Source organism: Triticum aestivum, chromosome 3B, assembly GCF_018294505.1.
Source record: "Triticum aestivum cultivar Chinese Spring chromosome 3B, IWGSC CS RefSeq v2.1, whole genome shotgun sequence".
Lineage (NCBI taxonomy): Eukaryota > Viridiplantae > Streptophyta > Magnoliopsida > Poales > Poaceae > Triticum > Triticum aestivum.
The window spans coordinates 799,477,438-799,549,526 of NC_057801.1; the positions used below are offsets into that span (position 1 = coordinate 799,477,438).

At 43.6% G+C, this 72,089-nt stretch overlaps 1 pseudogene; it reads left to right on the forward strand.

The window, feature by feature from the left end:
- Positions 1-17,544: 17,544 nt before the first annotated feature.
- Positions 17,545-55,647, forward strand: LOC123067944 (cytochrome P450 94A2-like; annotated as a pseudogene).
- The last annotated feature ends 16,442 nt before the right edge of the window (positions 55,648-72,089 follow it).

Genomic DNA, 72,089 nt, shown 5'->3' on the forward strand with positions numbered 1-72,089 from the left:
TTGCTTTCTTCATGACTTATACATGTTCCTGTAACTATGAGATTATGCAACTCCCGTTTACCGGAGGAACACTTTGGGTGCTACCAAACGTCACAACGTAACTGGGTGATTATAAAGGAGTACTACAGGTGTCTCCGAAGGTACATGTTGAGTTGGCGTATTTCGAGATTAGGTTTTGTCACTCCGATTGTCGGAGAGGTATCTCTGGGCCCTCTCGGTAATGCACATCACTATAAGCCTTGCAAGCAATGCGACCAATGAGTTGGTTACGGATGATGCATTACGTAACGAGTAAAGAGACTTGCCGGTAACGAGATTGAACTAGGTATTGGATACCGACGATCAAATCTCGGGCAAGTAACATACCGATGACAAAGGGAACAACGTATGTTGTTATGCGGTTTGACCGATAAAGATCTTCGTAGAATATGTACGAGCCAATATAGGCATCCAGGTTCCGCTATTGGTTATTGACCAAGAATAGTTCTAGGTCATGCCTACATAGTTCTCGAACCCGTAGGGTCCGCACGCTTAAGGTTTCGATGACAGTTATATTATGAGTTTATGAGTTTTGATGTACCGAAAGAGTTCGGAGTCCCGGATGAGATCGGGGACATGACGAGGAGTCTCGAAATGGTCGAGACGTAAAGATCGATATATTGGACGACTGTATTCGGAGTTCGGAAAGGTTCCCAGTCATTCGGGTATTTTTCAAAGTACCGGAGAGTTACGGGAATTCGCCGGGGAGTATATGGGCCTTATTGGGCCATACGGGAATAGAGGAGAGAGGCCTAAAGGAAGGAGGGGCGCAGCCCCCTCTGGTCCGAATTGGACAAGGGGTGCAGCCCCCTTTTCCTTCCTCCTCTCCCCCTCTTTCCTTCTCTCCTACTCCAACAAGGAAGGGGGGAGTCCTACTCCCGGTGGGAGGAGGACTCCTCCTGGCGCGCCCCTCCTGGCCGGCCGAACCCCTCCCCCTGGCTCCTTTATATACGGGGGCAGGGGGGCACCTCTAGGGACAACAACACAAGTTGATCTACGGATCGTTCCTTAGCCGTGTGCGGTGCCCCCCTCCACCATATTCCACCTCGGTCATATCGTCGCGGAGTTTAGGTGAAGCCCTGCGCCGCTAGAGCATCATCATCGTCACCACACCGTCGTGCTGACAGAACTCATCCCCGAAGCTTTGTTGGATCAGAGCCCGGGGATCGTCATCGAGCTGAACGTGTGTTGAACTCGGAGGTGCCGTACATTCGGTACTTGGATCGGTCGGATCGTGAAGACGTACGACTACATCAACCGCGTTGTCATAACGCTTCCGCTTACGGTCTACGAGGGTACGTGGACAACACTCTTCCCTCTCGTTGCTATGCATCACCATGATCTTGCGTGTGCGTAGGAATTTTTTTTTTTGAAATTACTACGTTCCCCAACAGTGGCATCCGAGCCAGGTTTTATGCGTAGATGTCATATGCACGAGTAGAACACAAGTGAGTTGTGGGCGATACAAGTCATACTGCCTACCAGCATGTCATACTTTGGCTCAGCGGTATTGTGAGATGAAGCGGCCCAGACCGACATTACGCGTATGCTTACGCGAGACTGGTTTCACCGTTACGAGCACTCGTGCTTAAAGATGGCTGGCGGGTGTCTGTCTCTCTCACTTTAGCTGAATCGAGTGTGGCTATGCCCGGTCCTTGTGAGGGTTAAAACAACACTAACTTGACGAACTATCGTTGTGGTTTTGATGTGTAGGTAAAAACGGTTCTTGCTAAGCCCGTAGCAGCCACGTAAAACTTGCAACAACAAAGTAGAGGACGTCTAACTTGTTTTTGCAGGGCATGTTGTGATGTGATATGGTCAAGACGTGATGCTATATTTTATTGTATGAGATGATCATGTTTTGTAACCGAAGTTATCGGCAACTGGCAGGATCCATATGGTTGCCGCTTTATTGTATGAAATGCAAACGCCCTGTAATTTCTTTACTTTATCAATAAGCGGTAGCGATAGTCGTAGAAGCTATAGATGGCGTAAACGACAACGATGCTACGATGAAGATCAAGGTGTCGCGCCGGTGGCGATGGTGATCACGACGGTGCTTCGGATATGGAGATCACAAGCACAAGAAGATGATGGCCATATCATATCACTTATATTAATTGCATGTGATGTTTATCTTTTATGCATCTTATCTTGCTTTGGTTGATGGTAGCATTTTAAGATGATCTCTCACTAATTATCAAGAAGTGTTCTCCCTGAGTATGCACCATTGCCAAAGTTCGTCGTGCCCAGACACCACGTGATGATCGGGTGTGATAAGCTCTACGTCCATCTACAACGGGTGCAAGCCAGTTTTTGCACACGCGGAATACTCAGGTTAAACTTGACGAGCCTAGCATATGCAGATATGGCCTCGGAACACAGAGACCGAAAGGTCGAGCGTGAATCATATAGTAGATATGATCAACATAATGATGTTCACCATTGAAAGCTACTCCATTTCACGTGATGATCGGTTATGGTTTAGTTGATTTGGATCACGTAATCACTTAGAGGATTTGAGGGATGTCTTTCTAAGTGGGAGTTCTTAAGTAATATGATTAATTGAACTTAAATTTATCATGAACTTAGTCCTGGTAGTATTTTGCAAATTATGTTGTAGATCAATAGCTTGCATTGTTGCTCTCATATGTTTATTTTGATATGTTCCTAGAGAAAATTGTGTTGAAAAATGTTAGTAGCAATGATGCGGATTGGATCCGTGATCTGAGGTTTATCCTCATTGCTGCGCAGAAGAATTATGTCCTTGATGCACCGCTAGGTGACAAACCTATTGCAAGAGCAGATGCAGACGTTGTGAAGTTTGGCTAGCTCAATATGATGACTACTTGATAGTTAAGTGCACCATGCTTAACGGCTTAGAATTGGGACTTCAAAGACGTTTTGAACGTCATGGACCATATGAGATGTTCCAGGAGTTGAAGTTAATATTTCAAGCAAATACCCGAGTTGAGAGATATGAAGTCTCCAACAAGTTCTATAGCTAAAAGATGGAGGAGAATCGCTCAACTAGTGAGCATGTGCTCAGATTGTCTGGGTACTTCAATCGCTTGAATCAAGTGGGAGTTAATCTTTCAGATAAGATAGTGATTGACAGAATTCTCTAGTCACCATCACTAAGTTACTAGAACTTCGTGATGAACTATAGTATGCAAGGGATGACGAAAAAAATTCCCAAGCTCTTCGCGATGCAAAAATCGGCGAAGGTAGAAATCAAAGAAAAACATCAAAGTGTTGATGGTGGACAAGATCACTAGTTTCAAAAAAAAGGGCAAAGGGAAGAAGGGGAACTTCAAGAAGAACAGCAAGCAAGCAAGTTGCTGCTCAAGTGAAGAAGCCCAAGTTTGGACCTAAGCCTAAGACTAAGTGATTCTGCTGCAAAGGTACTGGTCACTGGAAGTGGAACTACCCCAAGTATTTGGCGGATAAGAAGGATGGCAAAGTGAACATAGGTATATTTGATATACATGTTATTGATGTGTACTTTACTAGTGTTTATAGTAGCCCCTGAGTATTTGATACTTGTTCGGTTGCTAAGGTTAGTAACTCGAAACAGAAGTACAGAATAAACAAAGACTAGTTGAAGGGGAAGTGACGATGAGTGTTGGAAGTAGTTACAAGATTGATATGATCATCATCGCACACTCCCTATACTTTCGGGATTAGTGTTAAACCTAAATAAATGTTATTTGGCATTTGCGTTGAGCATGAACATGATTTGATCGTGTTTATTGCGATACGGTTATTCATTTAAAGTTAGAGAATAATTGTTATTCTGTTTACATGAATAAGACCTTCGATGGTTATACACCCAATGAAAATAGTTTGTTGGATCTCGATCATAGTGATACACATATTCATAATATTGATGCCAAAAGATGCAGAGTTAATAATGATAGTGCAACTTATTTGTGGCACTGCCGTTTGCGTCATATCGGTGTAAAGCGCATGAAGAAACTCCATAAAGATGGATTTTCGGAATCACTTGGTTATGAATCATTTGATGCTTGCGAACCGTGCCTTTTGGGCATGATGACTAAAATTCCGTTCTTCGGAACAATGGAACGAGCAACAAACTTGTTGGAAATAATACATACCGATGTATGCGATCCAATGAGTGTTGATGCTCGTGGCAAGTATCGTTATTTTCTGACCTTCACAAGATGATTTGAGCAGATATGGGTATATCTACTTGATGAAACATAAGTCTGAAATAGTTGAAAGGTTCAAAGAATTTCAGAGTGAAGTGGAAAAATCATCATAACAAGAAAATAAAGTTTCTGCGATCTGATCGCGGAGACGAATATTTGAGTTACGAGTTTGGTCTTCAATTAAAACAATGTGGAATAGTTTCACAACTCACGCCACCTGGAACACCACAATGTTATGGAGTGTCCGAACATCGTAACCGCACTTTATTGAATATGGTGCGATCTATGATGTCTCTTACTGATTTACCATTATTGTTTTGGGGTTATGCATTAGAGACAGCTGCATTCACGTTAAAAGGGCACCATCTAAATCCGTTGAGACGACATCGTATGAACTATGGTTTAGAAGTAAACCTAAGCTGTCGTTTCTTAAAGTTTGGAGTTGCGATGCTTATATGAAAAAGGTTTTCAACCTGATAAGCTCGAACCCAAATCGGAGAAGTGCGTCTTCATAGAATACCCAAAGAAAACTGTTGGGTACTCCTTCTATCACAAATCCAAAGGCAAAACATTCGTTGATATACATATGGCTCTGAATATGACAGACCCGTTGACTAAGCTTCTCTCACGAGCAAAACATGATCACACCTTAGTACTCTTTGGGTGTTAATCACATAAGCGATGTGAACTAGATTATTGACTCTAGTAAACCCTTTGGGTGTTGGTCACATGATGATGTGAACTATGGGTGTTAATCATATATAGATATGAATATTGGTGTTAAATCACATGGCGATGTGAACTAGATTATTGACTCTAGTGCAAGTGGGAGACTGAAGGAAATATGCCCTAGAGGCAATAATAAAGTTATTATTTATTTCCTCATATCATGATAAATGTTTATTATTCATGCTAGAATTGTATTAACCGGAAACATGATACATGTGTGAATACATAGACAAACATAAAGTCACTAGTATGCCTCTACTTGACTAGCTCATTAATCAAAGATGGTTATGTTTCCTAACCATAGACATGTGTTGTCATTTGATTAATGGGATCACATCATTAGGATAATGATGTGATTGACATGACCCATTCCGTTAGCATAGCACTTGATCGTTTAGTATGTTGCTATTGCTTTCTTCATGACTTATACATGTTCCTGTAACTATGAGATTATGCAACTCCCGTTTACCGGAGGAACACTTTGGGTGCTACCAAACGTCACAACGTAACTGGGTGATTATAAAGGAGTACTACAGGTGTCTCCGAAGGTACATGTTGAGTTGGCGTATTTCGAGATTAGGTTTTGTCACTCCGATTGTCGGAGAGGTATCTCTGGGCCCTCTCAGTAATGCACATCACTATAAGCCTTGCAAGCAATGTGACCAATGAGTTGGTTACGGGATGATGCATTACGTAACGAGTAAAGAGACTTGCCGGTAACGAGATTAAACTAGGTATTGGATACCGACGATCAAATCTCGGGCAAGTAACATACCGATGACAAAGGGAACAACGTATGTTGTTATGCGGTTTGACCGATAAAGATCTTCGTAGAATATGTAGGAGCCAATATGGGCATCCAGGTTCCGCTATTGGTTATTGACCAAGAATAGTTCTAGGTCATGTCTACATAGTTCTCGAACCCGTAGGGTCCGCACGCTTAAGGTTTCGATGACAGTTATATTATGAGTTTATGAGTTTTGATGTACCGAAAGAGTTCGGAGTCCCGGATGAGATCGGGGACATGACGAGGAGTCTCGAAATGGTCGAGACGTAAAGATCGATATATTGGACGACTGTATTCGGAGTTCGGAAAGGTTCCCAGTCATTCGGGTATTTTTCAAAGTACCGAAGAGTTACGGGAATTCGCCGGGGAGTATATGGGCCTTATTGGGCCATACGGGAATAGAGGAGAGAGGCCTAAAGGAAGGAGGGGCGCAGCCCCCCTCTGGTCCGAATTGGACAAGGGGTGCAGCCCCCTTTTCCTTCCTCCTCTCCCCCTCTTTCCTTCTCTCCTACTCCAACAAGGAAGGGGGGAGTCCTACTCCCGGTGGGAGGAGGACTCCTCCTGGCGCGCCCCTCCTGGCCGGCCGAACCCCTCCCCCTGGCTCCTTTATATACGGGGGCAGGGGGGCACCTCTAGGGACAACAACACAAGTTGATCTACGGATCGTTCCTTAGCCGTGTGCGGTGCCCCCCTCCACCATATTCCACCTCGGTCATATCGTCGCGGAGTTTAGGCGAAGCCCTGCGCCGCTAGAGCATCATCATCGTCACCACACCGTCGTGCTGACAGAACTCATCCCCGAAGCTTTGTTGGATCAGAGCCCGGGGATCGTCATCGAGCTGAACGTGTGTTGAACTCGGAGGTGCCGTACGTTCGGTACTTGGATCCGTCGGATCGTGAAGACGTACGACTACATCAACCGCGTTGTCATAACGCTTCCGCTTACGGTCTACGAGGGTACGTGGACAACACTCTCCCCTCTCGTTGCTATGCATCACCATGATCTTGCGTGTGCGTAGGATTTTTTTTGAAATTAGTACGTTCCCCAACAAAAAGGTGTACCTGTGTGGGATGAGCAAAAACAACAGGAATTTGACCTACGAGACTTGCTGTTTGTAACCATCAATGATTAGCCTGCTCTTAGTAACCTTTTAGGATAGACAAATAAGGGATGGAATGCATGCACACACTGTTTAGATGAGATCGAAAGTATATATTTGGATAAATGTGAGAAGAATGTGTACCTAGGAGGCTGAGACATCGTCGATTTCTTCCGACCAAGCATCTCTTAAGAAAGAAATGCAAGCATTTCAAAGGTAAGGCCGATCACCGGAAGAAGCCTGACCACCGTACTGGTGATCATATACTTGATATGGTCAAGAATTTAAAAGTAATCTTTGGAAAGATTCCTGCCAGAAAATCTGTTCCGAATGAAGCTGGCGGACACACACTCATGTGGAAGAAGAAATATATATTTTGGGACCTACCCTATTGTATAGTCCTAGAGGTCCGCTCTGCAATCAACATGATGCACGTAATGAAGGATCTTTGCATGAACCAGCTAGGCTTCTTGGGCGTGTATGGGAAGACAAAAGATACACCGGAGGCACGGGAGGACCAACAACGTATGCAGGAAAAAGACGGCATGCATCCAAAGTAGTATCAAGGTCCTGTCAGCTACGCTCTTACCAAAGAAAAGAAGGAAATCTTCTTTGAATGCGTGCTCAGTATGAAGGTCCCGTCTGGATTCTCGTTGAATATAAAGGAAATAATAAATATGGCAGATAAAAAATTCCAAAATCTAAAGTCTCATGACTGCCACGTGATTAAACTAGTAGAAAATGAGCCATTTATCCCGGTTCCAGAGGCCCTTTAGTCCCGGTTCTGGAACTGGGACTAAAGGATCGGGACTAAAGCCTAAAACCTTTAGTCCCGGTTCGATTACGAACCAGGGCAGAAGCGGCTCCACGTGGCTGCTGCGGGGTGCCTAGGCAAGAGGACCTTTAGTCCCGATTAGTAATACCAACCGGGACCAAAAGGCCTCCACGCGTCAGCAGCTGGCAGGAGCTGGGGATTTTTTGAGGGGGGGGGCTTAGGGGTTTTTCGAGGGTTAATTTAGGGGTTTGATCATATTATGTTAGCTAGCAAATAGAAAGAAGTGACATCTGTTTCTCCGTGCTTGGTCGATGCTAGCTACTATACGTATAGAGAGAACTCGACACGCAGCTAGTAAGAAAATGAAGGAACCATTAATTACAAAAGATCACCATGAACATATATATATATATATATATATATATATATATATATATATATATATATATATATATATATATATATATATATATATATATATACAGAGAGAAGTGAGACCTCTCTTTCTTTGAGAGATTGGTTGAATAACAAGTTTTCGTATATCTATCCGACGCTACTACATATACACAATATAACATGTCTTACAATCCCTAACATCTAAAATAGGTTTCAACTTCCACATGGTATTCTCCGGCTTCAGGTATGACGTGGTCAAGAAAGAATCCCGCAAATTCCTCCTAAATTGCTCGTATGCGATCGTGTGTTAGGAGTTCATCCCACATCTGCCACAACTAATTTAAAGAAGGGGGTCAATACATATATATGAATGAAACTCAACACAATTAATGGTAATAAAATAAAATTGTGAATATTTTTGTTTACGTAATTCATATTGCTTATCAGAGTAGCCCCGCTTAGAGGCCGTCGCGTTGTACATGAACTCACAAACGTAGTATCCACGAAAATCATTCCCGGCTTCCTGCCACAAGCACTTTACGAGAAGTAGAGTTCAATCAAACTGATAATCAAGCATGCTAAATGGTATTGATGAAACTAGCTAGAATCGATGGGAGATGCGCGAAACTAGCTAGTAGTACTTACTTTCGGGTGTGTAAATCATAGCTCCGTCGGCAGTCCCAGAACAATTGCGGTGAACTCTTTCCAAACCCTGTCAGACAAAGACAATAATTACTTGATATCAGGAAATGAACAAAGTTGCCAATATGGTGCGATAATGATCGATTGAACTTACTTCTTGACCATTTCAATCATGTCTGCATACTCCTGGGAATCTTTTCGTCTCGAGTCTAAGACAGTTACTACTCCCAGATCAAGCTTAATCTCTAGTAGAATAAAATGGAATCAGTGCACGCATGCATAGCTCATCAATTACATTACTATAACCCGGAGTAAGGGAAACCAAATATACACAAGACAGTAACACTCACTTCAAGTTGTAAGTAAAAAGTATTTTCTCTTTGTTTTGATTTACAAGCAACGATTGTAGCAAGTTGTCCTTGGTATCCGTGACTTTGTTTTTAAGCGTCCATTCATGTATGATATTTGGGTTAATGAACCCAATGTCATAGATTTGTGCTTTTATGCATTCGACGATCTTCAACCTGCATAATATAGTGAGGATAATTATATATACATGCAATGAAAGAGCTGAGCTATATATAGAGACTTAATTACAGAAGTAATACATACAGACAGTAGCAAGTCACGAGTTGTTTGTCGAGGTCCATTTGATTGTATAACTAGAATAGCTCCACAAATTCAACATGCAACAGTTCAGTTCCAAAGAGGTTGTGCTCCTTTTTAATTCTCAGCATGAAATTATTCTTCTCAGACTCGCTGCAGGTTTTCATGTAGCATTCATGCAATCTTTGCATCATCATTGATAGAGGAGGATGATCAGGTTTGACGAAAGGCTTACAATACTCATATTTTAAGGTGTCCACCTTCATTATTTCAAACTCTACATCATCGCTCAAGCAATCAGCAAGATTGGTACCGGGCACCATCCCCGGATGATTAGCGACGATATCTCTAGACACCTTGAGCGGGGGGCACGTTTGGTTCGCCTGTTCGCCGAGCTGGGGAATTTTTTCCCACTTCTTCGTTCTGCTAACCTTGCATCACTTCAAGTACTTCCCAACCGCGCTGCTTCCTTATATGTCATTTTAATAAGGCGGGCATAGTTGGAATCTGGCGAAGGCGGTGGTGCTCGCTGCAGCGCATCGATAGTCCACTTCGCTTTCACCGGATCTACTGTTTCCTTCGGAGGTGGAGGTTTCCGTGCAAAATGGTCCCTCAATTGGGCACGACAGATGTCCTCGCACTACTAGGGAAAAACCTAGCAGTAGCGCGGGTTTTTAGCATATCAGTAGCGCGGCTAACCGCGCTACTGATACGATGCTACAACTAAAGGTTAGCAGCAGCGTTTGTTGACACGCGCTACTGCTATATCTACTTAGTAGTAGCGCATGCTGCAACAGCCGCTACTGGTAATTACTAGTAGCGCTTCTCACTGCCCGCGCTACTACTATTATTCTGTATTCTATTTCTTTTTAATTTTAGGTCGTATTCATACACCTTTATATAAGTTTTCATACAGTAGCAATTTAGAGATTGTTTTTACATTATAATGAGTCATTAAATGAATAGGTGAAAGAACCATAGATTAGTTTTAAATGGATGGATCCTAAGTGACCAAGTCATGGATTATCACGATAATCCATGACTTGATCACTTAGGATCCATCCGCTTGAAACTAATCCGTGATTCTTCCACCCAATGATATAATAAATCATCATCATCACCATCATCATATTAATATAAAAACACTTGCATCATATCATCACCAACAACACTAGCTAATAATCATCATAGTTATTACCACCAACACTATTTAATCATCATAGTCATAGTGTAACTATCTAATCACCACCAACACTAGCTAATAATAATAATCATAGTCATCACCACCAACACTCATTCTAGCTAGATAATCACTCCTGCTGCTCTCTCTCAGGTAAAATAGCATAGAACATGTGTTGCACTCCTAATTCATCATATTGGAGCATCTAGATGAACATGTCTCCTAATTGCGGGTTGTGCTTCTAGTTGCTGCCCTCCAGTACTTTTCTGCGATCCTTCACAATTTTGCTCTAGTCTTTGACTATTAAGACTCACTCGCTTTTAGAAATCCTAAATACACTCATGTGTAATGTAGGATGTCTTGGCCGTAAGCTAACCATGGACATGCGACCTCTAGCCTCGATCCACTGAGGCACAACTATCATCGGGAGTCCCTGTTGAAGAACATCATAGTAACATACTTAGCAATGAAGTTTAGCTTAAAAAATAATGTATGCAAAAAATGCACCGAGAACAAATAGTAAAAAGCTTACCATCTTTCCTAAATAGATGTGACCGTAGTTCAGTACGAACATTATTGGTCGCACGTTTTGAGTACTAAGATTTTCAAGTTCAGGAAAATAATTTGTCTCGACAGTATAAAGATTCTCAAGCCATGAAACATAATGACTTATCTCCCCGCAGTTTAGTTCAGCCCCGAGACAGTAGTAGGTCATGTCTACCAAGCGCCGAACATGTTTGCTTGAATGAAAATAAGCTGTCAATAGAAATTAGTTGTCAACTATTTTTGAATAAATAATATCCAAGATATAAATATGGTTGGAAAACTCACATAATGGTAGAACTGGAGGCGTCTGCATCAACCCAGATATCGATATTACCTTCAATATCATCTTCTGGACGAATATCAAAGGCGGTAAGCATATCAGGCTCAAATGCATAAGCCTTGCATAGTGCTCTCCATTTTTTGCACTCAAAATGGGGGTAGCTGTTTGAATTGTATAATTTTGCGGCAAAAGTATAACCATGCTCGGTCCTCAAGTTAACACTCTTTAGGTCCATAGTTTCAATAGTACTGAAACCAACCTTATCCAAGACATATATTCTTGCATGGCAGGGGATGCACTTGTAGAATAGTAAAAAATGAAAATTACTAGTCGTCAACCCGTGCGCCTGCACAGGCAAACAATTTTAATATTAGATATAACAAATATGTGATAGATTTATATGTCAAACAACAATATTGGATATGTTGACATAGGTTATTATTATTACACATGCATATGTACCTTGGTTGTACATAGGGCCCATGGACATAGGGTCGAACGAAGTTACATTGCTTCGACCAAAGAACATACATAGTTCTCATTGAACAACATATAGCTCTTCAGAGCATCTAATTAATTAAACCATACATTGAAACTATGTAAAACATTTCAATGCGAAAACAAATGCGATTATAATCACAACTAAGGTAACAATTGATCCAACGGCATAATGATACCAAGCCTCGGTATGAATGACATATTTTCTAATCTTTCTAATCTTCAAGCGCATTGCATCCATCTTGATCTTGTGATCATCGTCGACATCCGCAATATGCAACTCCAATATCATCTTCTCCTCCTCATTTTTTTTATTTTTTTCTTCAAGAAATTATTTTCTTCTTCAACTAAATTTAACCTCTCGACAATAGGGTCGGTTGGAATTTTGATTCACATACCTCCTAGATAAATAAAGTCAATGTCACATTGGTCGGCATAATTGTCATAAACAATAAATAAACCAAATAGCTATAAAGATAATATATACCACATCCGAATCATAGACAGAACGAGGGCCGACGGGGATGGATACCAAAACCATCACACTATATAATAAGAAGCAATAATAAAAGTAAGAAAATTATACAAGTGTCTATCTAAACATACAAGTAAGAATTTTTTCTATCAGAAAGAAGATAAGAAGAAGAGGCTCACCAAGGTGGTGATGGCGACGAGATCAGCGCGGGCGATCGATAACGGTGAAGACAGGGACGGAACGTGACGGACCGCTAAACCTAGACATATATTAAGGAAAATGGAGTTTGGAGGTCGAGCTTGGAGAGGAGAAAGCTTAAGTAGTATGACTTGGGCATTCCATCGAACACCTGTATGCATAGAAGGTGAGCTAGAGCACCACAAAGCCTTCCCCTCGCTGGTCAGAAAAAACAGAGCAGTGTGCTCTGCTCGCCGGCAAGGGGGTATATATAAACACATAATTGGTCCTGGTTCATGGCTTGAACCGGTACTAAAGACTACCCTTTGGTCCCGATTCAAGCCACCAACCGAGACCAATGATGAGGCCCGGCAGGCCCCCTGGCCTCATGAACCGGGACCAATGCCCCTTGTGTCCCGGTTCGTGACTAAACCGGGACTAATGGGCTTATCTAGCCCGAACGAAAACCCTATTTTCTACTAGTGATGGTCAAAGCGGATATGGGTTTAGCTGACAAAACACATTATAGTCATGGTTGCATAATAAAGCCGGATTTATTCAAGCTTGGGCAATGTAGTGTCGGCATTGTGTATATACCTTCCCTGTTTTCGTTTTTCTTGAGAGAATGACCGCGTGAAACGGACAGCGGTGCTGTTATATGTTATAGTGAGTAAATAAAATAAGCGCCTTGGTGCATACCTGTCAGGCAGACGATGTATGGCTCGATGGAACAGTTCGTCTAAATAATTTGGTACTCACATGCTAAACGCACCACATGGCTGAGGAATTTACAAAGTTATAGACCACGTTGCTCAATCTAATGCAATTGGCTCTCTATGCATGAATGAAATGATAAATATGCAAAATCATCACTCAAACACAACCATTTTTTGGTTGCTCAAAGAAACACATTTTGCTTGTGCGCTATGCTAGGAGGATGGCAAATTATGTCAAAGCTCAAAAAACAAATAGGCAAGATGGATCATTTTCGGCCACATAGAGCACCATCCACTCTCTACTTTTCTCCTCTCTCTCTTTACTATTCACGAAGTGCCTTCCGTTCCTCGGTCTACTACACGGTGCAGCCTCAAGTGGGTAATTCCCGTGCCACAAAGCTGCTTGTGAAGCTCCTGCCCGCTCCAAATTAGATGTCGTGAAAATGGATATCACGAAAAAAACGTGACAATCCGGAAAAAAGGGATCCGCCCCCGCGTCGTCCCCCAACAGGGTGACTCGGGCGGCGGCCATCTCCTTCCGTCCGGCGGCCCTCCTGCTCCGCTCCCCCCTCCCCCCCCCTCGCCGCCGCCGGTAGCTGCTGCCTGGCAAAGCCTGCGTGTGGTGGCGACCACGGGGCAATTTGGCTGGTCTCCTCTCCTGGTGATTGCTGGCACACCGACGGCGATGGATGGCGAAGATAGGGCTTCGGGGCAGCGGCCCCACTTCGTGGCAATGTCGGCTGCGGCGGCCGCTTGGGCGGCGTTATGGCTGGGCTAGCAGGCTACGCACGGTGTTGCCGTAGCGGCAATAGTGGGGCTGGGAGTCGCCGGATCCGACCAGTAGTGGTCGGTCCCCGTCTCCTGCCATGGTTGGCATCTCGCCAAGTTCGGGCCTCCGTGATTGCGTGTGGCACAATATGGCATCGCTGACCTTTGTCTACAGGTTTGGAGGGCGGCATGGGGGCTGCTGGCTTCAGCCTGATAATGTTGTTCGCCCTAGCACTCTTCTTTCGCCAAGTCATCTTTCTGTCGGATGTCAACCTCTTGAACCTGGCTGGTCACGAGGTCCTGTCTTCCCCTTCGGAGATCTATATGGATTGAAGTATGTCACCCTTGTATATCTAGATTGGAATGAGCGCGTGCTCATATTATTAGCCAGCATGGCCTCAAGAGCGCGGCGTAAAGCTTCAGTTTCTTATCGGTGTCATGGGATATTGTCTAAGTCAGGATTTTAAAGGCATTGATAGGGTGGAGAAAGTCATGGCGGTTGTGATTGCAGGTCTTGAAGCTTTGGTGGAAGGGTTTATTGGATGCGATGATGATTGTGTGCCAGGTGTTTGGTGAGTTGCAACAGCCACCTTGGCAAGCGGGGGCGGCAGCAATGGTATTTGCATTTTTTTGTGGTGCTCCTTGAGTACTGAGTCCCGATTTCAGGGTGAAAACCAGAGGTTTAGCCTTTATTGGTTGTATCTTGCAATGACCTTGGTGAAGGCATTGTTTTTGGGAACTCAAACTTTCTTCAGGGTGAAAACTCAAGATCTTCGATCGGGCAACGACCATGCTTATGCATTGTTTCTTTTTAAAGGTGTTGTTTTTGGAGAATCTCTTTTGTAATCTGGTGTGTCTTTGACGGTGGTTAGACTGCCGCTGATGCTAGTGATCACTGTGGCCGGATCTTTTTTTCTTTTGTTTTTTTGGCTGTGTGTATCTTGTTGGTACATATGCTAGCTGTAATTGATATCTTCCCAATGTTAATATATTTCCTTAAAAAAGACACACATTTGAACGACACAAATGGTCTTTCCTCCAACAGGCCCTAAGGATGAAAGGTTTCTCCGATAAATGGCGCAAGTGGATCCATAATTTTGTAACTGGAGATAGTGTGGCCATCAAAATCAATGATGATGTAGGCCATTACTTTCAAACAAAAAAAGGATTACGACAGGATGACTCCATGTCTCCAATGTTATTTAACATTGTCGCTGACATGTTGGCTATTCTGATTGAGCGCGCCAAGCAGGACGGCCAGATTGCAGGAGTAGTGCCACACCTTGTGGATGGTGGTCTCTCTATTCTGCAATATGCCGATGACACGATTCTCTTTATGGAACATGACCTGGACAAGGCTCGAAACCTTAAACTCTTGTTGTCAGCGTTTGAGCAAATGTCGGGTCTTAAAATAAACTTCCATAAAAGTGGAACTTTTCTGCTTTGGAGAAGCCACTGAGGCGGCGGCCGAATATGCTGACCTGTTTGGTTGTGCACATGGCCAATTCCCGATTAAATATTTGGGAATACTGATTCATTATTGGCGTCTCACCATTGCAAAGTGGAAGCATGTAGAGGAGCGGTTAGAGAAACGATTGAGCAGTTGGAAAGGCAAATTGCTCTCAGTTGGAGGACGGCTGGTTTTGATTAACTCTGTCCTCACAAATATGGTTCTCTATATGCTTTCTTTCTTCCAACTCCCAAAAGGGGTCCTGCAAAGACTGGACTATTTTAGATCCAGATTCTTTTGGCAAGGAGATGGTGAAAAGAAAAAATATAGATTGGCCAAATGGAGTGTGGTTTGTAGGCCGAAAGACCAAGGTGGCCTTGGAATTCATGACTTGCAAATCAAGAATGAGGCCCTACTTAGTAAATGGTTGTTCAAACTTCTTACTGAGGATGGTGTTTGGCAAACCATGCTGCGCAACAAGTATCTAGGCCAAAAGGCAGTGTCTCAGGCATATTGGACACGTGGCGACTCGCACTTTTGGGCTGGCCTAATGGCGGCAAAGAAACATCTCTTTCGCTTTGGGTCTTTCGCGATAAGGGACGGGTCGGAGGTTCGTTTCTGGGAAGACATCTGGCTAGGCAATGCCAGTGTTCGAGAACAATATCCAGCCCTGTACAACATTGCTCGCGAAAAGAATAATACTATTGCGCAAGTGCTCAGTTCATCCCCACCCAATATTTCGTTTAGGCGGGATTTGATTGGCCCCCGACTTATGTCATGGCACAATCTTTTATCCCGTTTGGATTCGATTAATATTAGACAAGGCCGGGATGTGTTTCACTAGAACCTTACTACATCAGGGTCATTCACAGTAGACTCTATGTACCGTGCACTCATGCATTCTGAGGTACCGGTGAGTAACAATAAGAAAATCTGGAAGTCGAAGATTCCACTAAAAGTTAAAATTTTCATGTGGTATCTTCGTAGGGGAGTTGTTAACCAAAGACAACCTCGCACGACGCAACTGGCTAGGGAGTAAGAAGTGTTGTTTTTGTACTCATGAGGAGACAATCAAACACCTCTTTTTCCAATGCAAGTTTGCACGTACTACATGGTCAATCATCCAAATAGCGTCAAATTTGTATCCGCCCACAAGTGTCGCCAATATTTTTGGTCACTGGTTGCACGGTATTCCAAATAGATTCAAAACGCTAATACGGGTGGGAGCATACGCCTTACTATGGTCGCTTTGGCTATGTAGAAATGATTTGGTTTTCAATGATAAAAATGATTCTCCTTTGCAGGTTATTTTTCGTTGTACGCACTCGCTTCGTACGTGGTCTACACTACAACAAGTGGAGTACCAACCGCTATTCAAGGCGGTGTGTACGCGGTTGGAGCAGGTGGCTACGGTGGTTTTTACCCAACATGGGTGGCAGCATAATCTCCGGATCGGTCCACCATCCCTTGCGACATAGGCATAGTGTCGGTCTATAAGACTCTACTGTCGCCGATTTGTCGTTTTTTTTTTCATTCATTTTGTCAGACTCTCCGTGTTGGGCTGTGTGCATCCTAGTTATGCAGAGGCCGGATGTTACTCATGATGTTTTGTATCCGCTTGTTGCTACATTTCGAGATAATAAAAGCACCCTTTATCAAAAAAAACATTTGAACGACGAGTAAGTGTGGACGGAGGGATTACTTATCAGAGCATCTATGGATCATCCTCCTAGCTCACGTGTATCTTCCCCGGCTCCGGCTCAACCGTCGCTCCGTCGTCGCTAACAGATGACGCGCGCTGAGCAGAATTCGCCAGCTACGACCACCGTGTTGGTCACAGGTCTTCGTCTTCCCTGTTGCGATCACAAACTCGTCCCATCTCCGTCCACAAGAAAAGTCCGCGTTTATCACGAGACTAGCATGTTCGGATATGGTCCAGCTTATTTGAATCCTCAACTCCCACTCCTCCATTCAACATGGTGCTCCTCGAAAAAAATACCGATGAAGAAAACTGTTCGGCAAGCAGCTCCGCTCCCGATTCACGAGGAGAGGCAGAACCGTATACGCCAGCGAGTCGGGCGCGGCCGCTCGAACCGTTTTCCACTTGGCGCTGGCAATCCCTTCGTGAATCTTACCAACTCTCCGATTTTAAAGATCTGAGATCCTGAAAACTATAGCTCCGTGAAATTACATTGTAGCCTGCTTCACTTCAGATTTCCAACTCCGCAGAGTTCGGGCGTTCGGCACGGCTCCACCAACTCCAGGAGCGGAGTTGAGGAGTGGAGAGAATCCGAACACGCCGTGCCAACCAACCACCACGCGAGTCAATTATGGAGGTCATGGACGAGGGGAGCATCGCGCGGCTGCTGCTACTCTTGCCTGTCCTCCTCGCCGTCTACCTCCGGCGGCGGCCTGTCGCACCGGCCGCGGCGAGCGCGAACCACTGCCTGCACCCGAACCGTGTCTTCGGCAACACCGTCCCGCTCCTCTGCGACCTGCACCGCTTCCTCGACTGGGCCACGGACCAGCTGGTGGAGTCCCCGTCCTCCACCATCAAGGTCTGCGGCCCGCTCGGACTCGGCGGCGGCGTCGCCACCGCCACCCCGGAGGCCATCGACCACCTCCTGTGCGCCAACTTCCCCAACTACGTCAAAGGCGCGCGCTTCACGGTCCCTTTCGCTGACCTGCTCGGCCGCAACATCTTCCTTGCTGACGGCCGCCTTTGGAGCCTCCAGCGCAAGCTCGCCTCCGACTCCTTCTCGTCCCGCTCGCTGCGCCGCTTCTCCGGGTGGGTGCTCTGGGAGCACCTTCACTGCCGCCTCCTCCCGCTCCTTGACGCCGCCGCGGGCTCCGGCGTCGCCCTTGACCTGCAGGACATGCTCCGGCGCTTCTCCTTCGACAACGTCTGCGGCGTGGCCTTCGGCGTTGAGAGCTCCACTCTGCTCGAGCTCGAGGCCGGGGATCGCCGCAGCCGGGGATCTTCGCGGCGTTCGACGACGCCGTCAAGATCTCCTTCACGCGAATACTCCACCCGACGACCCTGGTGTGGAGGGCGATGAGGCTGGCCAACGTCGGAGCGAGCGGCGGATGCATGTGGCCATCCGGGTCATCGACGAGTACGTGATGGGGATACTGGAGGCAGAGCGGCCGCCGCAAGATGCGCCGGCCGAGGACGCTGAGCACGAGCAGCACCTCCTGTCACGGGTCGCGTCGGCGCTGGACGAAGAATCCACCGCCGCTGCCGGCAGAGAGCTCGGCGAGTCGTTCGGCTCGCCGGACGCGAAGCGGGGTTCCTGCGAGACGTCGTGGTGAGCTTCGTGCTGGCCGGGAAGGACAACACGTCCTCCGCGCTCACCTGGTTCTTCTCGCTCCTGGCCGCCAACCCGCGCTACGAGCGGCGCGTGCACGAGGAGGTGATGACCCACAAGTGTAGGGGATCTATCGTAGTCCTTTCGATAAGTAAGAGTGTCGAACCCAACGAGGAGCAGAAGGAAATGATAAGCGGTTTTCAGTAAGGTTTTCCCTGCAAGCATTGAAATCGTAGGTAACAGATAGTTTTGTGATAAGATAAATCATAACGAGTAACAAGCAATGAAAGTAAATAAAGTGCAGCAAGGTGGCCCAATCCTTTTTGTAGCAAAGGACAAGCCTGGACAATTTCTTATAATGAGAAAAGCGCTCCCGAGGACACATGAGAATTATCATCAAGCTAGTTTCATCACGCTCATATGATTCGCATTCGGTACTTTGATAATTTGATATGTGGGTGGACCGGTGCTTGGGTACCGCCCTTACTTGGATAAGCATCCCACTTATGATTACCCCCTATTGCAAGGATCCATAACTACAACAAAAGTATTAAGATAAACCTAACCATAGCATGAAACATATGGATCCAAATCAGCCCCTTCCGAATCAACGCATAAACTAGAGTTTAAGCTTCTGTCACTCTAGCAACCCACTATCTACTTATTAATTCCCAATGCCTTCCTCTAGGCCCAAATAATGGTGAAATGTCATGTAGTCGACGTTCACATAACACCACTAGAGGAAAGACAACATACATCTCATCAAAATATCGAACGAGTACCAAATTCACATGACTACTAATAGCAAGACTTCACCCATGTCCTCAGGAACAAACGTAACTACTCACAAAGCATATTCATGTTCATAATCAAAGATGTAATAATATGCATTAAGGATCTGAACATATGATCTTCCACCAAGTAAACCAATTAGCATCAACTACAAGGAGTAATCTACACTACTAGCAACCCACAGGTACCAATTTGTGGTTTTGGATACAAGATTGGATACCAGAGATAAACTAGGGTTTGAGAGGAGATGGTGCTGGTGAAGATGTTGATGGAGATTGACCCTCTCCCGATGGGAGGATCGTTGATGATGACGATCGTGATGATTCCCCCTCCCGGAGGGAAGTGTCCTCGGCAGAACAGCTCTGCTGGAGCTCTAGATTGGTTCCGCCAAGGTTCCGCCTCGTGGCGGCGGAGTTTCATCCCGTAAGCTTGCCCACGATTTTTTCCAGGATAAAAGCCTTAATATAGCAGAAGATGGACACCGGAGGGTCACCAGGGGGCCAGGAGACAGGGGGCGCGCCCAGTAGGGGTGGGTGCGCCCCCACCCTCCTGGCCAGGGTGTGGGCCGCCTGAGGTGTTTCTTCTGCTCAATAATTCTTATTAATTCCAAAAATAAGTTTCGTGGAGTTTCAGGTCTTTTGGAGCAGTGCAAAATAGGTTTCCAATGTTTGCCCCTTTTTCAGCCAGAATTCCAGCTGCCGGCATTCCCCCTCTTCATGGTAAACCTTATAAAATAAGAGAGAATAGCCATAAGTATTGATATATAATGTGTAATAACAGCCCATAATGCAATAAATATTGATATAAAAGCATGATGCAAAATGGACGTATCAACTCCCCCAAGCTTAGACCTCGCTTGTCCTCAAGCGGAAGCCGAAATCGAAAAATATGTCCACATATTTAGAGATAGAGGTGTCAATAAAAATAAAATACAGACATGAGGGCATCATGATCATTCTTATAACAGCAACATAAATAGATTTGTCATATGCCTTGTCATGTTCAAGTAACAATTAATTCACAATGTCAAGTATGGTTCAGAAACTTCATTGAAAGCTAACAAACTATAATCTCAATCATTGAAGCAATTGCAATTTATCATAACATCAAAAAGAGTCAAGAATAGAGTTTTTCAGCAAGTCCACATACTCAACTATCATGTAGTCTTCTACAATTGCTAACACTCACGCAATACTTGTGGTTATAGAGTTTCAGCCGGACACTGAGAAAGATAGGGGCTTATTGTGTTGCCTCCCAACGTATTCACCTTTAGGTGATGTCAACAATGATAGTCCATGCTAACAAACATCCAATTGGAGCTTGCCAAAGGATAAAATGAAAAAGGGAAAGGTGAAAATCACCTTGACCCAAGCATAAAGTAAAAACATAAAGTAAAAGATAGGCCCTTCGCAGAGGGAAGTAGAGGTTATCATGCGCTTTTAGGGTTGGATACACAAAATCTTAATGCGAAAGAACGTCACTATATTATCACTTGTGTATGGACCTTTATTATGCAGTCCGTCGCTGTCGGTGTCAAAACCGGCGGATCTCGGGTAGGGGGTCCCGAACTGTGCGTCTAGGCGGATGGTAACAGGAGACAAGGGACACGATGTTTTTACCCAGGTTCGGGCCCTCTCGATGGAGGTAAAACCCTACTCCTGCTTGATTAATATTGATGATATGGGTAGTACAAGAGTAGATCTACCACGAGATCAGAGAGGCTAAACCCTAGAAGCTAGCCTATGGTATGATTGTTGTTCGTCCTACGGACTAAAACCCTCCGGTTTATATAGACACCAGAGAGGGCTAGGGTTACACAGAGTCGGTTACAATGGGAGGAGATCTACATATCCGTATCGCCAAGCTTGCCTTCCACGCCAAGGAAAGTCCCATCCGGACACGGGACGAAGTCTTCAATCTTGTATCTTCATAGTCCAGGAGTCCGGCCAAAGGTTATAGTCCGGTCATCCGGACACCCCCTAATCCGGGACTCCCTCAGTAGCCCCTGAACCAGGCTTCAATGACGACGAGTCCGGCGCGCAGATTGTCTTCGGCATTGCAAGGCGGGTTCCTCCTCCGAATACTTCATAGAAGATTTTGAACACAAGGATAGTGTCCGGCTCTGCAAAATAAGTTCCACATACCACCGTAGAGAGAATAATATTTGTACAAATCTAATCTGTTAACGTATTCCACAGCGTGACATCATGCCATGGCCAAGCCTTTATTCGAATAGTTTTATTGTCCCACCTCAGTGCGTTTAGCGAGGTGGTTTCCTTGGCATGTCTTGTCGAAGCAGAGATCGTGTCCCCTTATTCCGGGATTCTCATCAATACGGGCGTGGGTAACCCAACCGTGCCATTAATCACAGCGCTTGGGAGATAAGCGAGTTTTACCAGGCTGGTGGGGGTACATAGTTTCGTCCGCCCATATAAGGGGATAAGGATCCACCCTTTCCATCTACGCCTTCTTCCTCCTTTGCTTATCCATTTCCGCGCACTCGAGCTCCAGCGCCCAAGTCCGCACTTCCCACCTCAACCTTCTCCAGCCATGTCCGGAGCGGGAGGCAGGTGGATGGCCTCCTCCGTCACGGAGGGGCACATCAAAAAGTTGAGGAAAGCCGGATACTTGTCCAACGACATTGCGCACCGGCTCCCAGACGAGGGGCAACTCATCCCCACCCCCAGGCCCCATGAGAGGGTGGTGTTCCTCCCCCATTTCCTCCGCGGACTGGGCTTCCCACTCCACCCATTTGTCCGGGGGCTCATGTTCTACTACGGCCTGGATTTCCACGATCTGGCCCCGAACTTCATCCTCAACATCTCGGCGTTTATCGTCGTGTGCGAGGTCTTCCTCCGTATCAAGCCCCACTTCGGCTTATGGCTGAACATCTTTAATGTCAAGCCGAAGGTGGTGGCCAGCCAGCAAGCGGAGTGCGGAGGCGCCATGGTGGGCAAGATGCCCAACGTCATATGGCTCGAGGGCTCCTTTGTGGAAACCATCAAAGGGTGGCAATCGGGGTGGTTCTACATCACCGAGCCGCGTGACCCTGAATGGGCAGCGGCCCCCGAATTCCGATCTGGCATCCCCACACGGCTCACCTCCTGGAAAGAGACGGGCCTGTCGTGGGGTAATTCGGGAGAGCTGACCGGACTCCAATCCTGCGTCCAAAACCTGATGGACAAGAAGGTTAAACTTGTCAACGTAGTCCAGGTCATGCTCTTCCGCCGGATCCTCCCGTGTCAACGACGGGCTTTTAACTTGTGGGAGTTCGACCCGGCCCAGCACCAAACTTTGTCCAGGCTCTTTGACACAACGCACGAAGATGCCTGGAAGGTGCTATTCAAGGGCACCGAGGTTCCCCCTCCCATTACCGAGGATCGCGGATTCTGCGCGAAGCGCCAAGCCAGCGTGGTAAGCTTGTTTTACCCATTACAGAATACTTGTTTTTCATAGTTTGACTCTATGCGGGATCTAAGCTCCCATTCCTTTAACAGGACTGGCAGAAGAAGTCCGGACAGATCGACTGTCCGGCTCCTTTGCCCGAAGGCCCAACAGATGCCCGCTTGGCGAAGCTGCTGGTCCCGGCACCTCACGTGGTGCCGGAGAAGAAGGCCAAGAAGAAGGCCACGGGAACTCGAAAGAGCTCCCGGCGCCTGGTGGTGTCGGATTCATCGCCCGACAACTCCGAAGCGCACTCCTCCCACAAAGACGATGAGGAGGAAAAAGAGGCCTCTCCCCCTCCAACGGGGGGAGGAAAGAAAAGTTAGGCCACCCCAACTAGGGGGGCGGAGGGTCCAAGAAGGGAAATACCCTTCTCCCGGACTACTCCACCAACGCCGACGACGGCGAAGAGGAGTGGCCATCCAGGGCCAAGCCCCTGGCAAAATCATAAGTATCCGGATACCAGAATAACTCATGGTGTTCCTTTACTGCACAGTATCTTCTAACGCCGAACATAATCATGCAGTCCGCCCAAGGCCCGGCTCGACGCTTTGTCGAGCGGATCCCTGGATTCGTCGGATGTGAATAGTCTTTCACTCCCGACTGCTACCTCCCCTCGCCCCACGGACGATGCCGAGGTGGAGTCCCAAAAGGGGCCGAGCTAGGAGGGGGTAGCCCCGGAGGCGCCGCAAGGCGACCTTCCGGACTCCAGGCGCAAAGGGGATAAAACCCCAAAGGGCTCTAAGTCTGGCCCTGGGCCGGACACCGCACCGGAACCTTCAGTGGTTCCGGAGTCCGGCAGGCGGCCCCCTCGTAAGAAGGGCAAGCCTACGACGCCGGTGACCTCCGTCCAACCGGAGGCACCAGATAATTTGCTGGAGGTGCTTAACGGCGCCTCCATCGACGAGGAGCACCGCACTATTATGAGTGCAGTGATCCGGAAGGTTCAGTCCGCCAAGAGCGGGCTGACGGAAGCCTGTGCCAGCCTTCTAACAGGCTTTGAGGTATGTATTTAAGACATGTAAAAATATTACCGCATAGACAGTAGCCCCTGATGCTCAGTTTGGTGTTCGGAAAGAAAAGCCGGACTGAGGATCTAAAAAGATATACGCAGGAGTCTAACATAAATATGTCAATATGGGAATGCAGGCTGCGCTGCTGACCTCTGCCGCACTGACTGCGGAGGTCGATGCATTGAAGCAGAGCCTCGAGCGGTCCGAGAACGAGCTCGGCCTTGCCAAGAAGCAGCTCGAGGACAAGGAAGGTAAGTAGTACCTTATGTAAGTATATAAAAAATACCTGGTTGCAAAAAATGACAGGACCAACGTGAGTATTACAGGGGCCACAACCGAGGTGGCGACCCTGAAGGAAGCGCTGTCCAAGGCCGAAGACAATGCGGCCATGGAGCGCACCGAGCGAGAAAAGCAGGAGGCGCGGGTGGCGGAGGTGCGGCAAGAGGTCCACGCTCTTGTGAAAAAACACGAGAGTTTGGAGCTTGACTCAAAGATCGAGAGTCCGAGCTTGCCTCGGCCCTTGAGAGCGCCAAATCTGCCAAGGCCGAAGCCCAAAAAGCCCTCCAGGAAATTGAGGCGATGAAGAAGATAGCGGCGGGTAAAGCATTCTTTATGCAAAGCAAGCACGTCAAAGTGAATTACTTGTTACTTACCCGAGTCCGGAGCTCTCCAGGAGCATTCGCGGATCTGCCCCATAGTGTGTCCGACGCTGCCGCATTCTACCGAGCCGAGGAAGGGAGCTCGACGGAGAAGGTGTTCTGGTCCCAATATTGTGAGGCCGGACACCCGGTGCCCTTGAGCGACCAGCTGAAGCAGCTGGTTGAGCTCCATAAGGTAGCCGAACAGGCCATGAAGGGCCTTATAGGCCGGCTATGACCTGGGGAGGTCCTGCCTGGGAGCTACTTTGGGCCGGTGAGACGGCTGGTGGATGCCTGTCCATGGCTTGAAGTCATCAAGCGCTCCGTATGCATCGAAGGCGCCCGTAGGGCCCTTGCCCGTGTTAAAGTACACTGGGGCAAGATGGATGCTGAGAAGCTGGTGACAGATGGGCCACCGGAGGGGAAGGAGCATCGCAAGCCCGAGTTGTATTATGAGGGCGTCCTGAAGGGTGCCTGCCTTGTGGCGAATGAGTGTTCCAAGGATGTAATCTTTGAGTAAACTCGCTCGTGTTATCCTGTGCGCTGAAAACTTGTTCATATGCGCTAAGCAACGCTTTTTGAATTTAAATTATTACCTTCTGCGCGGCCGTTTATTAAATCTGAGAGATGCGAGTCGTCGGCTTCTACCCCCATGCCACGAGTGCTGGGGTGTTCGGGATAAACCTGAGCGCTCTTGTTCCCATTCTTGGGTCCTTCGAGGGAGGCGCTCAGCACAACGAACAAGGCAATCGGACTATAATGCTTTATCACTCTCACTTAGCCATAGAATTCTATAATTTTAAATTTCGGCGAAGCCCCTAGTATTCGGAAGACCGAGTTCGGGGCGCTATCCACGCCTAGGCCGGACAAAGCCAGCTCCTCGCTCTAAGCGGCATAAGTCTTTAGGGACTCGAAAACCTCTCGAACAGCGACCGGCTCTCGCCCTATCATGACGGTCAGTTTTAGCTTTCTCTACTGAGGTGCTTAACCCAGCTCAACTGGGGCACAATCGCAGTAGTTCTCCCAGCGCTACCTTAGCCGATATAACGGAACGTAAGGTACCAAAACATGGGAGCCGGGCAAACCCAACTATTGACCCAAGACATGATTCGGAGCCGATGCATATAATGCTATAAGTTCGGGGTGCCGCACTCGTGAGAGTGTTCGGACTTCTCACACCATATTCTGGGGTACTTAAGCCCCTGGTGTATTGGTCGTACCAAAGTGTACGGTTCCATAATGTCATAACTAAACTTATTTACATAAAAAATGAATGCAATAATAGAGAAGAGCTATGTATTGTTTATTAAAAGGCTGCTGTGAAAGCAGAACGATACAAATAGTGCGATAAGCAAGAGATGGGATTATTTGACATGTCCCCCTCCAGGGGCAAGCTGGAGACTTTATGTAAGACAGGTATTTAGCTCGTTATAGAGACCACCTGGACATTCGATGTAGCTTGCTGTCTCCCTGGCTGTTGCATCGTGTGTTCGGCGATTGTACTGCCGGACAGGCCTTCCGGAGAGTGGAGTCCTAAAAGTAAGAAAAAAGAAATGACAAAATCGGGAGCCCCTAGTGCGGTTGAGCCGTATTTTGGGCGTGTCGTGGTTGTGCCCCTCCCCCTGTGCCCATGGTATTTCCAGAGCGTAATTATGTACGCATGGTACTGGTTTCGCAATTTCGCGAGGGCTAGGGTTGGGGCTGTGCTGCTACGCTTGCTTGGTGCGTGCTAGGCGGTCTTTTTGTAGGTTACTCCGGGCGCGCTTGACGGTGTCTGGACGTTTAATAGCCGGACAGGAGAATTGCCTTGAGAGGCTACTTTGTACTTCCGTCATGAGGGCCGTCGTATGCTCCTCCGTTCGGTGTTTCCATTGACTGTAATGACTCCTCGAGGGCCTGGCATCTTGAGCTTGAGGTATGCATAGTGCGGCACCGCATTGAACTTTGCAAATGCGGTTCGTCCGAGCAGGGCGTGATAGCCACTGCGGAACGGGACTATGTCGAAGATTAACTCCTCGCTTCGGAAATTATCCGGGGATCCGAAGACCACTTCGAGTGTAACTGAGCCTGTACAGTTGGCCTCTACACCTAGTATGACGCCTTTAAAGGTCGTCTTTGTGGGTTTAATCCTTGAGGGATCTATGCCCATTTTTTGCACTGTATCCTGATAAAGCAGGTTCAGGCTACTGCCGCCGTCCATGAGGACTCTAGTGAGGTGAAATCCGTCAATGATTGGGTCTAGAACCAACGCGGCGAATCCGCCGTGGCGGATGCTAGTGGGGTGGTCCCTTCGATCAAAAGTGATCGGGCAGGAGGACCACGGGTTGAACTTTGGGGCGACTGGCTCCAACGCATATACGTCCCTGAGTGCACGCTTCCGCTCCCTTTTGGGGATGTGGGTTGCGTATATCATGTTCACCGTCCGCACTTGTGGGGGAAAGCCCTTCTGTCCCCTATTGTTCGGCGGCCGGGGCTCCTCCTCGTCATCGCTATGCAGCCCCTTGTCTCTGTTTTCGGCACTTAATTTGCCTGCCTGCTTGAACACCCAACAATCCCTCTTGGTGTGATTGGCTAGTGTTTCGGGGGTGCCGTGTATCTGGCATGAGCGATCGAGTATTCGGTCCAAACTGGACGGGCCCGGAGTATTTCTTTTGAATGGCTTTTTCCGCTGACCGGGTTTAGAGCCTCTGAATCCGGCATTAACTGTCGTATCCTCAGCATTGTCGCCGTTAATGCAGCGCTTGTGCTTGTTGCGACGCGACCTGCCATTGTTGTCCTTGGTATCCGAATTACCAGGGCTCTTGGTCATGTTATTACTACGAGCTAGCCAGCTGTCTTCTCGCGCCCAAAAACGGGTCATGAGTGTTGTGAGGGCTGCCATGGATTTCGGCTTTTCCTATCCTAGGTGTCGGGCAAGCCATTTGTCTCGGATGTTATGCTTGAAGGCTGCGAGGGCCTCTGCGTCCGGACAGTCGACTATTTGATTTTTCTTGGTTAGGAACCGTGTCCAGAATTGTCTGGCCGATTCCTCTGGCTGCTGAATTATGTGGCTTAGGTCATCGGCGTCTGGTGGTCGCACATAGGTGCCCTGGAAATTGTCGAGGAATGCGGCTTCCAGGTCCTCCCAGCAACCAATTGACTCTGCTGGCAAGCTGTTAAGCCAATGCCGAGCTGGTCCTTTAAGCTTGAGTGGGAGGTATTTGATAGCGTGTAGATCATCACCGCGGGCCATGTGGATATGAAGGAGATAATCCTCGATCCATACCGCAGGTGTTGTGCCATCGTATGATTCGATTTTTACGGGTTTAAAACCCTCGGGGATTTGATGATCCATTAATTCATCTGTGAAGCATAGTGGGTGTGCGGCGCCTCTGTACTGGGCTATATCACGACGTAGCCCAAATGAGCTTTGTCTGTTGTGTTCGGCCTGGCCGTATTTGCCATATCCGGCATGATGGTTATCGTCACGTGCCGTTGGGCGCCCACGTGATCCGTAGGTCGATCTTGTTTGCCTTGCCTTGTCCTCCAATATGTCTCGCAGGTCTGGCGCATTTCCCCGTGCCTTGGTATTTTTGAGCGACACCGGGGTGCGGCTTGAGTGGATGGCCGAGAGGCCTCTCTGTCGCGGCCACGAGGTGGCCAGTCGGCTGCGTCATGCGCTGGTGATGTAGGTTTAGGTGCTTCCTCCTCTAATCGGGGTAGCAGCCTGCGCTTTGGGTAGCTCTTGGAGGGGCGTTCGAGTTCGTACTCTTTGGCCGCAAGGACTTCAGTCCATCTGTCGGCTAGCAAGTCTTGGTCAGCTCTAAGCTGCTGCTGTTTTTTCTTGAGGCTGCTCGCCGTGGCCATAAGCCTGCGTTTGAAACACTCTTGTTCGACGGGATCCTCAGGCACGACAAATTCGTCGTCGTCGAGGCTTGCCTCGTCTTCGGAGGGAGGCATGTAATTATCGTCCACTACCTCTCTGTCTGCCACTCTCTCATGAGGGCTGGCTTCTCCATCCTCCTATGCTGAATCCTGCTGGAGGGGGTTGTCTTCGGCACTGTCCGGGGTGTTATTATCTCCCGTGCCGGAATCGTTGTTTTTGCTTTGGCGGGATTTAGAGCGGCGCCGCTGACGCCGGCGCTTAGGCTGCTTCTTGGAGGGGTCATCCTCCGTTGTTCCATCGCCATTCCCTTCTTTTGGGGTGTCCACCATGTATATGTCATATGACGAGGTGGCCTTCCAGTGCCCTATAGGCGCTGGTTCTTGGTCGTCTCCTGCATCAGCGTCCATACCGTCGATGTCTTCGGAGTCGAAGTCGAGCATGTCGGTTAAATCATCGATAGTGGCTACGAAGTGGGTGGTGGGTGGGCTTCGAATTTCTTTGTCGCCCGCATCCCAACCTTGCTGACCATAGTCCAGCCAGGGCTCTCCTGATAAAGAGAGAGACTTTAGTGAATTCAGAATGTCGCCAAAGGGCGAGTGCTGAAAGATGTCCGCGGCGGCGAACTCCACGATCGGCGCCCGATCGGGTTTGATCGGCAGGGGCGCGGAAGGTTCGGAGTCCGGAAAGGAGTCCGACACCTTGGAGTCACGAGCTTCGCAAAGGACAAGGCTAGTGTTCGGCTCGATCGCTGTAGAGATTGCAGCTCTCGAGGCGGTGTCCAGCCACCCATCCTCGATTGGCGCAGTCGGCTCCGAGCTAAGGGTCGGAGCGGACACTGGGGCGGCCTCCTGGGCACTGTTCAGTGGTAGAGCTAGATCATGCCCATCGTGATAGTGCGGCGCGCTCGGTTGTGGCTCGAACCTGTCAAAGATCAAGTCTCCGCGGATGTCATCCATGTAGTTCAAACTTCCAAATCTGACATGATGGCCAGGGGCGTAGCTCTCGATCTGCTCCAGATGACCAAGCAAATTGGCGCGCAGTGCAATGCCGCCGAATACGAAGATCTGTCCGGGGAGAAAAGTCTCACCCTGGACCACATCATTGTTGATGATCGGAGGAGCCATCGGGCCTAAAGATGACGACACAGAGGAACTCTCAATGAAAGCACCAATGTCGGTGTCAAAACCGGTGGATCTCGGGTAGGGGGTCCTGAACTGTGCGTCTAGGCGGATGGTAACAGGAGACAAGGGACACGATGTTTTTACCCAGGTTCGGGCCCTCTCGATGGAGGTAAAACCCTACTCCTGCTTGATTAATATTGATGATATGGGTAGTACAAGAGTAGATCTACCACAAGATCAGAGAGGATAAACCCTAGAAGCTAGCCTATGGTATGATTGCTGTTCGTCCTACGGACTAAAACCCTCCGGTTTATATAGACACCGCAGAGGGCTAGGGTTACACAGAGTCGGTTACAATGGGAGGAGATCTACATATCCGTATCGCCAAGCTTGCCTTCCACGCCAACGAAAGTCCCAACCGGACACGGGACGAAGTCTTCAATCTTGTATCTTCATAGTCCAGGAGTCCGGCCAAAGGTTATTGTCCGGTCATCCGGACACCCCCTAATCCGGGACTCCCTCAGTCGCCTTTATTGCTTCCATAACAAGATCGTATAAAGTTTATTTTCTCCGCACTAATAAGTCATGCATATTTAGAGAGCAATTTTTATTGCTTGCACCGATGACAACTTACTTGAAGGATCTTACTCAATTCATATGTAGATATGGTGGACTCTCATGGCAAAACTGGGTTTAAGGATAGTTGGAAGCACAAGTAGTATCTCTACTTGGTGCTAGGAATTTGGCTAGCACAAGGGGGAAAGGCAAGCTCAACATGTTTGGAAGGTCAATGACAATATACTTTAACTGAGATGTGAGAAAACATAAACCATTACGTTGTCTTCCTTGTCCGCGTCGACTCTTTTAGCATGTCATACTTAATGAGTGCTCCCAATTGCTACGTCTTGAGCTTGCGTTGGTTTTCGTTGAAGAGGAAAGGGTGATGCAGCACAGTAGCGTAAGTATTTCCCTCAGTTTTTGAGAACCAAGGTATCAATCCAGTTGGAGGCTCCTCACAAGTCCCACGAACCTACACAAACAAACAAAGAACTCGCAACCAACGCGATAAAGGGGTTGTCAATCCCTTCACGGCCACTTGCGAAAGTGAGATCTGATATCGACAATATGATAAGATAAATTTATTTTTGGTATTTTATAATATAGATGCAAAAATTAAAGATGCAAATAAAACTAGATTGAAAGCTTATATGATAAAATATAGACCTGGGGGCCATAGGTTTCACTAGTGGCTTCTCTCAAGATAGCATAAGTATTACGGTGGGTGAACAAATTACTGTCGAGCAATAAAAAAGCGAATAATTATGAGATTATCTAGGCATGATCATGTATATAGGCATCACGTCCGTGACAAGTAGACCGGCTCTTGCCTGCATCTACTACTATTACTCCACACATCGACCGCTATGCAGCATGCATCTAGAGTATTAAGTTCATAAGAAGCGAGTAACACATTAAGAAAGATGACATGATGTAGAGGGATAAACTCAAGCAATATGATATAAACCCCATCTTTTTATCCTCGATGGAAAAAATAAAATATGTGCCTTGCAACCCTTTCTGTCACTGGGTAAGGACACCGCAAGATTGAACCCAAAGCTAAGCACTTCTCCCATGGCAAGAAAGATCAATCTAGTAGGCCAAACCAAACCGATAATTCAAAGAGACTTGCAAAGATAACTCAATCATACATAAAATAATTCAGAGAAGATTTAGATATTTCTTATAGATAAACTTGATCATAAACCCACAATTCATCGGATCTCGACAAACACACCGCAAAAAGAGTTTACATCGAATAGATCTCCACAAGAGACGGGGAGAACATTGTATTGAGATCCAAAAAGAGAGAAGAAGCCATCTAGCTAATAACTATGGACCCGAAGGTCTGTGGTAAACTACTCACAACTCATCGGAAGGGTTATGGTGTTGATGTAGAAGCCCTCCATGGTGGATTCCCCCTCCGGCAGAACGCCGGTGACGGCTCCAAGATGGGATCTCGCGGATACAGAAGGTTACGATGGCGGAAATATTTCTTCAGTGGTTCCCTGGACGGGGTACGTAGGTTTATATAGGAAGAAGAAGTACGTCGGTGGCCGCTTGAGAGGCCCAAGAGACAGGGGGCATGCCCAGGAGGGGTGGGCGCGCCCTCCTATCTCCTGGACGCCTCGATTGCTTCTTGACTTGCACTTCATGTCCTCCGGATCACGTTCGTTCCAAAAATCACGCTCCCGAAGGTTTCATTCCATTTGGACTCTGTTTGATATTCCTTTTCTTTGAAATACTGAAATAGGCAAAAAAACAGTAATACGGGCTGGGCCTCCAGTTAATAGGTTAGTCCCAAAAATGATATAAATATGTAAAATAAAGCCGATAAACATCCAAAACAGGTAATATAATAGCATGGAACAATAAAAAATTATAGATACGTTGGAGACGTATCAAGCATCCCCAAGCTTAATTCCTGCTCGTCCTCGAGTAGGTAAATGATAAAAACAGAATTTTTGATGTGGAATGCTACCTAGCATAATTCTCAATGTAATTTTCTTTATTGTGGCATGAATGTTCAGATCCAAATGATTCAAGATAAAAGCTTATAAAACATAAAAATAATAATACTTCGAAGCATACTAACAAATAATCATGTCCTATCAAAATAGCATAGCCAAAGAAAGCTTATCCCTACAAAATCATATAGTTAGGCCATGCTTCATTTTCATTACACAAAATACTCCCATCATGTACAACCCCGATGACGAGCCGAGCAATTGGTTCATACTTTTTAACGCGCTTCAGCTTTTTTTCAACTCTTACACAATACATGAGCGCAAGCCATGGACATAGCACTATGGTGGTATATGGTGGTGGTTGTAAGGACAAAAAGGGAGAAGATAGTCTCACATCAACTAGGTGTATAAATGGGCTATGGAGATGACCATTAATAGATATCAATGTGAGTGAGTAGGGATTGCCATGCAACGGATGCACTAGAGCTATAAATGTATGAAAGCTCAACAAAAGAAACTAAGTGGGTGTGCATCCAACTTGCTTGCTCACGAAGACCTAGGGCATTTTGAGGAAGCCCATCATTGGAATATACAAGCCAAGTTCTATAACTAAAAATTCCCACTAGTATATGAAAGTGACAACATAGGAGACTCTCTATCATGAAGATCATGGTGCTATTTTGAAGCACAAGTGTGAAAAAGAGATAGTAGCAATTGTCCCTTCTCTCTTTTTCTCTCATTCTATTTTTTTCTTTTTCTTCTTTTTTTTTCTTTCTTTTTTCTTTTCTTTTTTTCTTTTTCTTTTTCTTTTTCTTTTTGGTGGGCTTCTTTGGCCTCTTTTATTTTTATAAAGTCCGAAGTCTCATCCCGACTTGTGGGGGAATCATAGTCTTCATCATCCTTTCCTCACTGGGACAATGCTCTAATTATGAAGATCATCACACTTTTATTGATTTACAACTTAAGAATTACAACTCAAAGCTAGAACAAGATATGACTCTATATGAATTCCTCCGGCAGTGTACCGGGATATGCAATGAATATGAAGGTGGCTTTGCCGCAAATACTATGTCAATTACATGATCATGCAAAGAGCAATATGATAATGATGGAGCATGTCATAATAAACGGAATTGTGGAAAGTTGCATGGCAATATATCTCGGAATGGCTATGGAAATGCCATAATAGGTAGGTATGGTGGCTGTTTTGAGGAAGGTAAGTAATGGGTGCATGCTACCGGCGAAAGTTGCGCGGTAAAACAGAGGCTAGCAAAGTGGAAGGATGACTGTGCGTACATCCATGGACTCACATTAGTCATAAAGAACTCATATACTTATTGCAAAAGTCTACTTAGCCCTCTAAGCAAAGTACTACTACACATGCCCCTAGAGGGATAGATTGGTCGGAAAAGACCATCGCCCGTCCCCGACTGCCACTCATAAGGAAGACAATCAAAAGAGCACCTCATGCAACAAATTTGTCACCCAACTTTTACCATACATGCATGCTACGGGACTTGCCAACTTCAACACAAGTATTTATCAATTTCATAATTATCCACTAGCATGACTCTAACATTACTACCTTTATATCTCAAAACAATTATCAAGCATCAAATTGATCCTAGTGTTTAATGCACTTTCTATGATAGTTTTTATTATAGCCAACTTGGATGCTCATCATTCTAGGACCAAATTCATAACCATAGAAAATACCATGCTGTTCTAAGAGACTCTCAAAATAATATAAGTGAAGCATGAGAGACCAGTAATTTCTTCAAAATTAACCCACCGCTGTGCTCTAAAAGATATAAGTGAAGTATTAGAGCAAAAACTCTCTAGCTCAAAAGATATAAGTGAAGCACATAGCATATTCTAATAAATTCTAATCAAGTAGGCTTCTCCCAAAAGGTGTGTACAGCAAGGATGATTGTGGTAAACTAAAAAGCAAAGACTAATATAATACACGACGCTCCAAGCAAAACACATATCATGTGGCGAATAAAAATATAGCTCCAAGTAAAGTTACCAATGAACGAAGACGAAAGAGGGGATGCCTTCCGGGGGCATCCCCAAGCTTAGGCTTTTGGCTATTCTTGAATATCTTGGGGTGCCTTGGGCATCCCCAAGCTTAGGATTTTGTCACTCTTTATTCCATAGTCCATCAAATCTTTACCCAAAACTTAAAAACTTCACAACACAAAACTCAACAGGAAATCTCATAAGCTCCGTTAGTGCAAGAAAGAAAAATCACCACATAAGGTACTGTAATGAACTCATTCTTTATTTATATTGGTGTTAAACCTACAGTATTCCAAGTTCTCTATGGTTCATACCCTTACATACTAGCCATAGATGCATCAAAATAAGCAAACAACACACGAAAGGCAGAATCTGTCAAAAACAGAACAGTCTGTAGCAATCTGTAACTTTCGGTTACTTCTGGAACTCCGAAAATCCTAGAAAAATAGGACGCCCTAAAAAGTTTGTCTATTGATCAACAGCAAAAATAATCAATGCAAAAGCACGTTTCTGTGATTTATTTAATGTTTTCTCGTGAGCGCAAAGTTTCTGTTTTTCAGCAGAATCAAATCAACTCATATCATAGGTTATCCTATAGGTTCTACTTGGCACAAACAATAATTAAAACATCAAAACACATCTAAACAGAAAGTAGATGCAAAATTTATTACTAAACAGGAACAAAAACAAAGAACACAAAGAAAATAGGGTTGCCTTCCAACTAGCGCTATCGTTTAACGCCCCTAGCTAGGCATAAAAGCAAGGATAGATCTAAGTAGTGCCATATTTGGCACTTGATTCCTCAATAGAGCACTTATAATCTTTAGGGGTTTCTCCCTTTTTAGCAATGATAAAACCTTTAGGCAAAAATTCAAGAAATTCGTTTGTAGCAGAAGGTTCCTTAACGATAGAGAGACAATTGGGATGAACACTTATGGATTTGAGATCCGCGTCTTCCTTACTAGAAGATTCACCCTTATTTTTAGGAACATAAATAAACTTGGCAGTTTTGGTAGGGGGTTTTGGAGTGTTTTTCATGGAAGAACGCGGAACCTAAGTTAGTAATGATATCCTCAAGTTTACCAATTCTTGCAGAATCTAGATCTATTTTTTCATTAACTATAGGTTCTTTCTCCTTAAGATTTTTCAAAGTAACTCCAACCCTAGATCCGTATTGGGTAATCTGATTACGAATCTTTTTATCCAAATATTCAATCAACTCAATAGTGGCAATTTTATTTTCAATAATCCCAAACCGTTGCATAACATGTTCCAAAGTTAAAATAGTTCCATTAACCAAAGAAGTGGTGGGCCAAACAAATCTAATATAGCATTATAAGAATCAAACGTATGGCTACTCAAGAAATCCCCTCCGGTAATGGTATCGAGAACGCATCTATTCCAAGGAGTAATGCCTACATAAAAATTGCGAAGAAGAACGGAAGTAGAAAGCTTCCTAGTGGATTATTTTGAGCATTGCAAATTCTATGCCAAGCATCTTTTAAATTTTCTCCCTCCCTTTGCTTAAAATTGAGAATTTCATGTTCGGGAGTAAAAACAAGGATAGGAGGACTAGCCATACCGACAAGGTAAATGACCTAACACACGAGCAAACGGAAAAAGGCAACTGAAAAAGAAAGAGAGATTGGGAAAGAGAGGGCAAATAAAACGGCAAGGGTGAAGTGGGGGAGACGAAAACGAGAGGCAAATGGCAAATAATGTAAATGTGAGGGAGATGAGTTTGTGATGGGTACTTGGTATGTCTTGACTTGAGCGAAGACCTCCCCGGCAACGGCGCCAGAAATCCTTCTTGCTACGTCTTGAGCTTGCGTTGGTTTTCCTTGAAGAGGAAAGGGTGATGCAGCACAGTAGCGTAAGTATTTCCCTCAGTTTTTGAGAACCAAGGTATCAATCCAGTAGGAGGCTCCTCACAAGTCCCACGAACCTACAAAAACAAACGAAGAACTCGCAACCAACACGATAAAGGGGTTGCCAATCCCTTCACGGCCACTTGCAAAAGTGAGATTTGATAGAGATAATATGATAATATAAATATATTTTTGGTATTTTATAATATAGATGCAAAAAGTAAAGATGCAAATAAAAGTAGATTGAAAGCTTATATGATAAAAGATAGACCCGGGGGCCATAGGTTTCACTAGTGGCTTCTCTCAAGATAGCATAAGTATTACGGTGGGTGAACAAATTATTGTCGAGCAATTGATAAAAGAGCGAATAATTATGAGATTATCTAGCCATGATCATGTATATAGGCATCACGTTCGTGACAAGTAGACCGACTCCTACCTTCATCTACTACTATTACTCCACACATCGACCGCTATCCAGCATGCATCTAGAGTATTAAGTTCATAAGAACAGAGTAACGCATTAAGAAAGATGACATGATGTAGAGGGATAAACTCAAGCAATATAATATAAACCCCATATTTTTATCCTCGATGGCAACAATACAATACGTGCCTTGCAACCCTTTCAGTCACTGGGTAAGGACACCACAAGATTGAATCCAATGCTAAGCACTTCTCCCATGGAAAGAAAGATCAATCTAGTAGGCCAAACCACACCGATAATTCGAAGAGACTTGCAAAGATAACTCAATGATACATAAAACAATTCAGAGAAGATTCAGATATCTCTCATAGATAAACTTGATCATAAACCCACAATTCATCGGATCTCGACAAACACACCCCAAGAAGAGTTTAAATTGAATAGATCTCCACAAGAGAGGGGTTGAACATTGTATTGAGATCCAAAAAGAGAGAAGAAGCCATCTAGCTAATAACTATGGACCCGAAGGTCTGTGGTAAACTACTCACAACTCATCGGAAGGGCTATGGTGTTGATGTAGAAGCCCTCCGTGGTGGATTCCCCCTCCGGCAAAACGCCAGCGACGGCTCCAAGATGGGATCTCGTGGATACAGAAGGTTACGGTGGCTGAAATATTTCTTCGGTGGGTCCCTAGATGTTTTCGGGGTACTAGGTTTATATAGGAAGAAGAAGTACGTCGGTGGCCACTCGAGGGGCTCAGGAGACAGGGGGCGCCCCCAGGACGGGTAGGCACGCCCTCCTATCTCCTGGCCGCCTCGATTGCTTCTTGACTTGCACTCCAAGTCCTCCGGATCACGTTCGTTCCAAAAATCACGCTCCCGAAGGTTTCATTCCGTTTTGACTCCGTTTGATATTCCTTTTCTTTGAAATAGTGAAATAGGCAAAAAAACAGCAATACGGGCTGGGCCTCTAGTTAATAGGTTAGTCCCAAAAATGATATAAATGTGAAAAATAAAGCCCATAAACATCCAAAACAGGTAATATAATAGCATGGAACAATCAAAAATTATAGATATGTTGTAGACGTATCACCAATCATAAAAGATGTCCAAGATAATATATTTGTATGTGAAACCTCTCTTTCCTTATTAGTTCCTATTAATTGCAACGATGACCAAAACTACGTTTATCAACTCTCAACAACTTTTATGCCTCATACTTTCTATGTGTGAAGTCATCACTATCCATAAGATCAATATGAACTCTTTTATTCTTTTTGTTCTTTCTATTTTTCTCAAGATCATAGCAAGATAGCAAAGCCCTTGATTCAACACTAATATTTATTATAGATAACTCTCGGACTCGATTACATAGAGAGATCACAAAGCAAAACTTAAAACTAATTAATATCAAAGCTTCAATATACTAAATCAAGATACTACTAAAAGGATCGAACTAAATAAAATGGTAAAGATAAGAGTGTGATGGTGATACGATACCGGGGCACCTCCCCCAAGCTTGGCAGTTGCCAAGGGGAGTGCCCATACCCATGTAGTTATGTCCTCGGAGGTGGTGAAGTAGGAGTTGTCGATGATGTAGGCTTGTTTCTCAGCTTGTGCTTGAGAATGGAATTTTGCTCCCTTAGGTCATCAATCTCCCGCTCGAGGTTTAATATTATTTTGCACAATTATTGTTTATTTTCCTGCAAGAGGCGAAAAGGGATAAACTCGATCTTGGGCTTCTTTGCTCTATCTAGCCGGCTTGACTTTTTAAACTCCACGTGCATATCCCCTAGTTGAGGTAATGGGACATCGTCTTTGTCTGAGCTTGTCTCCTCCTTTCCCTTAGGCTCATGGTCTTCTTCTTACTCAGTGGTCCAGCCATAATGGTCCAAGTCCCCGTAGACCCTACGATTTGCAAGGTAATCAGCCACATAGCTTTCTCCCTCCGAATCCTGAGATGACATATTGCTCTAAATCTGCAACAGGGACAACTCGAAACAAAAACAAAGGATTTTTGCGTGATACGGTAGTCAAAACTTTCAGGAGTTTATATAATGAACTTTTACCGACCAAAATACATAACGTGCAAGAAAACGGAGTCCGGAAGACACACGAGGTGGCCATGAGACAAGAGGGCGCGCCCAGTAAGGGTGGGCGCGCCCTCCACCCTCGTGGAGGCCTCGTGTCCTTCCCGGACTACTTCTTTCTTCCTAAAATTCACAAATATTCCAAAACTGATAAAAAAAATTGCCATTAGAAGTGTTTTGGAGTCGGTTTACTTACCGTACCACATACATTATTCCTTTTCGGAGTTTGGAACATTCTGGAAAGTGTCCCTTATGTATTCCTCCGGGGTTACGGTTTCAATAATATTGGTTTCTACATTGATAGGATTACCTGAGATATAATGTTTAATCCTCTGACCGTTCACCACCCTCGGACTTGTGCCTTTGAAGTTGTTGATTTTTATGGCAACCGAACGATAGACCTCCTCGATAACGTAAGGACCTTCCCATTTAGAGAGAAGTTTTTCTGCAAAAAATCTTAAAAGAGAGTTGAATAATAACACATAATCACCTACGTTGAATTCTCGCTTTGGTATCTGATGACCCACAAGTATAGGGGATCTATCATAGTCCTTTCGATAAGTAAGAGTGTCTAACCTAACGAGGAGCAGAAGGAAATGATAAGTGGTTTTCAGCAAGGTATTCTCTGCAAGTACTGAAATAAGTGGTAACAAATAGTTTTGTGATAAGATAAATCATAACGAGCAACAAGTAACAAAAGTAAATAAAGTGCAACAAGGTGGCCAAATCCTTTTTATAGCAAAGGACAAGCCTGGACAAACTCTTATAAAAGGAAAAGCGCTCCCGAGGACACATGAGAATATCGTCAAGCTAGTTTTCATCACGCTCATATGATTCGCATTCGGTACTTTGATAATTTGATATGTGGGTGGACCGTTGCTTGGGTGCTGTTCTTACTTGAACAAGCATCCCACTTATGATTAACCTCTATTGCAAGCATCCGCAACTACAACAAAAGTATTAAGGTAAACCTAACCATAGCATGAAACATATGGATCCAAATCAGCCCCTTACGAAGCAACGCATAAACTAGGGTTTAAGCTTCTGTCACTCTAGCAACCCATCATCTACTTATTACTTCCCAATGCCTTCCTCTAGGCCCAAATAATGGTGAAGTGTTATGTAGTCGACGTTCACATAACACCACTAGAGGCTAGACAACATACATCTCATCAAAATATCGAACGAATACCAAATTCACATGACTACTAATAGCAAGACTTCTCCCTTGTCCTCAGGAACAAACGTAACTACTCACAAAGCATATTCATGTTCATAATCAGAGGGGTAATAATATGCATAAAGGATCTGAACATATGATCTTCCACCAAATAAACCAACTAGCATCAACTACAAGGAGTAATCAACACTACTAGCAACCTACTAGCACCAATCCCGGACTTGGAGACAAGAATTGGATACAAGAGATGAACTAGGGTTTGGAGATGAGATGGTGCTGGTGAAGATGTTGATGGAGATTGCCCTCTCCCGATGAGAGGATCGTTGGTGATGACGTTGGTGATGATTTCCCCCTCTCGGAGGGAAGTGTCCCCGGCAGAACAGCTCTACCGGAGCCCTAGATTGGTTCCGCCAAGGTTCCGCCTCGTGGCGGCGGAGTCTCGTCCTGAAAGGTTGCTTCCTGTTTTTTCTCATCGAAAGACTTCATATAGGAGAAGATGGGCGTCGGAGAGCCACCAGGGGGCCACGAGGTAGGGGGCGCGCCCCAGGGGGGGGCGCCCCCCACCCTCGTGAGCAGGGTGTGGGCCCCCTGGCCTTCATCTTTGGCGACGATTTTTCTTTATTTATTTTAAGATATTCTGTGGAGTTTCAGGACTTTTGGAGTTGCGCAGAATAGGTCTCCAATATTTGCTCCTTTTCCAGCCCAGAATTCCAGCTGCCGGCATTCTCCCTCTTCATGTAAACCTTGTAAAATAAGAGAGAATAGCCATAAGTATTGTGACATAACGTGAAATAACAGCCCATAATGCAATAAATATTGATATAAAAGCATGATGCAAAATGGACGTATCAACTCCCCCAAGCTTAGACCTCGCTTGTCCTCAAGCGAAAAGCCGATAACAATAAATATGTCCTCATGTTTAGAGGTAGAGGCATCGATAAAAATAAAATACGGACATGAAGGCATCATGATTATTTCCATAACAGCAACATATATAGATTTTGTCATATGATTACTTATGTTCAAGTGATGATTTTTCACAATGCAAAAGTATGAATCAGAAACCTTATTGAGCACCAACAAATTATAATCTCAGTCATTGAAGCAATTGCAATTTATCATAACATCGGAAAGAGTCTATGTCAGAGCTTAAAAGCAAGTCCACATACTCAACTATCACTTAGTCCTTCATAATTGCTAACACTCACGCAATACTTATGGTTACGGAGTTTTAATCGGACACAGAGAAAGATAGGGGCTTATAGTTTTGCCCCACAACCTTTTACCTCAAGGGTAATGTCAACAATAATAATTCATGCTCCCCTACATCCAATTAATATATATATATATATATATATCATGTTCTTTCCAACATGCTGAGCTTGCCAAAGGATAAAATGAAAAAGGAAAGGTGAAGATCACCATGACTCTTGCATAAAGTAGAGAATAGTAATAAAAGATAGGCCCTTCACAGAGGGAAGCAGAGGTTGTCATGCGCGTTTAGGGTTGATGCACAAAATCTTAATGCAAAAGAACGTCACTTTATATTGCCCCGTGTATGTGGACCTTTATTATGCAGTCCGTCGCTTTTATTACTTCCACAACAAGTTCGTACAAAGCATATTTTCTCTGCACTAATAAGTCATGCATATTTAGAGAGCAATTTTTATTGCTTGCACCGATGACAACTTACTTGAAGGATCTTACTCAATCCATAGGTAGATATGGTGGACTCTCATGGCAAAACTGGTTTAAGGGTATTTGGAAGCACAAGTAGTATCTCTACTTGGTGCTGAGAATTTTGGCTAGCATGAGGGGGGAAGGCAAGGTCAACACGTTAGAGGATCCATGACAACATACTTTATCTCAGATGTAAGAAAACATAACTCATTATGTTGTCTTCTTTGTCCAACCTCAACTCTTTAGCATGTCATATTTTAATGAGTGCTCCCAATCATAAGAGATGTCAATGATAATATATCTATATGTGAAACCTCTCTTTCCTTATTACTTCCTATTAATTGCAACGATGACCAAAACTATATTTGCCAACTCCCAACAACTTTTAATCATCATGCTCTTTCTATGTGAAGTCATTACTCTCAATAATATCAATATGAACTATTTGTTTCTTTTTATTCTTTTTCTTCTTTCTATTCACCCAAGATCATGGCAAAATAATCAAGCCCTTGACTCAACACTAATCTTTATTATATAGGTAGCTCACAGACTCGATTACATAGAGGGATCGTAAAGCAAAACTCAAAACTAGATCATGCCAATACTTTATTCTACTAAATCAATATACTACTAAAAGGATCGAACTAAGAAAAACGGTAAATATAGGAGTTGTGATGGTGATACGATACCAGGGCACCTCCCCCAAGCTTGGTAGTTGCCAAGGGGAGTGCCCATACCCATGTGATTATTTCTTCGGAGGTGATGGAGGTGGTGATGATGACGGTGGATAATCGCACATCAAGCGCAAAAGCTCCTCCAACTTGCGGATAACGCCCTTGAGCCCAGCAATATGATCTTTCAACAAAATATTCTCCTTTGTGAGATACTTGTTCTGTATGCGAGCTAACTCAATCATCTTGAAAGCTTCAATCTCTGTTGGAGTGAAAAGGTTAGGTAAAGGTTGAGGGGTGTCTTCTTCTTTCACCACCGGAGCTTGAGCATCAATGGCCTTCTTGATCTCTTCTGGTTCTTGTCTTTTCAACTCTACCTTCAAAAGCCAAGCATCCTTTTCTTCGTTGTTGGAGGAGGGAGAAATCATGGTGCTCTAAATCTGCAACAGAAACAGCTCGAAACGAAAACAAAGGATATTTGCGCGGTACGAGAGTCAAAACCTTCGGGAGAATATATAATGAATTTTTACCGACCAACATACGTATCGTACAAGAAAACAGAGTCCGGAGGGCACACGAGGTGCTCACAAGGTAGGGGGCGTGCCCAGGGGGTAGGGCGCGCCCTCCACCCTTATGGAGGCCTCGTGTCCTTCTCGGACTGCCACTTATTTTTCTATTTTTCTAAATATTCCAAAACGGAGAAATATTGCCTTAAAATTGTTGTGGAGTCAGTTTACTTACCGTACCACATACCTATTCCTTTTCGGGGTCTGAAACGGTCTGGAAAGTGTCCCTTATGTATTCCTCCGGGGTTACGGTTTCAATAATATTGGTTTCAACATTTATGGGATTACCTGAGATATAGTGTTTGATTCTTTGACCATTTACCACCTTTGGGTTTGTGCCTTCAAAGTTGTTGATTTTTATGGCACCGGAACGATAGACCTCCTCGATAACGTAGGGACCTTCCCATTTGGAGAGAAGTTTTCCTGCAAAAAATCTTAAACGAGAGTTGTATAGCAATACATAATCACCTACATTAAACTCACGCTTTTGTATTCTTTTGTCATGCCATCTTTTAACTTTTTCTTTAAACAACTTGGCATTTTCATAAGCTTGGGTTCTCCATTCATCAAGTGAGCTAATATCAAATAACCTCTTCTCACCGGCAAGTTTGAAATCATAGTTGAGCTCTTTAATAGCCCAATATGCCTTATGTTCTAGTTCGAGAGGTAAGTGACATGCTTTTCCATAGACCATTTTATACGGAGACATACCCATAGGATTTTTATATGCAGTTCTATAGGCCCATAATGCATCATCAAGTTTCTTGGACCAATTCTTTCTAGACCTATTAACAGTCTTTTGCAAAATTAATTTGAGCTCTCTATTGCTCAATTCTACTTGACCACTAGACTGTGGGTGATATGGAGATGCAATTCTATGATTAACGTCATATTTAGCAAGCATTTTACGGAAAGCACCATGAATAAAGTGTGAACCACCATCAGTCATTAAATATCTAGGGACTCCGAACCTCGGAAAAATAACTTCCTTAAGCATTTTAATAGAAGTGTTATGATCAACACTACTAGTTGGAATAGCTTCTACCCACTTAGTAACGTAATCAACAGCAACTAAAATATGTGTATATCCATTAGAGGCAGGAAAAGGTCCCATATAATCAAAGCCCCAAACATCAAATGGTTCAATAACAAGTGAATAATTCATAGGCATTTCTTGACGTCTACTAATATTACCAATTCTTTGACATTCATCGCAAGACAAAACAAACTTACGGGCATCCTTGAAGAGAGTAGGCCAATAAAATCCGGATTGCAATACCTTATGTGCAGTTCTATCTCCAGCGTGGTGTCCTCCATAAGCTTCGGAGTGACACTTGCGTAGGATCTGTTCCTGTTCATGCTCCGGTACACAACGTCTAATAACACCATCTACTCCTTCTTTATAAAGATGTGGGTCATCCCAAAAGTAATGTCGCAAATCATAGAAAAACTTTTTCTTTTGTTGGTATGTGAAGCTAGGTGGTATAAATTTAGCGACAATATAATTAGCATAATCAGCATACCATGGAGTGCTACGAGAAGTGCTTATGACATTTAATTGCTCATCAGGGAAGCTATCATCAATAGGTAGTGGGTCATCAAGAACATTCTCTAACCTAGATAAGTTATCTGCAACGGGGTTCTCAGCTCCTTTTCTATCAACAATATGCAAATCAAATTCTTGCAGCAAGAGAACCCATCTAATAAGTCTAGGTTTTGCATCTTTCTTTTCCATAAGATATTTAATAGCAGCATGATCAGTGTGAATAGTTACTTTAGAGTCTACAATATAGGGTCTGAATTTATCACAAGCAAATACAACTGCTAAAAGTTCCTTTTCGGTAGTAGCATAATTTCTTTGAGCATTGTCTAGAGTCTTACTAGCATAATGAATAACATTTAATTTCTTATCAACTCTTTGCCCTAGAACAGCACCTACAGCATAATCACTAGCATCACACATAATTTCAAAGGGTAAATTCCAATCAGGTGGCTGAACAACAGGTGCAGAGACTAATGCTTTCTTAAGTATTTCAAATGCTTCTACACAATCATCATCAAAGACAAATGGTACATCTTTTTGTAATAAATTAGTCAGAGGCCGAGAAATTTTTGAGAAGTCCTTAATGAACCTCCTATAAAATCCAGCGTGACCAAGGAAACTTCTTATACCTTTGATGTCCTTGGGACATGGCATCTTTTCAATAGCATCAACTTTGGCTTTATCAACTTCAATACCTCTTTCAGAAACTTTGTGCCCCAAGACAATACCTTCATTAACCATAAAGTGGCACTTTTCCCAATTCAAGACAAGATTAGTTTCTTCACATCTCTGCAAAACTCGATCAAGATTGCTCAAGCAATCATCAAAAGAGGAACCATAGACGGAAAAATCATCCATGAAAACCTCACAAATTTTTTCACAAAAGTCAGAGAATATAGCCATCATGCATCTTTGAAAGGTAGCAGGTGCATTACATAAACCAAAAGGCATACGTCTATAAGCAAAAGTACCAAAAGGGCATGTAAAAGTAGTCTTTGATTGATCTTTAGCCGACACAGGTATTTGAGAGAAACCAGAATAACCATCTAGAAAGCAATAATGTGTATGTTTGCATAATCTTTCTAGCATTTGATCAATAAAAGGTAAGGGGTAATGATCTTTCTTAGTAGCTTTATTTAATTTGCGGAAATCAATTACCATCCTATAGCCTGTGATAATTCTTTGCGGGATCAATTCATCTTTATCATTAGGGACAACAGTAATACCTCCCTTCTTAGGGACACAATGGACAGGACTTACCCACTGACTATCAGCAACGGGATAAATTATACCTGCCTCCAGAAGCTTGAGTATTTCTTTTCTTACCACTTCTTTCATTTTAGGATTCAGACGTCGTTGAGGATCACGAACTGGTTTGGCATCCGCTTCCAAATTTATTTTATGTTGACATAGAGTGAGACTAATGCCCTTAAGATCATCAAGAGTATATCCAATAGCGGCACAGTGCTTCTTCAGAGTTTTCAATAATCTTTCTTCTTCATGCTCTGAGAGATTAGCACTAATAATAACAGGATATATTTTCTTTTCATCAAGATAAGCATATTTAAGATTATCAGGCAACGGCTTAAGCTCAATCACGGGATCACCCTTGAGTGGAGGAGGATCCCCTAGGATTTCAACAGGCAAATTATGTTGCAGAATAGGTTCCTGTTTAAAGAATACTTCATCTATTTCCCTTCTTTCATTCATGAACATATCATTTTCATGGTCTAGCAAATATTGTTCTAAAGGGTCACTAGGAGGTACAGCAATAGAAGCAAGACCAATAATTTCATCCTTACTAGGCAATTCTTCCTCACGATGTTGTTTACTAAATTTAGAGAAATTAAACTCATGAACCATATCATCCAAGCCAATAGTAACAACATTCTTTTCGCAGTCTATCTTAGCATTAACAGTACTCAAGAAGGGTCTACCAAATATAATGGGACAAAAGCTATCTTGTGGAGAACCAAGAACAAGAAAATCAGCGGGATATTTGGTCTTTCCACACAAGACTTCAACATCTCTAACAATTCCCATTGCAGATATAGTATCTCTATTGGCAAGTTTAATTGTAACATCAATATCTTCTAACTCAGCAGGTGCAATATCATGCATAATTTCTTTGTATAATCAATGGGTATTACACTAGCACTAGCACCCATATCACATAAGCCATGATAACAATGATCTCCTATTTTAACAGAAATAACAGGCACGCCTACCACAGGTCTATGTTTATCTCTAGCACAAGGTTTAGCAATTCTAGCAGTTTCACCACAGAATTGAATAACATGCCCATCAATATTATCAGATAAGAGATCTTTAACAATAGCAATATTAGGTTCTACTTTAACTTGCTCAGGAGGTGTATAAGTTCTAATATTGCTTTTACGAACAGCAGTTGAAGCTTTAGCATGATCCTTCATTCTAACAGGGAAAGGTGGTTTCTCAACATAAGAAATAGGAACAATATGATCATTATAAGTGACAGTATTTTGTTCAACTTTAATAGGTGCAGCTACTTTTACTTCTATGGGAGGATGATATTTAAACCACTTCTCCTTGGGGAGATCAACATGGGTAGCAAAAGATTCACAGAGAGAAGCTACTATCTCAGAGTCAAGTCCATATTTAGTGCTAAACTTACGGAAAATATCGGTATCCATAAAAGATTTAACACAATCAAACTTAGGTGTCATACCTGACTCCTTACCTTCATCGAGGTCCCAATCTTCATAGTTGCGTTTAATTCTATCCAATAAATTCCATCTGAATTCAATAGTCTTCATCATAAAAGAGCCAACACAAGAAGTATCGAGCATGGTGCGATTATCATCAGAAAGCCGAGCATAAAAACTTTGAACAATTATTTCTCTTGAGAGCTCATGATTGGGGCATGAATATAAAATTGATTTAAGCCTCCCCCAAGCTTGAGCGATGCTTTCTCCTTCGCGAGGCCAAAAATTATATATATAATTGCGATCACGGTGAACAAGATGCATAGGGTAATACTTTTGATGAAATTCCAGTTTCAATCTTTATAGTTCCATGATCTCGTATCATCACATAGCCTATACCATGTCAATGCGTCTCCCTTCAAAGATAAAGGGAAGGACTTCTTCTTAACAACATCATCGGGTATACCTGCAAGCTTAAATAGTCCACAAACTTCATCCACATAGAGTAGATGTTCATCATGATGCTTTGTTCCATCTCCTGTAAAAGTGTTAGCTAGCAGTTTTTCCATCATACCCGAAGGAATTTCAAAAGGAGTTTCATTTTCAATAGGTTCAGTAGGTTGAGGAGCAACTCTTTGCTCTACTGGACGAGGTGAAGATACCCCGAACAAGCCCCTCAGAGAATTACTTTCCATAGTAACAAGTGACAGAAAATTTCAGCACACTATATAAATTTTCCTTACCAAATTCCACCTACCAAAGGCGCTACACTCCCCGGCAACGGCGCCAGAAAAGAGTCTTGATGACCCACAAGTATAGGGGATCTATCGTAGTCCTTTCGATAAGTAAGAGTGTCGAACCCAACGAGGAGCAGAAGGAAATGATAAGCGGTTTTCAGCAAGGTATTCTCTGCAAGTACTGAAATAAGTGGTAACAGATAGTTTTGTGATAAGATAAATCGTAACGAGCAACAAGTAACAAAAGTAAATAAAGTGCAGCAAGGTGGCCCAATCCTTTTTATAGCAAAGGACAAGCCTGGACAAACTCTTATAATAGGAAAAGCGCTCCCGAGGACACATGGGAATATCGTCAAGCTAGTTTTCATCACGCTCATATGATTCGCGTTCGGTACTTTGATAATTTGATATGTGGGTGGACCGGTGCTTGGGTGCTGTTCTTACTTGAACAAGCATCCCACTTATGATTAACCTCTATTGCAAGCATCCGCAACTACAACAAAAGTATTAAGGTAAACCTAACCATAGCATGAAACATATGGATCCAAATCAGCCCCTTACGAAGCAACGCATAAACTAGGGTTTAAGCTTCTGTCACTCTAGCAACCCATCATCTACTTATTACTTCCCAATGCCTTCCTCTAGGCCCAAATAATGGTGAAGTGTTATGTAGTCGACATTCACATAACACCACTAGAGGCTAGACAACATACATCTCATCAAAATATCGAACGAATACCAAATTCACATGACTACTAATAGCAAGACTTCTCCCTTGTCCTCAAGAACAAACGCAACTACTCGCAATGCATATTCATGTTCAAAATCAGAGGGGTAATAATATGCATAAAGGATCTGAACATATGATCTTCCACCAAATAAACCAACTAGCATCAACTACAAGGAGTAATCAACACTACTAGCAACCTACTAGCACCAATTCCGGACTTGGAGACAAGAATTGGATGCAAGAGATGAACTAGGGTTTGGAGATGAGATGGTGCTGGCGAAGATGTTGATGGAGATTGCCCTCTCCTGATGAGAGGATCGTTGGCGATGATGTTGGTAATGATTTCCACCTCCCGGAGGGAAGTGTCCCCGGCAGAACAGCTCTGCCGGAGCCCTAGATTGGTTCCGCCAAGGTTCCGCCTCGTGGCGGCGGAGTATCGTCCCGAAAGCTTGCTTCCTGTTTTTTTCTCATCGAAAGACTTCATATAGGAGAAGATGGGCGTCGGAGAGCCACCAGGGGGCCAATGAGGTAGGGGTCGCGCCCCAGGGGGGGCGCCACCCACCCTCATGAGCAGGGTGTGGGCCCCCTGGCCTTCATCTTTGGTGACGATTTTTCTTCATTTATTTTAAGATATTCCGTGGAGTTTCAGGACTTTTGGAGTTGCATAGAATAGGTCTCCAATATTTGCTCCTTTTCCAGCACGGAATTCCAGCTGCCGGCATTCTCCCTCTTCATGTAAACCTTGTAAAATAAGAGAGAATAGCCATAAGTATTGTGACATAACGTGAAATAACAGCCCATAATGCTATAAATATTGATATAAAAGCATGATGCAAAGTGGATGTATCAGTATCCTTTTGTCATGCCATCTTTTAACTTTCTCTTTAAACAGTTTGGCATTCTCATATGCTTGGGTTCTCCATTCATCAAGTGAGCTAATGTCAAACAACCTCTTCTCACCGGCAAGTTTAAGTCATAGTTGAGCTCTTTGATAGCCCAATATGCTTTATGTTCAAATTCTAGAGGTAAATGACAAGCTTTTCCATAAACCATCTTATATGGAGACATGCCCATAGGATTTTTGTGTGCAGTTCTATAAGCCCATAGTGCATCATCATGTTTCTTGGAGCAATTCTTTCTATATCTATTAACAGTCTTTTGCAAAATTAATTTGAGCTCTCTATTGCTCAACTCTACTTGACCACTAGACTGTGGGTGATAAGGGTATGCAATTCTATGATTAACGTCATACTTAGCAAGCATCTTATAGAAAGCACCATGAATAAAATGTGAACCACCATCAGTCATAAGATATCTAGGGACTCCAAACCTCGGAAAAATAACTTCTTTAAGCATTTTAATATAAGTGTTATGATCAGCACTACTAGTTGGAATAACTTCTACCCACTTAGTAACGTAATCAACAGCAACTAAAATATGTGTATAACCATTAGAGGCAGGAAAAGGTCCCATATAATCAAAGCCCCAAACATCAAACGGTTCAATAACAAGAGAATAATTCATAGGCATTTCTTGACGTCTACTAATATTACCAATTCTTTGACATTCATCACAAGAGAAGACAAACTTACGAGCATCTTTGAAGAGACTAGGCCAATAAAAACCGGATTGCAATACCTTATGTGCAGTTCTGTCTCCAGTGTGGTGTCCTCCATATGATTCGGAGTGACACTTGCGTAGGATATGTTCCTGTTCATGCGCAGGTACGCAACGTCTAATAACACCGTCTACTCCTTCTTTATAAAGGTGTGGGTCATCCCAGAAATAATATCTTAAATCATAAAAGAACTTTCTCTTTTGTTGGTATGTGAAACTAGGTGGTATAATTTTAGCAACAATGTAATTAGCATAATCAGCATACCAAGGAGCAGTACGAGAAGCATTAATGATCGCTAATTGTTCATCAGGAAAGCTATCATCAATAGGCAGTGGGTCATCAAGAACATGCTCTAACCTAGACAAGTTGTCTGCAACGGGGTTCTCAGCTTCCTTTCTATCAACAATATGCAAATCAAATTCTTGGAGCAAGAGAACCCATCTAATGAGTCTAGTCTTAGCATCTTTCTTTTCCATAAGATATTTAATAGCAGCATGATCAGTGTGAATAGTAACTTTGGAATCAACAATATAAGGTCTAAACTTATCACATGCAAACACAACTGCTAAGAATTCCTTTTTAGTAGTAGCATAATTTCTCTGGGTGGTATCAAGAGTCTTACTAGTATACTGGATAACATTCAATTTCTTCTCAACTATTTGCACTAGAACAACACCTGCAGCATAATCACTAGCATCACACATAATTTCAAAGGGTAAATTCCAATCGGGTGGCTGAACAATAGGTGCAGTGATCAAAGCTTTCTTAAGTATTTCAAATGCTTCTACACAATCATCATCAAAGACAAAAGGAATATCTTTTTGCAATAAATTAGTCAGAGGACTAGAGATTTTAGAGAAGTCCTTGATGAACCTCCTATAAAAACCGGCATGACCAAGGAAACTTCTTATACCTTTTATGTCCTTGGGACATGGCATCTTTTCAATAGCATCAACTTTAGCTTTATCAACTTCAATACCTCTCTCGGAAATTTTGTGCCCCAAGACAATGCCTTCCTTAACCATAAAGTGGCACTTTTCCCAATTCAAGACAAGACTAGTGTCTTCGCATCTCTGCAAAACTCGATCAAGTTGCTCAAGCAATCATCAAAAGAGGATCCATAAACAGAGAAGTCATCCATGAATACCTCACAAATCTTTTCGCAAAAGTCAGAGAATATAGCCATCATGTATCTTTGAAAGTTAGCAGGTGCATTACATAAACCAAAAGGCATACGTCTATAAGCAAAAGTACCGAAAGGACAAGTAAAAGTAGTTTTTGATTGATCCTTCGCTGACACAGGTATTTGAGAGAAACCAGAATAACCATCTAGAAAGCAGAAATATGTGTGTTTGGGTAGTCTTTCTAGCATTTGATCAATAAAAGGTAAAGGGTAATGATCTTTTGTAGTAGCTTTATTTAACTTACAGAAATCAATTACCATCCTATAACATGTAATAATTCTTTGCGGGATCAATTCATCTTTATCATTAGGAACGACAGTAATACCTCCCTTTTTAGGAACACAATGGACAGGGCTTACCCAATCACTATCAGCAACGGGATAAATTATACCTGCCTCAAGGAGCTTTAGTATCTCCTTTCTTACCACTTCTTTCATCTTGGGATTCAGTCGTCATTGAGGATCTCTAACTGGTTTGGCATCGTCCTCCAGACTAATTTTGTGTTGGAATAATGTGGGACTAATGCCCTTAAAATCATCCAGAGTATATCCAATAGCAGCACGGTGCTTCTTCAGAGTTTTCAATAATCTTTCTTCTTCTTGTTCTGAAAGGTTAACACTAATAATAACAGGATATATTTTCTTTTCATCAAGATAAGTATACTTAAGATTATAAGGTAATGGTTTGAGTTCAAACACGGGATCACCCTTGGGTGGAGGGGGATCCCCTAGAATTTCAACGAGAAGGTTATGTTTCAGAATAGGTTATTGTTTAAGGAACACTTCATCTATTTCCCTTCTTTCTTTCATAAACATATCATTTTCATGGTCTAGCAAATATTGTTCTAACGGATCAGTAGGAGGCACGACAATAGAAGCAAGACCAATTACTTCATATTTACTAAGTAATTCTTTAACACGGGGTTGTCTACGAAATTTAGCAAAATTAAATTCATGAGTCATATCATCCAAGCCAATTGTGACAACATCCTTTTCACAATCAATCCTAGCGTTAACAGTATTTAAGAAGGGTCTACCAAATATGATGGGACAAAAGTCATCTTTTGGGGAACCAAGAACAAGAAAATCAGCAGGGTATTTGACCTTCCCACCCAAGACTTCAACATCTCTAACAATCCCAACTGGTGAAATAGTATCTATATTGGCTAGCTTAATTGTAACATCTATTTCTTCTATCTCAGCAGGTGCAATGTCATGCATAATTTCTTTATATAAGGAATGAGGTATTGCACTAGCACTAGCACCCATATAACATAAGTCATGATAACATTGATCTCCTATTTTAACAGAAATAACAGGCATGCCTACAACGAGTCTATGTATCTTAGCATCTGGTTTTGCGATATTAGCAGCTTCATCACAGAAATAAATAACATGCCCATCTAAATCATCATCCAGGAGACCTTTAACCATAACAATACTAGGTTCAACTTTGATTTGCTCAGGACGTGTATACGTCCTAGTATTACTCTTACGAACAACAATCAAAGATTTAGCATGATTCTTTATCCTAACCGGAAAAGGTGGTTTCTCAACATAAGTAGTAGGAACAATAGGATCATTATAAGTGATAGTATTTTCTTCAACTGTAATAGGTGCAGCTACTTTTACTTCAATGGGAGGCTTATATTTGAACCACTTCTCCTTAGGGAGATCAACGTGAGTAGCAAAAGATTCACAGAAAGAAGCTACTATCTCACAGTCAAGTCCATATTTAGCGCTAAATCCACGAAAAGTGTCGGTATCCATAAAAGATTAAACACAATCAAACTTAGGTGTCATACCTGACTCCTTACCATCGTCGGAACCTCAATCTTCAGAGTTGCGTTTAATTCTTTCCAATAGTCCCATTTGAATTCAATAGTCTTCAGCATATAAGAACCAGCACAGGAAGTATCTAGCATGGTGCGATCATTGAGAGAAGGCCGAGCATAAATTTTTTGAATAATCATTTATCTGGAGAGCTCATGATTGGGGCATGAATATAACATTGACTTAAGCCTCCCCCAAGCTTGAGCGATGCTTTCTCCTTCGCGAGGCTAGAAATTATATATGTAATTACGATCACGGTGAACAAGATGCATAGGGTAGAACTTCTGGTGAAATTCCAACTTCAATCATTTATAATTCCAAGATCCCGTATCATCACATAGCTTATACCATGTCAATGCATCTTCCTTCAAAGATAAAGGGAAGACCTTCCTTTTGACAACATCATCGGGAATACCTGCAAGCTTAAATAATCCAAAAACTTCATCCACAAAGATAAGGTGTAAATCGGGATGTAATGTTCCATCTCCTGCAAATGGATTAGCTAGCAGCTTCTCTATCATACCCGAAGGAATCTCAAAGTAAACATTTTCAGTAGGTTCAGTAGGTTGAAAAGCAACTCTTTGCTCTACTGTTCGGGGCGAAGATGCCCCAAACAAGCCCCTCAAAGATTAGTTTCCATAGTGACAAGTAACATAAAATTTCAGCACACTATATAAATGTTTCCTTAGCAAGTTCCACTCGCCAAAAGCGCTACACTCACTGGCAACGGCGCCAGAAAAGAGTCTTGATGACACACAAGTGTAGGGGATCTAGCATAGTCCTTTCGATAAGTAAGAGTGTCGAACCCAACGAGGAGCAGAAGGAAATGATAAGCGGATTTCAGTAAGGTTTTCTCTGCAAGCACTGAAATTGTAGGTAACAGATAGTTTTGTGATAAGATAAATCATAACGAGTAACAAGCAATGAAATTAAATAAAGTGCAGCAAGGTGGCCCAATCCTTTTTGTAGCAAAGGACAAGCCTGGACAATTTCTTATAATGAGAAAAGCGCTCCCGAGGACACATGGGAATTATCGTCAAGCTAGTTTCATCACGCTCATATGATTCACGTTCGGTACTTTGATAATATGATATGTGGGTGGACCGGTTCTTGGGTACTGCCCTTACTTGAACAAGCATCCCACTTATGATTAACCCCTATTGCAAGAATCCGCAACTACAACAAAAGTATTAAGGTAAACCTAACCATAGCATGAAACATATGGATCCAAAGCAGCCCCTTACGAAGCAATGCATAAACTAGGGTTTAAGCTTCTGTCACTCTAGCAACCCATCATCTACTTATTACTTCCCAATGTCGTCCTCTAGGCCCAAATAATGGTGAAGTGTCATGTAGTCGACGTTCACATAACACCACTAGAGGAAAGACAACATACATCTCATCAAAATATCGAACGAATAGCAAATTCACATGACTACTACTAGCAAGACTTCACCCATGTCCTCGGGAACAAACGTAACTACTCACAAAGCATATTCATGTTCATAATCATAGGTGTAATAATATGCATTAAGGATCTGAACATATGATCTTCCACCAAGTAAACCAATTAGCATCAACTACAAGGAGTAATCAACACTACTAGCAACCCACAGGTACCAATTTGTGGTTTTGGATATAAGATTGGATACAAGATATGAACTAGGGTTTGAGAGGAGATGGTGTTGGTGAAGATGTTGATGGAGATTGACCCTCTCCCGATGGGAGGATCGTTGGTGATGACGATGGTCATGATTTCCCCCTTCCCGAGGGAAGTGTCCCCGGTAGAACAGCTCTGCCGGAGCTCTAGATTGGTTCCACGAAGGTTCCGCCTCGTGGCGGTGGAGTTTCGTCTCGTAAGCTTGCCCACAATTGTTTCCAGGGTAAAAGCCTTCATATAGCAGAAGATGGACACCGGAGGGCCACCAGGGGGCCCAGCAGACAGGGGGCGCGCCCAGTAGGGGTGGGCGCCCCCCCCCCCCCCCACCCTCCTGGCCATGGTGTGGGCCCCCTGAGGTGTTTCTTCCGCTCAATAATTTTTATTAATTCCAAAAATAAGTTACGTGGAGTTTCAGGTCTTTTGGAGCAGTGCAGAATAAGTTTCCAACGTTTGCCCCTTTTCTAGCCAGAATTCCAGCTGCCGGCATTCCCCCTCTTCATGGTAAACCTTACAAAATAAGAGAGAATAGCCATAACTATTGATATATAATGTGTAATAACAGCACATAATGCAATAAATATTGATATAAAAGCAAGATGCAAAATGAACGTATCAGGAGGTCACGCGCATGCCGCACGGAGACGACGCGGGGCAATACGAGGAGCTGAAGGGGATGCACTACCTGCACACAGCGCTCACGGAGGCGATGCGGCTGTACCCGCCGGTGCCGATCAACACGCGCGTGGCGGCGGCCGCAGACGTGCTTCCGAACGGCACGACGGTGCGGACCGGCTGGTGTGCGGACTACTCGACATACACAATGGGGAGGATGCCGCGGCTGTGGGGTGATGACTGCCGCCAGTTCCGACCCGAGCGGTGGCGCCATAGTGATCGCGGCGAGTTCGTGGCGATCAACGCGGCGAGGTACCCGGTGTTCCACGCGGGGCCGCGGGCATGCCTCGGAAGGGAGTTGGCTTACATGCAGATGAAGGCCGTGGTGGCCGCCGTGATCCGGAGGTTCACGGTGTTGATGGTGGAGACGCCGGCGAGCATGGACGCACCGCCGCCTTACGAGCTCCGCGTGCGGATCAAGAAGCGGGAGGATCACTTCTAAATACTATCTCACTGTTCCTAAATGTAAGATGTTTTTTAGCTTCATGGAGGCCTTAATTTGAAATATTTAAAATTGAAAGTTTTCAGTTTCAACAAATTCTGCAAATAAATAAATAAATAGACATATACCCAGATACATCATGTACATGTGTGTAATTTTTCAAGTCAAAATAGTTAAAATGAGAGCTACACAAAAAAGACAAATTTGGAGCTTTTTAGCATACGTAGTGTTCATCCTCAAAGTCCATGATTTTGGTTTTGTTGTGCAGCTCGCAATTCAAGGTATTTCATTCTGAAATTTTACACACATACACTTCATGTCCTGGCATACATGTGTAAATTTTTTCAAAACTTTTTGAAAATATTTTTTTTTGAATTTTGAATTGTTCAACGGAGCTCGTTCTCCAAAATGCCGTACCTAAACTCTAACTGCAAGAACATCTTCCTAGTACCAACGGAGGTCACACTATCAACCACATCTCGGCGAAATCACTAGTTAAGGAGTACTTGTTGCAAATATCATTCCAATTCCTCAGGTTGCGATAAGTGCGTGCTGCATGTGCGCCACTTGTCGCAAGCTGAGAGTTTTTCCTTTTTTTCGTAGATCTGTTTATTCAAAATGTTTTATCTCTTAAACCGTGCGTCCAAATCTCGAACCGCCTTCGCCGTTGGATTCCTCGCGTCGAGATCTTCAAAACTAGATCCCACTTTGATAGGTTTTGACGAACTTTTTTTTACGGAAAAACCGGACGAAAAAACCGAACCTGGAGCATGGTGTTTTCCCTTTCCGAAAGAGCCACGCCTGTGCCTCTTACGAAATCACAACCGTGCCTCTCGCGGAAGCAAAACCGTGTCTCTCGCGAAAGAAATAAAAACAAAAAACGCATTTTTTTTCGTTTCCGAGGATGCACGGCCGTGACTCTCGTGAAAGCACAACCGTGCCTCTCGTGGAAGAAAAAAATAGAAAACTATTTTTTCGTTTCCAAGAGGCACGACCGTGACTCTCGCGGAAGCACAACTGTGCCTCTCGCGGAAGCAAAATCGTGCCTATCGCGAAAGGAAAAAAACAGAAAACGCATTTTTTTGTTTCCAAGAGGCACGGCCGTGCCTCTCGCGAAAGAAAAATCGCGCCTCTCACGGAAACAAAACCGTGACTCTCGCGAAAGGAAAAGAAAAAAGAAAACGCATTTTATTACGCAATTTTTTTTTCGAAAATTATTTTTTAGTCGAAAAACTAGGAAAGACCGGTGGAAAACCAAAACATCAAAAAAAACACAGAAAAACCGTTTAAAAAGCTGAAAACTCATGCGAAAAAAAAATAAAAAACGAAATCTGGAGGGAGCGTCCAGAGCGCGACACGTGGCGAATCGTTGAGAGCGCGCCAAGTGGCGCTGATTTCCGAAGGAGCACTCGTTAATTTGTTGCTCTCACATCTCGGACTTTTTTTTAGGGGTACCACATCTTGGACTATATGGTGTCCGGTCGCTGGGGAGGACCCCCGTCGAGCCGGCCCAGGACGACCTAGCCTCGTCAGCCCTTCTTATTAGGCCTTGCAGCCCATTATAAAGGTAAAAAGAAAAAAATGATAGAAAAAACTATATAAACTATCACATCTCAAAAGATTTTTCATGTATAACAGTAGTACAAAAAAAGTAAAAAATTGCATCATATATAAAACATGCATGACAGATTTATAATAAATGTCATGATAAAAAATGCCATCTTCTTATAGTAAAAATACCAACCTATTTATGAGAAATGCCATTATCTTATAATAAAAAAATGCCCTCCTCTTAATAAAAGATGCTACGGTAAAAATTATCATTATAAAAAATGTCACCCTCTTATAATAAAACTACATCCTCTTATAATAAAAATGTCATCATATTGTTAATAAAAAAGCCGTGCGCTTAGTAAAAAAAACTACCATGCCATTAGAATAAAAAAATGACATCTCCCAATAATAAAAATGGCATTCTCTTAAAACATGCCATGCTACAAAAAATAAAACTGCCATGTGATTTTCGGGACTGGAAAATATGTGTGGCATTTTAAACACAAAAGATTCATAAAAGGCCCTAGTAGCCCAGTGGTGTTGGGCGCCCGCCCGCGCACATGAGGTCATGGGTTCGACCCGGCAAGCACGCGCTCGCCAGAAGCAGTTGCACATCGAACCACTCCAGCGATCCTACGTGGTGTCCGTTATGTTCCGAGATTCATGCGACGGGCAGGGAGGACCTTCACTGGGTTTAGCCCCCTGGCGAACGGTCGCTAGATAACATTTCCTTGATTTAGATAGTAGTATCTTGTTCACGTGAGTAACAAAGAACTCTGGAAGAAGTGTCTGGTTGGTTGGTTACAAAGGGGAAACGCATAGCATCATTTTGTAAATAACTAGGTAATTGTTTTAGAGGCATATATTCTAATGGTTTAACACCAATAATTTCAATCATATGCTCTCTTCGTTCACGAAAATAAGATGTCCCAATGATTTCAGCTGATTCCTTTTCGCCCAGATCGTGAGCCACAAGCCGGCGACTCCGGCCTCATCACCATGACCCCAAGTCTCGTCTCCGGTGGACCGTTGAACTCCACTCCACAACAGCGTCAGGCAATGGGGAGATCGATCTATGCTTGTTGTTTCAGTCTAGAGCCTGATAGCTTTTTGATTTTTCAGTTACCTGGTAATTTTTGTTCATGGCAGGCAGAGGCAACTTAGAATACTATCATGAGGATAATGGGAGTCAAGGGTGAAGGGCCTCATGATCTACCATCTAAAGAGTCATCTTCAGGTGTGTATGCATCGGTACAATTAGGTTTAGTTTCAGTACGCTCTTTCTTTCTCTCTTCCTCTCTTAATATGTGGCTTGATTTGCGATTCTATTTATCTCATAAAATCATAAATTTCATGCATGGAAGCAGCAGCAAGAGTTCTGTGATCACTCGGTCAAGGATGGTAAAACGATAATATCTAGTGCATATTCTTGCATTTAGTTTATATCATCTTAGTTTAAATTTTTGGATGAAATCAACATAATTTTATTTTATTTAGAATTGTATTTGCACTATTGAATTAGATGTTATCATGAAACTGTTGGGGAACGTAGTAATTTCAAAATTTTCCTACGCACATGTAAGATCATGGTGATCGCATAGCAACGAGAGAGGAGAGTATTGTCCACGTACCCTCGTAGACCGTAAGCGGAAGCATTATCACAACGCGGTTGATGTAGTCCTACGTCTTCACGACTCGACCGATCCAAGCACCAAACGTACGGCACCTCCGTGTTCAGCACACGTTCAGCTCGATGACGTTCCCCGGGCTCCAATCCAGCAAAGCGTCGGGGATGAGTTCCGTCAGCACGACGGCGTGGTGACAATGATGATGTTCTACCGGCGCAGGGCTTCGCCTAAACTCCGCGACGATATGACCGAGGTGGAATATGATGGAGGGGGGCACCGCACACGGCTAAGAAACGATCCGTAGATCAACTTGTGTGTCATGGGGTGCCCCCCTGCCCCCGTATATAAAGGAGCAAGGGGGGAGGAGGCCGGCCCTAGGAGGGGGCGCGCCAAGTGTGGAGTCCTACTAGGACTCCCTAGTCCTAGTAGGATTCCACCTCCCTTGTTGGAGTAGGAGAAGGGGAAAGAGGGGGAGAAGAAGAAGGAAAAGGGGGCTGCGCCCCTTGTCCAATTCGGACCAGAGGGGGGGCGCAGGCCTCCTTCCTTTTGGCCTCTCTCCTCTATTCCCGTATGGCCCAATAAGGCCCATATACTCCCCGGCGAATTCCAGTAACTCTCCGGTACTCCGAAAAATACCCGAATTACTCGGAACCTTTCCGAACTCCGAATATAGTCGTCCAATATATCGATCTTTACGTCCCTCGACCATTTCGAGACTCCTCGTCATGTCCCCGATCTCATCCGGGACTCCGAACTCCTTCTGTACATCAAAACTCATAAACTCATAATATAACTGTCATCGAAACCTTAAGCGTGCGGACCCTACGGGTTCCAGAACTATATTCTTGGTCAATAACCAATAGTGGAACCTGGATGTTCATATTGGCTCCTACATATTCTACGAAGATCTTTATCGGTCAAACCGCATAACAACATACGTTGTTCCCTTTGTCATCGGTATGTTACTTGCCCGAGATTCGATCGTCGGTATCCAATACCTAGTTCAATCTCGTTACCGGCAAGTCTCTTTACTCGTTCCGTAATACATCATCCCACAACTAACTCATTAGTTGCAATGCTTGCAAGGCTTAAGTGATGTGTATTACCGAGAGGGCCCAGAGATACCTCTCCGACAATCAGAGTGACAAAACCTAATCTCGAAATACGCCAACCCAACATCTACCTTCGGAGACACCTGTAGAGCATCTTTATAATCACCCAGTTACGTTGTGACGTTTGGTAGCACCCAAAGTGTTCCTCCGGCAAACGGGAGTTGCATAATCTCATAGTTACAGGAACATGTATAAGTCATGAAGGAAGCAATAGCAACATACTAAACGATCAAGTGCTAGGCTAACGGAATGGGTCATGTCAATCACGTCATTCTCCTAATGATGTGATCCCATTAATCAAATGACAACTCATGTCTATGGCTAGGAAACTTAACCATCTTTGATTCACGAGCTAGTCAAGTAGAGGCATACTAGTGACACTATGTTTGTCTATGTATTCACACATGTATTATGTTTCCGGTTAATACAATTCTAGCATGAATAATAAACATTTATCATGAAATAAGGAAATAAATAATAACTTTATTATTGCCACTAGGGCATATTTCCTTCAGTCTCCCACTTGCACTAGAGTCAATAATCTAGTTCACATCACCATGTGATTTAACACCAATATTCACATCTGTATGTGATTAATACCCATAGTTCACATCGTCATGTGACCAACACCCAAAGGGTTTACTAGAGTCAATAATCTAGTTGACATCGCTATGTGATTAACACCCAAAGAGTACTAAGGTATGATCATGTTTTGCTCATGAGAGAAGTTTAGTCTACGGGTCTGTCACATTCAGAGCCGTATGTATTTTGCAAATATTCTATGTCTACAATGCTCTGCATGGAGCTACTCTAGCTAATTGCTCCCACTTTCAATATGTATCCAGATTGAGACTTAGAGTCATCTGGATCGGTGTAAAAGCTTGCACTGATGTAACTTTTACGATGAGCTCTTTTATCACCTCCATAATCGAGAAATATCTCCTTAGTCCTCACTAAGGATATTCTTGACCGCTGTCCAGTGATCTACTATTAGATCACTATTGCACTCCCTTGCCAAATTCAGAGCAAGGTATACAATAGGTCTGGTACATAGCATACTTTATAGAACCTATGACTGAGGCATAGGGAATGACTTTCATTCTCTTTTCTAGTTTCTGCCGTGGTCGGGATTTGAGTCTTCACTCAATTTCACACCTTGCAGCACAGGCAAGAACTCTTTCTTTGACTGTTCCATTTTGAACTATTTCAAAATCTTGTCAAGGTATGTACTCATTGAAAATCTTATCAAGCGTCTTGATCTATCTCAATAGATCTTGATGCTTAATATGTAAGCAGCTTCACTGAGGTCTTTCTTTGAAAAACTCCTTTCAAACACTCCTTTATGCTTTGCAGAATAATTCTACATTATTTCCGATCAACAATATGTCATTCACATATACTTATCAGAAATGTTGTAGTGCTCCCACTCACTTTCTTGTAAATACAGGTCTTTCCAAAAGTCCGTATAAAACCATATGCTTTGATCAACTCATCAAAGCGTATATTCTAACTCCGAGATGCTTGCACCAGTCCGTTGATGGATTGCTAGAGCTTGCATATTTTGTTAGCACCTTTCGAATTGACAAAACCTTCTGGTTGCATCATATACAACTCTTCTTTAAAAAATCCATTAAGGAATGCAGTTTTGACATCCATTTGCCAGATTTCATAAAATGTGGCAATTGCTAACATGATTCAGACAGACTTAAGCATAGATATGAGTGAAAAACTCTCATCGTAGTCAACACCTTGAACTTGTCGAAAACCTTTTGCGACAATTCTAGCTTTGTAGATAGTAACACTATCAGCATCCGTCTTCCTCTTGAAGATCCATTTAATCTCAATGTCTCGCCGATCATTGGGCAAGTAAATAAAAGTCCATACTTTGTTTTCATACATGGATCTTATCTCAGATCTCATGGCCTCAAGCCATTTTGCGGAATCTGGGCTCACCATCGCTTCTTCATAGTTCGTAGGTTCATCATGGTAAAGTAACATGACTTCCAAAATAGGATTACCGTACCACTCTGGTGCGGATCTTATTCTGGTAGACCTACGAGGTTTTTGTAGTAACTTGATCTGAAGTTTCATGATCATCATCATTAGCTTCCTCACTAACTGGTGTAGGAATCACTGGAACTGATTTCTGTGATTAACTACTTTCCAATTCGGGAGAAGGTACAAATTACCTCATCAAGCTCTTACTTTCCTCCCACTCACTTCTTTCGAGAGAAACTCCTTCTCTAGAAAGGATCCATTCTTAGCAACAAATGTTTTTCCTTTGGATTTGTGATAGAAGGAGTACCCAATAGTTTCCTTTGGGTATTCTATGAAGACGCACTTCTTCGATTTGGGTTCGAGCTTATCAGGTTGAAAACCTTTTTCATATAAGGATCGCAACTCCAAACTTTAAGAAACGACAGCTTAGGCTTACTATTAAACCATAGTTCATACGGTGTCGTCTCAACGGATTTAGATGGTGCCCTATTAAACGTGAATGCAGCTGTCTCTAATGCATAACCCCAAAACGATAGTGGTAAACCGATAAGAGACATCATAGATCGCACCATATCCAATAAAGTGCAGTTACGACATTCGGACACACCATAACGTTGTGGTGTTCCAGGTGGCGTGAGCTGTGAAACTATTCCACATTGTTTTAATTGAAGACCAAACTCGTAACTCAAATATTCGTCTCCGTGATCAGATCGCAGAAACTTTATTTTCTTATTACGATGATTTTCCACTTCACTCTGAAATTCTTTGAACTTTTCAAATGTTTCAGACTTGTGCTTCATTAAGTAGATATACTCATATCTGCTCCAATCATCTTGTGAAGGTCAGAAAATAATGATACCCGCCACGAGCATCAACACTCATTGGACCGCATACATCAGTATGTATTGTTTCCAATAAGTCAGTAGCTCGTTCCATTGTTCCAGAGAACGGAGTTTTAGTCATCTTGCCCAAAAGGCATGGTTCGCAAGCATCAAATGATTCATAACCAAGTGATTCCGAAAATCCATCTTTATGGAGTTTCTTCAGGCGCTTTACACCGATATGACCCAAACGGCAGTGCCACAAATAAGTTGCACTATCATTATCAACTTTGCGTCTTTTGGCATCAATATTATGAATATGTGTATCACTACGATCGAGATCCAACAAACTATTTTCATTGGGTGTATGACCATCAAAGGTTTTATTCATTTAAACAGAACAACAATTATTCTCTGATTTTAAATGAATAACCTTATTGCAATAAACATGATCAAATCATATTCATGCTCAACGCAAACGCCAAATAATATTTATTTAGGTTCAACACTAATCCCGAAAGTATAGGGAGTGTGCGATGATGATCATATCAATCTTGGAACCACTTCCAACACTCATCGTCACTTCCCCTTCAACCAGTCTCTGTTTATATAACTCCTGTTTAGAGTTACTAATCTTAGCAACTGAACAAGTATCAAATACTCAGGGGCTACTATAAACACTAGTAAGGCACACATCAATAACCTGTATATCAAATATACCCTTGTTCACTTCGCCATCCTTCTTATCCACCAAATATTCAGGGCATTTCCGCTTCCAATGACCATTTCCTTTGTAGTGTAAGCACTCAGTTTCAGGCTTTGGTCCAGCTGTGAGCTTCTTCGCGGGAGTGACAACTTGCTTGTCATTCTACTTGAAGTTCCCTTTCTATCCCTTTGCCCTTTTCTTGAAACTAGTGGTCTTATCAATCATCAACACTTGATGCTCTTTCTTGATTTCTACCTTCGTCGATTTCAACATCACGAAGAGCTCGGGAATCGTTTTCGTCATCCCTTGCATATTATAGTTCATCACAAAGTTCTACTAACTTAGTGATGGTGACTAGAGAACTCTGTCAATCACTATCTTATCTGGAAGATTAACTCCCACTTGATTCAAGCGATTGTAGTACCCAGACAATCTGAGCACATGCTCACTAGTTGAGCGATTCTCCTCCATCTTTTAGCAATAGAACTTGTTGGAGACTTCATATCTCTCAACTCGGGTATTTGCTTGAAATATTAACTTCAATTCCTGGAACATCTCATATGGTCCATGACGTTCAAAACATCTTGGAAGTCCCGATTCTAAGCCGTTAAGCATGGTGCACTAAACAATCAAGTAGTCATCATATTGAGCTAGCCAAACGTTCATAACATCTGCATCTGCTCCTGCAATAGGTTTGTCACCTAGCGGTGCATCAAGGACGTAATTCTTCTGGGCAGCAACGAGGATAAACCTCAGATCACGGATCCAATCTGCATCATTGCTACTAACATTTTTCAACACAATTTTCTCTAGGAACATATCAAAATAAACATATGAAAGCGACAACGCAAGCTATTGATCTACAACATAATTTGCAAAATACTACCAGGACTAAGTTCATGATAAATTTAAGTTCAATTAATCATATTACTTAAGAACTCCCACTTAGAAAGACATCCCTCTAATCCTCTAAGTGATCACGTGATCCCTATCAACTAAACCATAACTGATTATCACGTGAGATGGAGTAGTTTTCAACGGTGAACATCACTATGTTGATCATATCTACTATATGATTCACGCTCGACCTTTCGGTCTCCGTGTTCCGAGGCCATATCTGCATATGCTAGGCTCGTCAAGTTTAACCTGAGTATTCTGCGTGTGCAAAACTGGCTTGCACCCGTTGTAGATGGACGTAGAGCTTATCACACCCGATCATCACGTGGTGTCTGGGCACGACGAACTTTGGCAACGGTGCATACTCAGGGAGAACACTTCTTGATAATTAGTGAGAGATCATCTTAAAATGCTACCGTCAATCAAAGCAAGATAAGATGCGTAAAGGATAAACATCACATGCAATCAATATAAGTGATATGATATGGCCATCATCATCTTGTGCTTGTGATCTCCATCTACGAAGCACCGTCGTGATCACCATCGTCACCGGCGCGACACCTTGATCTCCATCGTAGCATCGTTATCGTTTGCGCCATCTATTGCTTCTACGACTATCGCTACCGCTTACTGATAAAATAAAGCAATTACAGGGCGTTTGCATTTCATACAATAAAGCGACAACCATATGGCTCCTGCCAGTTGCCGATAACTTCGGTTACAAAACATGATCATCTCATATAATAAATATAGCATCATGTCTTGACCATATCACATCACAACATGCCCTGCAAAAACAAGTTAGACGTCCTCTACTTTGTTGTTGCAAGTTTTACGTGGCTGCTACGGGCTTAGCAAGAACCGTTCTTACCTACGCATCAAAACCACAACGATAGTTCGTCAAGTTAGTGATGTTTTAACCTCCGCAAGGACCGGGCGTAGCCACACTCGGTTCAACTAAAGTTTGAGAAACTGACACCCGCCAGCCACCTGTGTGCAAAGCACGTCGGTAGAACCGGTCTCGCGTAAGCGTACGCGTAATGTCGGTCCGGGCCGCTTCATCCAACAATACCGCCGAACCAAAGTATGACATGCTGGTAAGCAGTATGACTTGTATCGCCCACAACTCATTTGTGTTCTACTCGTGCATATAACATCAACGCATAAAACCTAGGCTTGGATGCCACTGTTGGGGAACGTAGTAATTTCAAAATTTTCCTACGCACATGTAAGATCATGGTGATGGCATAGCAACGAGAGAGGAGAGTATTGTCCACGTACCCTCGTAGACCGTAAGCGGAAGCGTTATCACAACGCGGTTGATGTAGTCGTACGTCTTCACGACTCGACCGATCCAAGCACCGAACGTATGGCACCTCCGTGTTTAGCACACGTTCAGCTCGATGACGTTCCCTGGGCTCCAATCCAGCAAAACGTCGGGGATGAGTTCCGTCAGCACGGCGGCGTGGTGACAATGATGATGTTCTACCGGCACAGGGCTTCGCCTAAACTTCGCGACGATATGACCGAGGTGGAATATGGTGGAGGGGGGCACCGCACACGGCTAAGGAACGATCCGTAGATCAACTTGTGTGTCATGGGGTGCCCCCTGCCCCCGTATATAAAGGAGCAAGGGGGGAGGAGGCCGGCCCTAGGAGGGGGCGCGCCAAGTGTGGAGTCCTACTAGGACTCCCTAGTCCTAGTAGGATTCCACCTCCCTTGTTGGAGTAGGAGAAGGGGAAAGAGGGGGAGAGGAAGAAGGAAAGGGGGCTGCGCCCCTTGTCCAATTCGGACCAGAGGGGGGGCACAAGCCTCCTTCCTTTTGGCCTCTCTCCTCTATTCCCGTATGGCCCAATAAGGCCCATATACTCCTCGGCGAATTCCAGTAACTCTCCGGTACTCCGAAAAATACCCGAATCACTCGGAACCTTTCCGAACTCCGAATATAGTCGTCCAATATATCGATCTTTACGTCCCTCGACCATTTCGAGACTCCTCGTCATGTCCCCGATCTCATCCGGGACTCCGAACTCCTTCGGTACATCAAAACTCATAAACTCATAATATAACTGTCATCGAAACCTTAAGCGTGCGGATCCTACGGGTTCGAGAACTATGTAGACATGACCTAGAACTATTCTTGGTCAATAACCAATAGTGGAACCTGGATGTTCATATTGGCTCCTACATATTCTACGAAGATCTTTATCGGTCAAACCGCATAACAACATACGTTCTTCCCTTTGTCATCGGTATGTTACTTGCCCGAGATTCGACCGTCGGTATCCAATACCTAGTTCAATCTCGTTACCGGCAAGTCTCTTTACTCGTTCCGTAATACATCATCCCACAACTAACTCATTAGTTGCAATGCTTGCAAGGCTTAAGTGATGTGTATTACCGAGAGGGCCCAGAGATACCTCTCCGACAATCGGAGTGACAAAACCTAATCTTGAAATACGCCAACCCAACATGTACCTTCGGAGACACCTGTAGAGCACCTTTATAATCACCCAGTTACGTTGTGACGTTTGGTAGCACCCAAAGTGTTCCTCCGGCAAACGGGAGTTGCATAATCTCATAGTTACAGGAACATGTATAAGTCATGAAGAAAGCAATAGCAACATACTAAACGATCAAGTGCTAGGCTAACGGAATGGGTCATGTCAATCACGTCATTCTCCTAATGATGTGATTCCGTTAATCAAATGACAACTCATGTCTATGGCTAGGAAACTTAACCATCTTTGATTCACGAGCTAGTCAAGTAGAGGCATACTAGTGACACTATGTTTGTCTATGTATTCACACATGTATTATGTTTCCGGTTAATACAATTATAGCATGAATAATAAACATTTATCATGAAATAAGGAAATAAATAATAACTTTATTATTGCCTCTAGGGCATATTTCCTTCAGAAACGCCACACACGGTGGCCATCCACATCTCTCATCGAAGAGCGCAATAGCATGTGCGCCTCTTTATTTGAAGATACTCTCTCATAAATGAAGGAGATATCTTCGAGCGCCTTGCTTCTTACAGTACTAAAGATTCTCCTCTAACCACCGAGCAAATTGACCGCCATCGAAAGTGCTTCCTTTGTCCAAGGGTCCCGGATGACAGCATGGTGACACTAGTTGCTCCCATGAAATCACCCTCATGGCTCCTTGCGATCGACACAATCACAACCTTGCCATCGCCTCATCTACGTCCAACTTCACACAACTAGCAGGAGGATGGATCCAAGATGAGATCGTGACAAGTGACTTTCGTCAAAGAATGCTAGAAGAAATTTTTGAAGGGGCCTCAATTTTTAGTTTCGCCCCGGGCCCCCAAAATCTCAGGACCGGCCTTGGGCGGTCGTGAGGGGTGGTGTCCCAAGTGGACGGTGACAACGTGGAGAATGTGTGCCCCAAAGGACAGAGGTGGAATGTGATTTTGTGACGTGCATATCTTTAACTTGGCAATGCTAGCCAAACAATGTTGGAGACTCATAGAGCACCATGATTCATTATGTGCAAGGGTGCTTCATCCAAGTATTACCCATCCGATGAGTTTCTCAACTGCAAGTTAAAGAAAGGTGCATCTTATGTTTGGCAAAGTATTTGGGATGGAGTTCAAACTTTCAAAAAAGAGAATACTTGGAGGGTTGGCAATGATTTGAAGATAATATTTGGGAGGATTGTTTGATCCCAAACAACTCCTCTAGGAAAGTCATCACAGTCCGTGGAAATAGAGTGCTTGCGCGAGTTCATGAGCTTATTGGTCCAGTAATAGGCGGAAAGGATGAAGGCTTGCTTTGGGAATTTTTCGGTCCATTGATGCAGACTGTATTTTGCAAATTCCCTGACATCAACATGATACAGAGGACTATGTTGCATGGCACTTGGCAAAATCTGGAGTTTTTAGTGTTCGCTCGGCCTACTATAAACAATGAGAAGATTCCTGTGGCAATTTGAGTCCTAGTTCTTCTCTTTCTAGTAGTTCGTTACCCCATCCTATGTGGAAGAAACTATGGGGGCTTAAAGTACCAAGCAAAGTGAAAATATCCATATGGAGATCTTTACACAATGTCAGTCCATGTTTTGGTGTACTAGCTAATCGTCACCTATCCACTTCAGCGCAATGTCCAGATTGCCAGCACCATTCAATGACGTGGCACGTCTTTTTTGGGTGTGATCATGCCACCAAAATATGATCTTTTCTTGGACAATATGAAGTCACTAATAATGCCAGGCTCCCTGGGAGGTCCGGAGTGGAGACACACAACTTTCTTCTTTGCAAATCGGCGAACCAGAAAACCTACCTAAACATGGCTGAATTACCGGAGATAATAGCGGTGTCTTGCTGGTAAATTTGGTGGCAGCGGTGTCTCATCACCAAGGGGGAAGAGGTGTAAACGCTTGTACACTCGGCCACGGCTGTGTAGGTGGTGGCCTTGAGTTTCGTTCGAGCTGCGTGCAAACCGGCCACTAGTCCAAGACTTAATAGATGGATGAAACCCATGCTAGTTGGTGTTAAGCGTCGATGCTTCCTTTCTGGAGGACGACCACTCCGGTTTTTGTGGAGCTATCATTAGGGATCACATAGGAGCATTCATTACCCGCATATGCAGCGAAGCTATAACATGTTGTCGATGTTGTCTGGTTGGAAGCGGCAGCTCTAAGCAAGGGCTTGAAGCTTGCTCTCTTGAGGGGAGGCAACTCTATCAGTGTGCTTATGGATAATCTGATTGTTGTGGATGCTCTAAATTTCAACCTAGGTCATTCGATGGTGGCTGGCCCTATACTTGAAGAATTGTCGACAGTTATATGGTGACTTCAGGAAGGTTCTTTCCCAACATTGTAATAGAGAGCCTAACATGGTCGCTCATAAGCTAGCTCAACAAGTACGTGTTGACCACCGCCCATGTGGTTGGACTCACCCCGTAATTTTATCTCTTGCTTTCTTGTGGATGATATAAATGCTATTTGATTTCCATAAAGCTAGCCATGAAGGCCTTCCAATAAAAAAAACACTACGCAAACATTTCCCTTTTTAAGCACAGACCGTACCCAATACCAGATTTTATGGGCCTGCTTCCTTTCCCCGTGGGCGTGTTTGCCAACTAGGCTTCTCCCAGGAGTTGCCACCAATCATCGGTCCTCTGGTTCACCTCCAGAGCCTAGTTTGTCTTAAAAAAAACCCTCCAGAGCCTAGTAGCCAGCGCGAGAGCTATATCTCGCTTATAGCGAGTATAGCTATCGCCTCACCTTAAGAGTCCGTAAGTATGGGCCGTCCCATTAACGATTTTTCTCACTCGGTCGCTTGTTCGCTTTGCTTGGCCGCTGTTCGCTTGCTCGCTTTATGGATTGTTTCTTTTCTGTATAATGTAAATTGGTTGCACTGGTCGGTTTTATTGTTCTTTTTTCATTTTTTGTTTATTCTTTGATTCCTTTTGTTTCCTCAATGGTTTTTACTTTTTCCTCAATATAAATTTGGTTTTCTTTTGCTTTCACTGGTTTTCTTTCTTTCTTCATTACATTTTGGTTTTCTTTGTTTCTTGCTTCGTTTTTTTTGTTTTTTTGTTTCTTTGTCAATTTTCGTCGGTTTTTTTGTTTGGTCACCACATGTTAACTTCACCCGCAAAAAAACACATGTTTACTTTTCTTAGTACACATTCAACATTTTTGAATACATCAGAAATATTTTTATATACATGTTAAACATTTTTATAATAAATTATTAACATATTTGGATGTCTAGTTTTTCCCATAGACATTTTACTTTTTTTGTGTATGCCTAATACATTTTATAATACACATTTAACATTTTTTGAATACAGGGTTAATAGTTTTTTAATAAATGGTCAATATTGTTTCCATAAACATTTTTGCCGTTCCTAAAATGCTAACTACTTTTTTACAATACAAGATTTTTCTGAATACATGGTCAACATTTTGTCTATACGCATTTAATATTGTGAAATGCTTGATTAACATTTTTCGAAGACAAGATAAAAAATTTGTTGAATAGATGGTTAACATTTATTTCTATACACATTTAATAATTTTCAAATACTTGATTAACACTTTTTGAATACATGGTCAATATTTTTTAAATGCATGATCAGCTTTTTTCATACACAATGTATTTATTTTGTATACATGGAAAATACTTTATCTATACACATTTAACATTTTTCAGATGCTTGGTTAACATTTTTTTCAAATGTTTCGCAAAAACAAAACATTTTTTCCAAATATTTTATGCAAAGTGTTTTATTAATATATTATCAAGAATGTTTGGAAGTATAAAAAATAAAAAAGCAAAAAAAGAAAGAAAGAAAATAAACAAAGCTTGTCGTGACAATCAGTTCGTTAGACGGGCAGTCGCACTCACGGAATGTCCCAATCAGCATGTGACCATCTTCTTTCCAGACAAAATACGCGCTGTAAAGTGATGTATGTTTTGCCAGGGGAGGGTTCTATATTAATTAACCCGGATCAGTATGATCCAGTGCACACAGTTTTACAACCCTCTCAAGACCCGACCGTAACCAGATGGCCGTCTTAACCTCAACCCTCCCAATCTTAGCTAGTTCATGGCTAACAAGATTACACTCCCTCTTTATCGCCTTAATCTTAATCTGTCTGTCCCCTCTGATCATAGCAGAGATCTCCTGGACAAGGGCAGTGTACTGTGATCTATCAACCAAGGGGTTGGAAATCATCGTAGCAGCTTCAACACTATCCGTTTCGACGGTGAATGGGAGTGAGCTCCATTCTAGCGCCAATGCAATTCCTTCTTTGCAAGCCTCAAGTTCTGCAGCTAGTGCATTATCACATGTGAAAAGATGTCGGCACGAGGTAAAGATAATACCACCGAAGCTGTCACGGAGCACCATGCCGATGCTCCCATTTCCAGTATGCGCCATATAGGATCCATCGACATTTAAAGTAAGCCACCCAGGCTCAGGTGTCCGCCAGCCCACACACAAATACTTGTGCACAGAAGCTACTTTGCCCCTGTTCATGCATGTGTATAGCTTGTCATGCTTCATGCTTATGCATAGTGCGCCGTTGCTGCTGCTATTTCCCAGAGCACCGCTGTGCGTACTCATGCACAGCGCTCTGCTGTTTCTTTTGTTTCCGAGTGCGTCGTTGTTGCTGCTACAAGGCGCCGTCCTTAGCGCCGGGTCCATCAGAACCATTTTCCCCTTCCTCTGATCATCCTTAGGGAATTGTTGAATGCAAAGTAGCAACGTCAGGTAGCTATGCAGGAACCGTCAAGAGGCTTCAGTCGGTGGAGGAAATTTTTTTTAAAGTGGCCATTTCTGGCTTTCATTTCATAGCAGGAGAGAGCGGGAAAAATACATAGTCTCATCAAGTGATCGATGGGTTGAAGAAGAGGTTACATAGCCAGCCTAGCAAGAATGTAAGCTGGCTAGAGGGGCCTAAAGTTGTTATTCTCACGGCACGTCCCCGAAGGGGTGCGCTATGCATTTAGCTCCTGCGATCCTCCACTGTTCCATGTCACGGCGGCAATGCCGCTATGATGCTGCTGGCACATGGTGATTTCCCTCTGAAGGTGCACGCATTCCGCTCTGACCAAATTTGCCAGATCATCAGGGTGAGCAGCGATCTGGTGCCCTTCCTCGTGCCAGGGTTGGCTCCATCGATGATCCGGCGAACCCTTTCGGCCGGGGACCTTCCCGCGCTCCAGACGGAATGACTGAAAGAG